At 30.8% G+C, this 72,089-nt stretch overlaps 5 protein-coding genes and 1 long non-coding RNA gene across 13 annotated transcripts; 3 read left to right on the forward strand and 3 right to left on the reverse strand.

The window, feature by feature from the left end:
* The first annotated feature begins 4,075 nt into the window (after positions 1-4,075).
* LOC112802685 (probable galacturonosyltransferase-like 3) lies at positions 4,076-6,581 on the forward strand. The gene has a single exon (XM_025846007.3). The coding sequence runs from the start codon at positions 5,001-5,003 to the stop codon at positions 6,048-6,050; it is 1,050 nt and encodes a 349-aa protein (XP_025701792.1). The 5' UTR covers positions 4,076-5,000; the 3' UTR covers positions 6,051-6,581.
* Positions 6,582-16,992: 10,411 nt separating this feature from the next.
* LOC112799851 (uncharacterized) lies at positions 16,993-17,571 on the reverse strand. Its single transcript, XR_003201240.3, has 2 exons — positions 17,363-17,571; positions 16,993-17,167 (listed from the first exon to the last, which is right to left on the reverse strand). It is a non-coding gene; the product is annotated as an uncharacterized lncRNA (long non-coding RNA).
* Positions 17,572-20,127: 2,556 nt separating this feature from the next.
* Positions 20,128-27,503, reverse strand: LOC112802686 (serine/threonine-protein kinase STN7, chloroplastic). The gene is made up of 10 exons (XM_025846008.3): positions 25,351-27,503; positions 24,897-24,980; positions 24,376-24,495; positions 24,133-24,231; positions 23,729-23,897; positions 23,402-23,495; positions 22,001-22,094; positions 21,822-21,878; positions 21,029-21,442; positions 20,128-20,516 (listed from the first exon to the last, which is right to left on the reverse strand). The coding sequence occupies exons 1-10, from the start codon at positions 25,792-25,794 to the stop codon at positions 20,349-20,351; spliced, it is 1,743 nt and encodes a 580-aa protein (XP_025701793.1). The 5' UTR covers positions 25,795-27,503; the 3' UTR covers positions 20,128-20,348.
* Positions 27,504-30,654: 3,151 nt separating this feature from the next.
* Positions 30,655-35,064, reverse strand: LOC112802687 (SUPPRESSOR OF GAMMA RESPONSE 1). Its single transcript, XM_025846009.3, has 6 exons — positions 34,917-35,064; positions 33,851-33,992; positions 32,974-33,160; positions 32,420-32,892; positions 31,270-31,701; positions 30,655-30,947 (listed from the first exon to the last, which is right to left on the reverse strand). Exons 1-6 carry the CDS (start codon positions 34,922-34,924, stop codon positions 30,894-30,896), a joined length of 1,296 nt encoding a protein of 431 aa, XP_025701794.1. The 5' UTR covers positions 34,925-35,064; the 3' UTR covers positions 30,655-30,893.
* A 2,437-nt stretch (positions 35,065-37,501) lies between these two features.
* Positions 37,502-43,665, forward strand: LOC112802689 (transcription factor GTE6). Of its 8 annotated transcripts, none has more exons than XM_025846010.3 (9): positions 37,502-37,619; positions 38,054-38,179; positions 38,616-38,831; positions 39,951-40,028; positions 41,221-41,445; positions 41,711-41,809; positions 41,966-42,024; positions 42,772-42,922; positions 43,109-43,665. In XM_025846010.3, the coding sequence occupies exons 2-9, from the start codon at positions 38,054-38,056 to the stop codon at positions 43,277-43,279; spliced, it is 1,125 nt and encodes a 374-aa protein (XP_025701795.1). In that variant the 5' UTR covers positions 37,502-37,619; the 3' UTR covers positions 43,280-43,665. The 8 variants fall into 8 exon arrangements, with proteins under 8 accessions (XP_025701795.1, XP_025701798.1, XP_072093923.1 ...); XM_025846014.3 differs by having other exon boundaries at positions 37,554-37,617; positions 38,054-38,192; XM_072237821.1 differs by having other exon boundaries at positions 37,557-37,617; positions 38,040-38,179.
* A 16,341-nt stretch (positions 43,666-60,006) lies between these two features.
* Positions 60,007-65,726, forward strand: LOC112802690 (leucoanthocyanidin reductase). The gene is made up of 5 exons (XM_025846016.2): positions 60,007-60,300; positions 60,839-60,979; positions 61,892-62,129; positions 64,425-64,628; positions 65,323-65,726. Exons 1-5 carry the CDS (start codon positions 60,094-60,096, stop codon positions 65,586-65,588), a joined length of 1,056 nt encoding a protein of 351 aa, XP_025701801.1. The 5' UTR covers positions 60,007-60,093; the 3' UTR covers positions 65,589-65,726.
* Positions 65,727-72,089: the final 6,363 nt, after the last annotated feature.

Here is a 72,089-nt window from a genome sequence, read left to right on the forward strand (position 1 = left end):
GATCTTGCTTTCCTTTAATTTGCATTAATATCCTTTTTGATCATTTCTTAGTTCTTTTATTCCTTAATTCTTTTAATCTTTCGTTTCTTGATTCAAAAATTCCTTTTTCCTCACAACCAAGAGTGTGACATCTTAATTGCATTGTCCGAGAAAAATGACCCGAGGTTGAATTACTCTCGGTTATTTAAATTTGAGAAATTAAACTTTGATTGAGAGTTAGTGGTGGAGGTGGAGGAAGGGCTGGTAGCGGTGGTGGAGAAGACGGTGAGTCACCCTGGTCATCTGGGATATCACCATGCTCCTCCTGTTAGTGATATTCCACCTTCTCCTCAGACTCCACGTCCAAGAGCTCCCTACGAGGTCTAACCCTATCCCTCCGGCATCCTGTAGCTCCTCCGCACTCTTTGACCTCTCTCTCTCTCTCTCTCTCTCTCTCTCTCTCTCTCTCTCTCTCTCTCTCTCTCTCGCGGTAGGCCTCCGGGTGTCCACCTGAACCTCCCTAGCCCATCAACGATGGTCAGAGATGTCCTTCAGCTGGCTGGCAGAAGGATGCATGTCTCTCGGTAAATCCAACAGCCTGGGGTTATTAAACACATCCTGTCCCGATAATCTAAGCACGGTTGAATAGATATCCAGTATCCCTCCCTAAACCAAGACCTCTACCGATCGTACCACTCAGAAGCTTGGTAGGCCACTAGACATCCTTGCCTCTACCTGTGGTAGTAAGAAACTTGTCAATGTTGACCGGGATCCCCTGGCTTTGGCTGCTAGCCATTGAACCTGCACTTCACCTGATCGGCATGGTAGAATTTAACTATGTTGAAGCAGATGAGGGGAACATCAGACATCCATGTCCCCCACTCCACCTCTTCCTTCAGCCATAGCGGACAGATATCCTGCAATGCAGGAATGTCATATAGTGTCCATAGAAACTACATTAGTTTAGTGAAATAATGATCAATGACAAGTACTAAAAAATATAGAGTTACTATTTGAATTATAATTTATATATAATATATAAAAATATTAATATAATTTTACTCTATTATAATTTTTTTTCTTCTTACTTTTTCTTCCATCCAAGTAAAAGAAATTTTTTCCTCTATTTTCTTTTCATTTATTTTTTCTTCATCTAAACACACACACAAAAATATACTTTTTTCCATTTTGTTTCCTCTCATTTTCTTTCTTTCTATTTTATTTTCTCTTATTTTTTATCTTATATTCAAACAATAACTTAGTGTTTATCTATTTATCTTCTATTAATATTGTTATAACAAGGATACATGTGACTGTATAAAAATGATATAAGCTAACTTTGATTATCTGAGAATTTATTGAGTGGCTAGAATAGCTCCACGTTATGAACCAATGAATGCTAGCAATAGAGATGATCACAAAAACAGTCAAAAAAGGTATTTGCATAGATTACTCGCATTTTGGTACTAGATGGGTACTCGTGAAATCCTCACGACCTGCCATCCAAAAATAGATGGGGACTTGGGGTGGCAAAAATCCGTCGGGCTGACCCGTATAACCCGACAAAAAAGAAGGGTTGGGTTGAAAATTCGAGCCTGCCAAACTTAAAAAGTCCACCTACTCCGCACCGCCTAATCCATGAGCTTTGGCAGGTTTCGGTGGGACAGTGCAGGTTTTTCTGCTGGGCCAAACTTTTATTTTGTCAAGACCATTTTTTTTTTACAAATTTCTATGATGTTATTAATCTACAAGAGGATGAAGATGATAATTGAAGATGTTCTAAGTTGTATTTTAGATTATGTTTTTATGTTTGATTGATTACAAACTTGAAGATGTTTAATCATATATTTTAGACAATATTTATTTTTGTTTTGGACAATATTTATTTTATTATTTTGTTTCAAAAAATTTGATTTATAATTATGTTTATTACATATTTATAATTATAATTTTTTTATATTTTTAGAAATTATAAATTTATCGAAATTATTGTGAAATTATATATATTGTTTAATTTTTAATAATTTATAAAAAAAAAGAGAGCTCGCAAGCCTACCATTAGGCGGGGCGGGGGAGAAATTTAAGATCACCTGGCAGGGTGGGGGCAGGCTAGCCCACCAGATCGCGGACTTTTGGCAGACAGGGCAAGCTTTCCTGTTTGTCACCCCTAATGGAGACACAAACATAAGTATCCACCCCATGGAATAAAATTATTAATTTATCCTAATTTATGTATACATAAATTCATTTCTTGAATTTAGTAACCTTAATTTCTGCCTTCAATTGGAATTCTTCCTTTTTCTTTTAGACTCATTCTCTCTCTCTCTCTCTCTTTCTCTCTCTCTCTAACTCACTTTCTCTGCCTTTCAAGTCCGTCACTACGTCACTTAGTATCGTCCCGAAAAATTATGTTATGTTATTATGTTGGAATATGTTTTTATGTTTTTTTCTTTTGAAATGTTATTTTTCATAACGAATATGTTATAAATTGTGTTGAATTATATTGAACTGATTATTTTATGATTATTATATTATGTCTTTTTGTGTTAATTTTTTTCAAAAGTTTACCAAGAAGATCTGCATTTCTTAAGGGGTAATTAAACAAGAACTTGCAATGTCAGACAAGGAACGGGAGCATATTTTTTAAATAGGAGCGAGGGATGGGAAGGGGGTTTCTCATGCTCCTCTGAGTACTTATTACCATATCTAACTAGCAACGGAGATCCAATCTGAGTCGATTTAAGAGGGGACGCGTGGACTTCATCTACATTGGGCCTTTAAGGTAACGAACCTAAGTCGAATTTGGGACCCTAACAAAGGATTTTAGTTGATCTTGCTTGCATTGAGGTCTTACTAGACCCAAATATATCTTGGATTAATATTTTGAGTCATTATTATAGCAAATACTATACTATTTAATATTATAACACTTAGTATATATAAAAGTTGAATATATTTACAAGACATTTTTAATTCAATTAAAAAATTAATTATCTCTTTTTTAATTTTAAATATTATTTTTTAATATAACGAAAAAGTAAAAATAACAATAATAACTCACATAATTAAAATAAATAATTTTAATATATACATGACACTATATATATCAAGGATTATTATATATGATGTATATTTTTTTTCTGTAATGACTATTTATATAATTTATTTAATAATTTTTTTATCTTAATATTTAATAAATTAACATATAAAATATTATTTAACATATAAAATAAGTAACTTAAGTCATCATCAAGGACAATAAATATAATAGTGCAAATGTTTATTTATTTATTAATAGTAAAAAATATGTAAATAGTATAAACTGATATTTTATAGTATAAAAGCAATAATAAAGGTTATTAATTAAGTTAATTATCTAATTAAAAAAATTATGAAAAATTGTTTAAATAATAATAACAAATAAGATCACTATTTTTACATATTACAAAGTTTATGAAAAAAATTTTGGATAATAAATCAATCCTCAATAAATTACATTAATTCTGTCAAAAAAAATAATTAATACATTGGATATTATTATTTATGTACTAATATAATATATATATTATCGATTATCAAGTTTATAATTAATTTTTAATCCAATTTTTGGTAATTAAAATTTAAATGATTGAAATTACTAAATGTTAAATATTTTACATCTAACCAATTCATTTTTTTATTGAAATAAAAAATTGAGCCATTAATCAATTCTAAATTTAAATTTAAATTTGAGTAAGAAAATAAAAAATATTTTAAATTTTATCTCACTAACCAAAATTAATTTTAAGTCAAGAAATTATTTTGCACATCATATATATATATATATATATATATATATATATATATATATATATATATTATGAGATAGTATGATAATTTGCTATTTTTTAATGATAAATATTGTCAAATAAAATAGTGTAAGAAATTAGAAGAAAATGTATTTATAAATTTAGAAAATATTAATTTATTTTTCAATAGAATAAATTATATATTGAATAACAAAAGTTATTATTAGTTTCTCTTCATACTAACTAACACCCAATCTAATAATTTTTGTAACGACATAAGTTTATGAATTTGAAAATTTAAAAATCATTTCATAAAATGTGAAATTTTAACAAATAACAATGTTGATTATATTGTTTTGACTTCAAGAATGAATACGATACCAATAAATAAAATTATCCTAAATAAATTTTAACAAAGACAAAAATCCATAAGTATTGCTATTAATAAAAAATTAATCTATTTTAAAGATAAATACAATTTTTTCTACAAATTTTCTAACTCGGCAAGTCGAAAATTAATCCACCACATATTAATGTTCTATTTATTAAGGATGAGATTCGAACTCTAAATATTTGCTTAAGCAGACAAATAAATAATAATTTTTTTTATATAATTTTATATATTATTCCCTAGGAAACATAAACTAGTTTATCATAAAAATACATTATAAAATTATTATTAATAAAAATATAAAATTTTTAATAAATATTAAACAAATATATTTATAGTTTTAATAAAACTTCTCACAAATAATATCAGCATGTGCCATTTTAGGTACAAATTAGATAAACCCTAAACATTAAACAACATAGATTCAGATAATACATGCGTGATTCGTGATTATCGCATGCAGACAAATCGCACCACATGACTTTGCCCAAACGCATCTTCTACACCCCTTCAATCATAATTACTAGAGACCAGAATCAAATTTTAGCCGTTTGCCCATCTCAATTGAGTAAACCAACGTTCAAGATCGCATTATCATGGCGTCACGTGTTGCTTACCATGAACCCCAAACCAGGAGAGCACAATCCTCCTCATCACACGTCACAGGAACAAAGCACGCATTCCGAAGCAAAAAGGTAGAGACGCGTCTTTCCAACCTGGCTTCCTACCAATGTTACCCCACGCCAACCAAATCAAGATGAAATACCAAACATACCCCTAAACCTTCTCAAAAACACACACTCCCTTTTCTTTCACTATGAGCCTTCCTCCCACTCTTCATCATGATGCCACCGACATTCATCTTTCTCCTCTTTACAGCTGCAACAGTTGCCGCTGCCGCACATTTCCCAGTATCCGGTGATATTCCCACCTTTCGCGAAGCTCAAGCATTCCGCAACGGAAGGGAATGCCGTCGCGCCGCGTGGTCTGCCGTTGGCGCCGACCATAACCCCGCCGTAATTCACATCGCCATGACGCTTGATGCGACCTACCTCCGCGGCTCCGTTGCCGGCGTCTTCTCTGTCCTCCAACATGCGTCATGTCCAGAAAACATAGTCTTCCATTTCATTGCGACCACGCACCGCCGTCCGGAGCTTCGACAAACTATTGCCGCCACATTCCCGTCGCTTACGTTTCGCCTCTACTACTTCGACTCAAACCTCGTCCGCGGCAAGATCTCATACTCCATCCGCCGCGCACTGGACCAGCCACTCAACTACGCCCGAATCTACCTTGCCGACCTCCTTCCGGCCACTGTACGGCGAATCATTTACTTCGACTCCGACCTAATCGTCGTCGATGACGTGGCGAAGCTCTGGAACATCGATCTCGGTACGCACGTGCTCGGAGCACCAGAGTATTGCCACGCGAACTTCACTAACTACTTTACGCGCCGATTTTGGTCGAATCCTAGCTATGCGGCGTCGTTTAAGGGACGCGACGCGTGTTATTTCAACACAGGTGTTATGGTCATAGATCTCCTGAAGTGGAGGGATGGAAGATACACTGAGAAGCTTGAGAACTGGATGAGGATCCAGAAACGAAACCGGATCTACGAGCTTGGATCATTGCCGCCGTTCTTACTTGTGTTCGCCGGCGACGTTGAGAGAGTGGAGCACCGGTGGAACCAGCACGGCCTCGGCGGTGATAATCTTGAAGGGCTTTGCCGTGACCTTCACCCTGGTCCGGTGAGTTTGCTGCATTGGAGTGGAAAAGGGAAGCCATGGCTAAGAATCGATTCCAAGAAACCGTGTCCGCTGGATAGTCTTTGGGCGCCGTACGATCTGTTTCGGCACTCTTCGTCGGTGTCATCGGTTTTCACCGATAGCTAGTTGTTACGGCATGTTTGATTTTCCGTTTAATTTAAGAAAATTGAAGTTGTTGAAGATAATTTCGTGCAATTGCTTTTTCTAAACGGGGAATCAAACAAGCTGCGCTAATACTTTTTATTATTATCATTTTTTTTTATCACCGTTGCGGTGGGAGGGTGGTCACGTGACAGTGGTGGACACGCGCGTGTAGTGGAAAATAATGTGTCTGTGTACTGTGTACGGTACGGATAATGTCTGACACGTGTCTTTTTTGGATGGTATACGGTGATGTAGAACGGGGTTTTGCCGTTTTGGGTTGCCGGTTGCATTGGGGTATTGTGTATAGTAGAATCATAGATTGATAAGGTAGATGGTTAGTGTGCAGTCTACAGCGTCAGTGTGTGGTTGAGGGGGGTTAATGGTAGATAGGTTTTTCATTTGGATAATTGTAGTACCTCACTGATGCTGTATTATGTGACTCGGCGGATTCTTCAATATTGTTGAAAACCGGAAATTGTTCATTCTTTATATATATATTTTTCCTTTGGTAAATGACATGTTAAAATAGAAAGAGGTTGGAAATTACACAAATATATTTGAGGAGTTAAATTTTAATTTGGTTTCTAAAATTTGACTTGATGTTTAAAATAATCTCACAATTTGATTGGTCTCAATTAGAATTCTTAAATTTGTAATCGTGATTCTGGTTTGTTCTTGTGATCATTTTCGTCATTAAAATGTTTATTTGGCATAATTATATGACACGATGGACTACACGTAACTTGTTAAGTGCTGAGTGGGATTGTTTAGGGGTGTTTATGGGCCGGGTTTAAGTTGATCCAGACTCGGCCCTAAAAGGATAGAGAGTCTATTTTAATCCAATTCAAAGTAATTTGAAAAGAAATCGGGTTAAGGATAGAGAGTCTATTTTAATCCAATTCAAAGTAATTTGAAAAGAAATCGGGTTAAATCAGATAGACTGGATGAAATATTAGTATATACAAATTTATAAATTTTATATATTAAAACTTTACTTTTAAAAGTAAATTTAACAAATGTTAGCTCATATTTATATTAAAATAAATTATTTTAAAATAAAAATAATATCGTATAATATAAAAAATATTAATTGAATTATAAAAATATAATATAACATTACTAATTAACTCAAATATATTTTATTGTAAAAAGTAACTTTTCGCCGAATTAGGTGACCCGAAACAAAATCTGAACCCGACCTAAAAATAACACCAGGTAAAAAATAGAAATCCGAACTCGACAAAATATGTCTCGGATTCAGACCGGATTTTGGGTCGGGTTGGGTCTTGAACACCCCTAGAATTGTTAACAGTTATATGACCTGGAGATAGAATTTTATGTCTCAATCTAGCCCTACGATTGAAATAAATTCATAGACAAAGGCCTAAAATCCCTAAATTGATAACTCATCATCATCTTTATAGGGATGATTGGGAGCAGCAGTCAAGGTTCAGGGAGTTCAAGTAGGTCACGTTCACATGGAACATGGGCGAAGACCACCAATCGTATCAGAACAGGGAAGCCTCATCAATGGTATGGATGCGGGATGCGCCCTGTTCTTCGTTGGTCTGGTATAGACGCCAATCCCGAGCGATCTTTTTTGGTTGTCCAAACAGGAATGTGAGTTGTTGAATCTTGGGAGCTTACTGGAACCTTCTTATTAACTGTTTTTTTATGTTAATTTTTTTTCAGGTATCGTTGCAAACCGCAGGGAAGATATGGTGCGGACTTTTCGTATGGACAGATGAGGAGGATGAAGTCATGGTTGATTCTGCAAGAGATGTTGACCATTGAAAAATGAATTTAAGCTGGACAATTAGGGATTTGGAAGCTGATGCTAGGGTTTTAAACATATGGAACTATGTTTTAAGTTTGTTTGTATCTTCGATTGTGGTTTTGTGTATTGGTTATGGCTTAGTTGTAGAAAAATAAATCATGTGAAATTGTTTCTGATTATACAAATGAAATTAACTTGAATGTAATAGATATGTTAAATGTCACTTTTTGCAAGTTTTATTTTCAAGTTAGCTAATATGGTGATGTTGAATATTATCAATTTTTACAATGTAGTGGTATGAAGTTGCGGTAAAAAAATAGCACTTAATTGAATAAATTATTATAATAACTAATATGCAAGTTTTATTTTCAACTTGGCTAACATGGTGATGTTGAATATTATCACATTTTGTAACGTACACGTATCAAGTTACAGTTAAAAACAACACCTAATTGAAGATAAATGATTATAGTAACTAATAGGCAACTTTCATTTCCAAATTGATAATAAGGTGATATTAACACTGACAGTTATAACAGTCATTAGCATTGATGTCTATCTAGTATTATCATTATACAAAATACTAAAATCATTTAAAATAGAATCACCTATTCAAATCCAAATTTAAACACTTTATATCAGTTTTACTATTTCTAACTTGTACATAAACAAATCAAAAAATACAATCATCAAGATGAATCCAAGTTTAACATAATTAAATACTACAAAATAGAAAGCATCTCATCACTTCTTCCTTGGAGGTATGAAGTCTGGTGTAGGGACAAACTTTATGACTCCTGCCAATTTTGCTACTGTCCCAAAACTTGCCCCCTGCATTGGTTCCATATTTGCAGCAAGTGAGCGTTGAGTTGATCTTCTCTTTGGGGGCAACTTCTTTGGCCTTGCAGGTTGAATTGGAATAAGTGGAGCAACCTGCAAGATAATGAGTCAGTTCTGCTACAGAAATGTGTAAGCAAGAATTATTGTTTATTACTTTGGAGTGAGTTGGGAAGTCATACCCCTTCATTAATCAATGATTCTGAATAACTAGGTTGTATGATTTCAACCTCTGAAGCTGCAGTATCATTTTCAGCATTGTTACCAGCATCATTTTCAATATCATTAGCAACATCATGTCCATCATTGCTAGCAGTATCCCCATTATGTGCATCAGCACCAACATTGACAGTATCACCAGTATTTACAACAGCAGTAGCTTCAGCAGCAACAACTTCAACAATGGCTTCATCGTCAGTCTTTCTATGACTACAACTCCTTTTAATGTAGCCTTTTGTTCCACAATAGGTATAAGTAAACTGCTTGTACTTTCTGTTCAACTTAGTTACACCTTTTTGCTTTTTACTTTCTGAATGTTCTTCATCGGCATCTTTTCTTCTTTTTCAAAGTTCCTGGCTTTCTCTTTATTTTAGGAGCTAAAGGCTTAAGATATTGAGATTTTTTCTATAGTGTTTCTCCTAGAATTGGATTCAATGAGTGCAAGTATGTAGCCTTATAAGAATCCATAGTCAGCCATTTGTGACAAAAGTCCTCAAGATCTTTGTTTACCCATGATAGTGCAGCACATACATGAACACATGCATAGCTATAATTTATGTGACTCGTAAATGAAATTTACACAATAAGCTCAAACACATAAACAAACTCATATATTAATGAAGTTTTTTAAAGTATTTAAAGTTAGTGAAGAAAATCTCATGAAGAAAAAATGTATTTTTTATGTACTCCTACTATAATTAATTACTATTAACATTAAACTAATAAAAAATTATCTAAGTAACAATCAGCTCAACAGCATAAACAAATATATATATATATATATATATATATATATATATATATATTTATCAAATTTATACAGTAAGCTCGACAACATAAACAAATACATATATTAATTAAATTTGCTAAAGTAGTTAAAGTCGGCTCAACAACATAAACCAATATATATAAATTTGAGTTTCATCATATATTCTAGTGGGAAAAAGGTAAGAACCACTTTCTTTGTATTTATGGTATTTTATGGAACCCTAGTATATTGAGAATTGTGTATATTATGTGAAAATAGTGTAGAGTGATATTAGAGGCACTATAAGTGATCATTAGTGAGGTTTAAAGTTAAGGCTTGGTAAAAATTCACAAGTGATCTGAGAGGCTTGATTTTGACTTCCAAGAGGTACGGTTTAAGTTTCATTTAAATACCATATAATGTAATATGAAATTCTAGACTAGATGTCCCCTAGGACTAAGTTTGAATTGTGTATTTGGTTGGAATTCATATGTATAGTTGATGTGTTGTGACAATTGATGATTTGGATGAGAATTTTGTATTTATCTATAGTTGATATGTTATGGAAATTGATGATTTGGATGATGATTAAGTATTTATGAGTTATGTATTGAATTGATGGATATTGAGTCGGAGGCTATGAAATTGTGTCGGAAGTTGGAAAAGGTGACAATGGTAAGTTGTTGAATGTATTATGTGATTATGTATGAGTTTGAATGAAATTTGGATATTGAATGTGTGAAATTTGGAATCGTAACACCCTAATATTCAAATATTTATGCTCGAGTCATAAGTCAATGATATTATGGTGGTACGACTCTCAGGTGGATCTTTAATATATAAATATAAGCATAATTGAAAGGAGTATTAATCGAGAAGCCTGAAAAGAGTAAAAATAAAAATCGCGAAGATGCATCACTCACGTTTCGACAACAAAAAGATAAGGCGTGAAGTCAAACGTGATATACAAATAGAGGCATAAAGAAGAGTAATATAAGTACAGTACATGGATGTATAACATAAGTAAATAGTCACTAGTCGCGACCCACGAAGTTTAGGTAGGATACAGTATAAAAGTATATGACAACAATATATTCTAATCTCTCCCAAAAGAAACATAAGAGCCTCTATAGGCAAGTTCAAAAGAGCTCAATACATAATATAAGTTCTTCAAAATAAAGGTGGAGAGATTCTAAGCAAAATATAAAGTGGAGAATGTAAAGATCTTCGCCATCTCTCAGACAAACCACAACTCACTTCTGAGCACCTGGACCTGTATCTGAAAAACAAGAGATATATACGGAATGAGAACCCCCGATCCATGGGTTTCCAGTACGGTAAAAGTGCTAAATAAATACAATGCACTGCAACAAAAACTCACTAAGCATCCCAATTTTCTTTTCACCAAGTATCCATCCTAGGTTCTCGCTAATCCATGAATAGGCAACTGTCATAAGGAAAAGATAAATCTAATTCATATCTTTCATGCTCTCCAAGTCTCCAACTCTCTAACTCTCCAACAAATCATAATTAGAATCATAAACAAAACCATCCCCAATTATTTTGTCTCAGCAATTCTATATCAATACATCATATTCCCACTTGGAGCAAGTGAATTCACTTCACTACGCCTACCCAGGAACTCAAATTATCTCATTCAATACTCATCATCATCATTCAATCACATCATCAATTCATCTCGTCAAGAACAGCCCTCAGCGTCCACCGACACCAGTATGAGGGGCCTCTCAGTTGTACAAATACAAGCAGTACAGGCAAGTAATACACAATTAAGGTACAAGTAGCACATAATCAGGTAACATAGCACATATGATATAGCAATCCAAAGCAAATAGGAAAATCCAAACAATTCAAACATATGCACATGATGAATGCCTGCCCTATGGTTGATGAGTCTCATCTGTCGGTTATAAAGCCAACCCAACAAGTCCTGGTAGCTAACCATTAGACTATCCCTCTGTCATGCATCCCCAACTCGAGTTATACTCAACATAATTCATAATTCATATCCAACACCCTCACTGGTGTATATTCACAGGGGCGAGCTCATCCGGAACTTTCACAGTGTCCGACCACACTTACGACATAGGGTCAACAGAACCTCGGATCTCAACTTGGAGCTAGTGGAGCCGACCCACTGCATCTACCCAAGGAAATCTGAGGCTCAGATAGTTTCAATCCCAAATCATACTCGACTGGGAGCAAGTGGGGGCTAACCACTGCATCTACCCCAGGAGTCTCAAAAGCTCAACCTGGAGCGAGTGGAATCACCACTACTGACGCTACTACCCAAGCGCCATAATCTCTGACCCGGAGCAAGTGGGACGAACCACAACCCTTGCTACTACCCAGGCATCACAATCTTTAACTCGGAGTAAGTGGGACGAACCACAACCCATGCGTCCACCCGGGGAGCCTCTATACTAACCAACCTGGAGCAAGTGGGGCGCAACCACAACCCTTGCATCTACCTAGGAGGTACGTTCTCATATGCCCAGGAGGAACTAAGGAGGGGATCCTAACCTCCCACCATCTCGCTGGGGGCGATTTTACAATACCAGGAAGAACAAGGAAGGGGATCCTCACCTTCCTCCATTTTTCTGGGTCGCACTTCCGAGAAAGAGAGTTCAAGATAAAACAATCATTCAAAGCCATATTTTCATTTCCAGCCATAACTCAATATTTATCATAGCCATCTGGCTCATGGCATAACCAATAACAGCCAATAATCATTATCAAATACAGCCCTTTGGCTTACGGCATATGCCGCACTTCCCTCAACACCCATACAGTCATCATTAGTCATGAATCATCATTAATTCTCCCCTTACTTCGTTCACAAGTTACCACATCTCCTAGCCTATTTCCATTGCTAGGCATACTATAATTATTTAGGGCATAAAGGGCGAGAAAGGAGACTTAGAAGTCTGAAATTTGGCTTTGAAAACTCAAAATATCAACCTTGGGGTGAAAACCACGCGTGCACGTCGCCCACGCGCACGCATGGAAAGCCCAAAAGTACATCGACGCGTATGCGTCGCTCACGCGCACACGTGGATGGAAAAAAGCCAGGTGACGCCCACGCGTCAGCCACGCGTACGCGTGGGTGCAGTTTGTGCCCCACGCACAAAACCAACGCAATTCTCAAACAACTCTCAGGAATTTGGCAGGGCTACTGATGCAGCACATCGATGCGTATGCGTTGGCCAGGCGCACGCCTCAATGGTGAATATTTGAAAATGACGCGTGCGCGTCGGCCACGCTTACGCGTGGGAGTGCGTTCTGCTAAAAATTTTACTAAGTTAAAAAGCTGCAGAATTCACAGTTTCAAACCCCAAACTTCCAACACACATAACTTCTTCTACAAAATTCTTTTTCAACCATTTCTGAACCGTTGGAAAGATCATTGAATAAGATTTCATAAAAATCTAATTTTGAAGAATTCCAAACTCCGTGGATTGAGTTACGGACCGCCAAAGTTGGTCAAAAATAAGTTTTTACCCAAACATAGAAATCACCAATTTTTCCAATGTTTCCAAGCCAAATTCATTTTCACTCATCCAACTGACCACAATCCAATCGCATTCACATAATTGCACTAAACCAAAACCAAACCTACATCGTCTACACAATTTGACCCAAAACCATCAAATTCCACATTTTAATTCCTCAAACCTTATTATTCAATAACCAAACAAATTATTCACACATTCAATATCTAAAATCCATCCAATCACTTATATCATCACACAATACACTCATCAACTTACCTTCCTTACCTTTTTTCGGCCTCCGGCCTAAAATTCACAGCCTCCGGCCTAAATTCACAATTTAAATGCATATTCCACAAATCAATACTCATTATCCAATTCATCAATTTCTCAATACACCAAACATACAAAGCCACACAATCTTCAACTCAATTATTAAGTCACATTATATATCAACTACGCATATTAGCACCAACCATTTACACAATCGAAACTTAATCCTATGGCATCTAGCCTAGGAATTCTCATCACACCACACGATACTTAAATGAAACTTAAATTTTACTTCTTGTAGCCAAACTAATTGAGCCTCTTGTTTGGAAGTCTCTACCAATCTTAGCTCCAAGCCTCACCAAAGCTCCTCAAATAACACCAATCTTCCAATTGTGCACTAAAATTACCAAATACACTAACATAACCAATTTCACATATATACATTAACCTATAGGATTCATGAAAATGATAAATCACAAGGGTTTGAGAACTTCTTACCTTAACCCACTGAAGTTTGTGATAAATATCACCCATGGCTCATACTAGAGCACTCCTAAACAACCAAAATCACAAGATTTCCTCAAAACACAAACCAAATTTGAATTTAAAGAGAAAAATGAAAACTAGGCAGAGAACAGTGGATTACTCACAACAAAACTTAGATAGAATTGTAGAGAATGAGAAGAGCGATGCGTGACCGCAAACGGCTCGTCAATCAGAGTTCCGAAGAGAAAGTTATGGTGATTTGAAGATAAAAAAGAGTTAGGATTTTGATTTCCCTTTTCTCTCTTCTCTCTCACCGTGGAACACAATAATAGGGGGGAGGAATGATGCTGAAATGGCTTAATAAAGCTATATATATGTTGGGTCTTGGGATCACTTGGGTCCGGTTCACTTATTTTTGTTCGTTGGCCCAATTTTGGGTCAAAACCTTTAAGATTAACGCTCTAAATCGCACTTTAAATATTTCTACCTTCCCTAATTATAATTCCTAATTTCTTAACCTCATTTACTTATAATCAATTTTCTCAGCTGCAGTATCTAACAGATCTCAGCCGGCATTGCCGGTCAAAATTTCAGTGCGCGTTTTTACGTAGAAAACTATGTTTTTCGAATCAGAAAATTCACTGAATCCAAATATCATATTTAAATTACCAAATTTTGATTGCTAAATTTTCTAACCATTTTTGCTCATATCTAATTTATTATTTAATTAATTACGGTTAGACCGAATTTTACAGGAATGATTGATAGAATAGTGGAAATTTAGGATTTTGAGATGTGAAATTGATGAAATTGAGTTGAAATGTGTAAATGAAGTAGGTTTGAGTTTGATAGATTGTGAATGTGTGAATTGGAGTGATTTAGGGTCTTTTTGTTGATGTTAAAACTCTTTTTGCCTTGTGAATTTTTGGAAAAATTGGTAAATTCTATTTTGGTTAAAACTAATTTTTGGCTAATTTTGGCGGGCCGTAATTCAGTCCTCAGAGTTGAAAATGTTACAAAACTAGATTTTTATGAAAATTCATTGATCGATCTTTTCAACGGTTCATAAATGGTTGAAAAATGAATTTTGTAGAAAAAGATTTGAATGTTTGAAATTTGGGCTAAAAATTGGTTTTCTTAAGCATATAAGCTTTTTCATTGACTGATATGCCATGCGTATGCATAACTCATCGTGCGTAAGTGGGAGTCGGTCTCTGTCAACACCTATGCATATGTGAACATGGGCTGCGTATGCGACTTTGTCACGATTATACTCAAGCGTACGCAACACAAGTCATGCATACGCAAGCAAGCTCTATTGCCTAAACCTTCCGCGTATGCAAAGATGGTCAGCGTGCGTGAGTTTTGAAAATTTACACTGATGCGTATGCGAACATATGCATGCGTACGCGACCACCCTTGTTTTTCTAAAAAGTGAATTTTTAAGTTATTAATCATTCCTCGAGCCTTCTAAATTTTTATAAACCCCGATAAGAATATAGAGCCAGTGTAATTAAGAATAGAGGAGTTAGACATGAGAGTTAATAAAATGTGTTGGTGAATTGATAAGAGATGAACAAATTGTGAAATTGGTGTATGATGAGGAATAATGTGATGATGAATGGTAGGTGATTATGATGAAGGATGATGATGAATGAGTTTAATTACTATTAAATATGAATTGAGATGAGATCGATGGGGAGATTATTAATGAGATTGATAATAAGATTGATGATGATATTGATAATAAAATTGGTAATGAGAATGATTTTGATTAAAATATACCTGCCTGGCAAGATGTAGTGGCGTTGTCCTACTTGCTCCGGGTTTGGGTTTAAGCCTCCCAAGGTAGATGCAGTGGTTCGCCCCAACTTGTTCTTGGGGATACGCGCTTAGGGACTGTCTGGGGTTCGCTACCGGACATGTTGGGTTGGCTTGATAACCGACAGATGAGACTCGTAGGTCATAGGTCAGACATACATCATTTGCATATGTTTGAATTGTTTGGGTTTACTTAATTTTTTTCGATTTGCCTAATTGTATATGCTATATGACTATATGCTAATTGTTTTACCTAAATCTACTTGTGTACTATTTGTGATTACACACTTGAGAGGTCCCTCATGTTGCCGTTGATTGACGTTGAAGGCTGGTTCTAGTCTATTGGAGAGTTGTAAAAAGAGGAGAAATATTGAATTAGATTTAGACTTCCTTATAATAGTTGCCTAATTACTGATTAGTGAAAATTTAGGATGGATAAGATGAGGTATGGAGTTTAAGATTGCTTAGTGAGTTCGTGTTGCCTGATGCAGTATCTATTTGGCATTTTTACCGTACTGAAAACCCATAGGTTGGGGTTCTCATTCTGTATATATCTCTTGTTTTTCAGATGTAGGTCCTAGAACTCAGCCGTAAGCTATGATTCATTTGAGAGATGGCGAAGTTTATTGGACTTCTGTTTTACTTTTGTTTAGAATCTCTCCTCACTTATTTTAAAAAATTTATGTATATATTTATTTCTTTTGGAACTTGTCTTTAAAGGCCTTGATGTATATTTTGGGAGAGATAGGAAATGCTCTTATCAACTGATTTTTATTATTGTAACCCTAGCCGGCCTAAACTTCGCAGGTCGCGACTAGTGCTATTATATTTATGTTTATATATATCTTGTCTTTACCCTATTCTTCCTTAATGTTTTATCTTATCTTCGCTTTCCGAACGCGTTCTATCTTCTTCTCATCGATACGCAAGTGTTTCTATTTGTGATATTTCTTTTACTACTTTTCAGACATCTCGTTTAATAATTACATTCAATTATATATGTATTATAAATTCAGCTTGAGTCGTATCACCTTATTATCATTGATTTATGACTCGAGTATAAATATTTGAATATTAGGGTGTCACACAACTTCCCAGCCACCAAACCACCTCAAATTCCTCATGATACAATCTTGAAAACAGCACCAAACTTGGCTAAAACAGTTCGATTTTTCAGCAGCACCATGGAACCGAATTGTTTAGCTTAATAATCACCAAATTTTAGCATAAATAAAGCAGATAAACATTCAATTTCAAGTATCAAACATCACTTTATTATTCACACATCAAGAACACAATTAATCAATTTCAAATCAGTCAACCCTTACCTCTTGCTGCTGCCTCCAAAATTGGTGCACACACAAAGCTTCCTAGTTCACTTTTCACTTAGCTTTCAATCAAAACAAACTTTTAAATAATGGTGCACCTAGTAATCAAACCATCATTAGGGGGTTTAAAAAGGATTTTCTCATCTCTTTTGAGCTGAAAATGAAGCTTTCTTGATTTACAAGCTCCTAGACAAAAGATCTAAAGAGAAAACATAAAAAATATCTAGTTTAACCAAGTTTAGCCATGGCCGAACCAAACTTTGAGGAAGAGCAGCCATGAAACCGCAACATACCTTAGAAAAACCGGTATGGTTGTGTAGAGAATGAAGAGGAAAATACTTTAATCGGTTTAGATTTGTGGTGAGGGTTTCAGGAAGTGAAAGAATCAATCTTAAAGCTCATGAGTTCATGAAGTTTTCATGGAAGTTCCCAAGAGTTCCACGGCTGGGAGAAGAAGAAAGAAAGTGCTGGAATGTCACTTAAATTTGTTGCAAAAATATCTTAAAACGAATAATTACTAAAATTAGATATATTAGAACACAAATAATAACATATTCAGAAGATAAATATATGAGTTATTAGTATAAATAACATTAGTATTACGATCATTATGAGAATAGAAAATCTATGATAAAATATTAGCATAGTTAAGTTCATCTAAGAGTGTTGGTAGATTTTGAATCTAATTATTATATTACTATCATAAAATATCATTATAATAAAATATTAATAATAAAATATTATTATTTAATAAAATATTAATTTCATAAACTATTATTATTTTATTTTTTTGCGTATTTAAAATCAGCTCGTAAAATGGAGTCTAATTGTATACTCTAATTTTTAAAATTTCTAATTAAAGTGGTTTAAAAATGCAATTTTTCGCTAATTTAGTAACTAATGACATGACGAAGTATTTAATGATGTGCATGTGCAGTAAAAATGCCTATTTCACTAAACTTTCAGTAAAATTCTATTTGTCGAAAATTTCGTCATTACATTTGATCACTTTCCTCCATGGCTTAAATCATGGATTTCAATCACATGCTCTTTCTTCCATTACTTTTTTTCCGTTGCATTTTTTCTTCCATCTTCCTTTTTTTGGTAGTCGTTTTTTTTTTCTATTGTGTTTCCAGTAAAAACAAAATGGAGAAATAAAAATTAATGAAAACAATAGAGTTAAATGAAGGAATAAAAGAAAAAATAATTATTACAGTAGTTTAGTTTATGCTCTCTTTGAATATAGAATTTACGTGTTTTTATCTATGAATTTTTGTTTTATTTAATTTTATTTTTGTATTTTTGGTATAAACTTTTTTTCTGCTTGTTTTCTTCTAAGTTTTTTCTGTGTGTTTTTTAAATTTATGTATTTTCTTATTTTATTCCTTTTTAACATACAAGGATAGAACACCACAAAAGGATAAAGTAGAAAAATAATTGTTATATGAACGTAATTTATCTTTTTCCTAAATGTAGAATTTGTGTTTTATCCACAAACTTTGGTTTTTTCTTTTGAAGAAAAGATTATTATTCTAAATATTTATGTGTTTCTTATAAGAAATTTTGTTCCAAAATTGAAAAATATAAAAGACACGAAAAGTTAAATAACAAAAAATACATAAATTCATAAAGTTGAACACGGAACATAACTAGTCTGTCTATATTATCAGAGAGTAGAAATAAAAGTTGTGTTTGTGTATATCATCAAAGAGGAGGGAAAAAAAAAAGAATTTTAGTATTGTCATCTACAATTTTAATGTTTTTCTTTAAAAAAAATTATGTTTTTTCTAAACGTTTGGTATAAGAAATTGTCGTTAAAATTAAAAAGAACTCATAAATACAAAATAGTTTTGTGAAGTTATACATAGAAATTTGTGAAGCTAAATACAAAATACATATATAGATAAAAAAGACATAAATTATTAGTTACAAAACACAAAAACTTTTCCTATACAAACACATAAATTTCGTAGAAAAGAACTCATCCTATATACGTCAAACGTAAGCTAAATACTGAATTATGTTTTAATAAATACAGAAATCTAAAACTTCTATATTTTTTCCGTTTCTCTTCCAAAATTTTTGTGTTTTTTCGTTTATTTTTCTTCAAGAATTTGTGTATATTGTCAAAAGAATTTTGGATTTGGATCTTCTAAAGTTTGAATTTCACTTTAGAAAATAAAGTGATATTTCTATCTTTGAATAATTTCTCTTTCATATTTATTCTTGGTCCCACCTATGAAATTAATGGTAGAAAGATAAACTATTCAAAGGTAGAAAGATCACATTTTATTTTCTAAAGTAAAATTCAAACTTTAGAGGATCCAAATTCAAGAAAGAATGTTGTGCTTCGTTAAATAAGTTTCTATGTTTGAGTCAAAATAACTGTGTTTGAGTAAAACCGATTTCTTTTAAAAAAATTTTGTTATGACAAAAAATTTGTTTTAATTTCAAAAAAATTATGTTTAAGTAAAAAAAAAAAAATCATATTTTCTATTTATGTTTCTCTTGAATAATTTCTGTTTAGGATAAAAAAAATTATGTATTTTTACCTATGTTTTTCTTTAAGCATTTCTGTGTATTTTTAACATTTTTGTGTCTACTATAAAAAATTTAATGTGTTTTAACAAGAAAAATGAAAGAGTACAAAAAGAAAACGATAGAATACTATGAAAGATTAAAGGAAAAAATAATTGTTTCATTAGCTTAGCTTACATTCTCTCTCCATGCAAAATTTCGATATTTGTGTTTTTACCAAAAAAAGTAGCAACAAATTTATAAGAGTTATCATGAAAGGATAGAGAGGAAAAATAACTTATAGATAGAGCTTACCCTGAAGAAAAATGATAAACGCTAAATAAAGGGTTTACTTGATCCAATAGCCATCATTCTATGGTCTCACAACACCCTTACTTCCACTATCTCGGTTCAACCAACAAGCACATTCAATTTAATGCAAGATCAATTCACAAAACAAATCACATATATAGCAAGAACACATACACAATTAACGAGCACAAAAATTTATCACACCCAAGCAAATATAAACCAAATGCGGTTAAAAGAATCCAAGCATGCTTGCAATTGCATCCATAAGATTCCAGTTAGTTAATGGCAAAAGTAATGTAGTATTCCAGTTAGTCTCGTGTCTTTTATTTTTAAATACACAACAAACAATTTTTTTTTCTATCTGAACATTATAATTAATGTTGATATACAAACTATAGACAAAATTTTAAAAATAAAAAACTGGGCATATATAAAAGTATTTACAATTTCTCATTCCTCTCTTGGGATCCACCTGCTCCACCAAATGCTTTTCCTTCGTCTGCTGAGCTCATCCATACTCTCATTTAAGGTTTTAATGATTTTCCTCTGAAGTTTAAGTGCAGAAGCTAGAGCGTTTCTCTGTGCATTAGCCTTCTTCTTCTTCTTGGGTTCAATTTCCTATAAGGGAGGAGGGAAATACGTAAGACAAGATAGCAAATAAAAACTGAACTTTATACCACTGCTTAACATGGAGTTAAATAAGTGATTTACGGTTTTGGTGCCTATAAAATTTTCCTTGTGGTTTTGGTCCAAAAGTTTTCAGAAGTAGGCAAAATTGGACTCTGACATTATCCCACATACAGATCAATTTCTTATCCATAATTCGAAGTAGGTGGTTACTTCAATGAAGATGATATTATGAACTAATAGATGGTTTGACATATTTTACTGAACATGTTTGACTAAACTATATAATGATTCATAATATCATCTTTAAGTAGCCACCTTCAAAGGATATGTAACCATCTCACCTAGTTGATCTGTATATGTCGAATGCCGTATGGATCGATTTCACTTTTGAAAAATTTTCGGATCAAGACCACAAGAAAAGTTTTACAAAACCAAAATTATATATCGCTAATTTTAAACCACAAAAAGCTTATTTAAATAATGAAGAACATGATATATACTTTTAGTTCAAGGAGCTGAGCTTCAGTGAATCCACCATCCTTCTCAGTTCCTGATATTGCCATTAGTTCAGTGACCCACTTGGCAGCTTCTCCGTAATCCTGCTGAGTCGCTCGTAAGAGCTGCAGCCTCAGATTTTGCATGAAAGACAGTGCCAACAAACCTTCTCTATCGAAGAAAGGATGAGTCAATGCGGCTTTTGCACTCAGCCTTTGCCTTGCTTTGTATCTAACCATTGATGTCAGAAGTTCCCATCCTATTCCACCATCTAAATCCAACAAATCAAAGCCCCTCCTAAGTTCAGGGCCACATCGAGGCTCTACGCTTTTTCTCCAAGTAACCAAGTCATAGTCGCACCTCTTTAATTGACGGTTGAATTGTATAAGGCCATTATCGGTGCGTAAACCCGGGAATGCCTATAAGAGAATAATGGTATAAAGCATGAGATATTTGAAATACCAGCTTTATCATATGGCACATTGAATTACTCGTCGTCATCGTTTAAATGTTTCCCCTAATTAAAAATCTGGTCCAGATATATGGAAAATTACCAACAAGGATAGCAACATTTCATAATAGATCAACACAATAGGATTTAACAAAAAGATGTGCATATGTATAAACAAAGTCTTTAACTTAAAGCTACTGACATAGTGACATGCAGTCTTCTATGTCCATGAGGTGATTTATAATGATTCATCTAACATTCATGTGAAATCAATTACAGAAATTGACTGATTAATTCCAGTAATAAGAACAGAATCCGTCACAAGTTCATCAATATTTGTTACTCACCATTTGAAGAAAGATCAGACCAGCACTATAGATATCAAATCTGTCGGGCAAATTCAACTGTTAGAAACAAAGAAAACCATCATGAGCAAAAAAGACATCATTAAATCATAAAGGAAAATACATAATATAAAATTATAAATGATCATTTAACTGCAGATGATTCGTAAGCAATATTTAACCTGCCATAAAACCGGTGAGAGTGCAGTTGCTACAGGAGCCGAGGGTGCAGATGGAGTTTGTGTGCTCATGATGTATTGCTCTGGTGCGGCATATCTGAGAGGTAAAAATCATAGAAGCCATATGCGCATTTTAGAAATACAATTTCATTCAAATTATTAGTACATATACATTTCAATTAAAGCTGTAATAAAATTTCATGAACTTTGAATTTCATCTACTTTAAATCTATGTACATAAGGCATTAATGTAATCTCTCTAAATTTGTCTTTACAATTAATAAATGAATGTAGTTAGTCTGTGATTGCATAGCTTGTTGTTTCAGTAAGGATACTCCCAACTTTGATTGCCACTTCAAAAGGGATAAGAATGCATATTAATGAAACCTCAAATACATGAACAACCGAGACCTAATTTTCGACTTGCCTCAGTAACAAGCGTCATAAAAAACTCATATTAACTTGATGCCTTGAAAACAGAACTGATTAATTTGAGAGCTTGATTAAAAACAGAAATATACAAATAAATTCCAATAATAATCCAAACCAACCAAAAGAACATAGCAACAGTACTAGCTAGTATACGTAAACAAGAAATTAATTAGGATCATTCATTCATTTATCATTAATCCATGTACATCTGGATCTCAATTGCTAACAGGAAAATGCATATAAGAGCAAAGTAGAGGATTGCATTATTAGGGGCATAAAAGGAAACTCAGTTATAAGTTAGTTAGAGTGAAGTTAAGAGTTTGTTAGAATGGTTGTTAGTTGCTACACTTCATCTGCTGTGTATATATATCCTTGTATATCTTCTGCATGATACACATTGATAGAATAATTCAGTTTTTTAGCTCACAAGTTACAATAGTTTTCATTCCTTGCTATATTCATCTCTTGCTGCTAATATGCATGAAACAAAATGGAAAATCCACTTGTTTGAAAATTGGCAAACTCAAGAATTGCAGGAATCTGAACCAACAACCCTGGAGTTAACAGAATGAAGGAGAATCACTGACACAAAAACTGGACCCGAATCAGCCTTAGGTTCAAACTCCTTCAGCAATTAATTGGTCACATTCACTCTCTTATTTCAATATGGTGACTTGTTGGAATGAGAATGAGAATGAGTATGAGATGTGGGAACGGGGCCTTAAAGGAAATGAGGCAGAAAGTGTTGATGGCTTTAAAGAGAAATTTTTGAAATAGTTCATAAATAAAAAAAATAAAAGCTTCCATTTTCTAATTCCAATGAAAGAAAAATGAAAAGAATCCATCACTAAACTCATTAAGCATATCAAATAAAAAATTCCAACAGTAGATTTCTTTTCTTTTATTAATATTTTTTCTCCTTTTGAAAGCAGGAAACGGTGCTATCTTTTTATCAAATGTCAAAGAAGATACCTTGGATCCAAGAGAAACTCCTTGGGAATATAGTTAATGCCAACTCGCAGATCTGCAGCAGCTCCAAGATCAATGATTTTGAATGTTCGCGACCCTGATCCCAGGATTAGAAAGGAAACAAGATCTTAATTTGGGGATTTTTTTTTCTTCTTGAAAGAAGGAGCTCAGCACAACAAAGTGCAGTTTATTACAAGGTAAACAATAACACAAAATAAAGAATCAATAAAAGACATACTAAACAAAAGAAACCCTGATCTTAACTTTGATTCTGAAAACTTTTTCATCGGGGAGGGAAAAAAATAAGATATGCAATGTTCAGATTCTTACCTTCAGAAAAAATAATGTTCTGTGGCTTAATATCCCTATGCACAATGCCAGTTGAATGAAGACCGTCTAATGCAAACAACAGTTGCCTCATGATTGTTTGAATAATTCTGTTTTCTCTTTCAACTCCCTTCGGCAAGTCCTGAACCTCACCCAGAATTAATGTTTCAACCTGCAATTTGCGGCACTAATCACTATGGCTGATACCGGAGACATAAGCATTCATGACTTACCAATAAAGCATAAAATTGAAGACTTTAATATGAACAAAGCGCATCAGAAACATAGTGAAATAATGAGTAAAGGCTACGGAATATTATTGTAATAATTTCCTACTACTTTATCAGAAAATTGTAAGGTTAATACTATTAAAATTGATGATTTGCATAAGTAACGAGATTACTAACATTGTATGGAAATTCTCTACTCTGCAGCAAGTCAGCTAGGGTAGCATCCCCTTCAAACCGCCATATAAGCCAGTATTCAGGAGCTTTCTTTGAAGAGCTCTGCAAATGGTTTGTGATTATGAGGACAACTGCTATAACTAAAACTAAACTGTGAACTTATGTAACTGAAAAATGTCTTTAATTTCTCCATACAACTATGATAGTGAAGTTCATCAAGAAGTAGTAGTTTTAATTGAGCAACACCTCAAGAAACCCGTATAGAAAATCTGCGCAGCTGCTTGCACAAGCTCTCCGTACACGCTCATTCATCCAAATTTCTACGGCACCATATTCAGTAGCTTTCTTCAAGACTAAGTCACCTTCCTTCCATTGAGAACAAAAATAGAAGCATAAGTCATACCAATACTATTCAAGCAATCTAACATTTCTAAATCTCACAGGTGCTGAGGCACATATGCCACTCATTTTTGTTTCTTGAAAGCATGATATTCATGAGCAATTAAACTTAAAATGACACTGATTTTCAAAAAAAAAATCATAAACAAATGACATGGAAATTCAATGATATAGTAAAGTGCGCCATGAAAAATGCAAGCAAGAACCAATTTAAGGTAAAATAAACATAAGTGAGAAACTCCATTATTCTAGTAGAAACTCCATTATTCTAGTAGCTTCCAAATAGGCAGCCCACAAGCATCCCGCGTTAACATAGGATCTGCAAAGGGCCATAGTAGCTTCCAAATAGAATAGTAATTAATTAATACCTTTGAAGAGGGCTTGGACGGTGTTGCTCTATAAACTACTCCAAAGGATCCCTCTCCTAACTTCTTGCCCACAACAAAGTCATCCTGCCAAAAACAATAAACCAACGTCAGCAATAACAGTTACAATCAACAGCAGAAGCAATATTAACAATTAACCTATATGAACCAAGCATTGTTGAGTCATGACGCGATGAATCAAACAAGTAGTGGGTCATATTTAACATTTAAACCCTTAACATCTAAATATTTTATAGTAGCATTATCCATGGTGCACTCTAGCTAAATGGACATATACTAAAATCAAAAGTAATGTAAATTCTTAACAGTAAAGTACTAATTAATCAACCATAATTTTTACTTCTATATAAGTAACGAAATAAGAGATATTATAGAATGAAAATAAGAATTGGCTAAAGTAACATAAAGAAAAAGAAATGAAGTTGAACCGAGTGACCTTTCTATAAGTGGGTCTGAACAATCTCTCAACAAAAGCAAGAACAAACATGTCAAAGAAACCAGGTGCAACCCCAGGTGTGGCCCAAAGGTAAGAGAGAGCACTCAAAGCAAGAACCGCACCAGGAACTGTAAGAGTCAACCCATTTGACTTTGGTAGTGTGCTCCTATAAATTATGTCCCCACACTCCATCACAGTGCAAGGGAGACCAACCCCAACACCCACAAAGAGGTTGTGAATGGAATCAAGAACCCATTCACTTCCACCACCACCACCGCCTAATGCAAACACTTGAAAAGGAGGCTGCTTTCTACTGCTGCATGGTAGAAAAGAAGGTTTGATTCTGAATCCATGGCCCAGAAAGAGGGATTTGTTGTGCTTTGCTTTGTTTGCTTGGAGCTTTGTTAACCCTGCTCCTATTCCACTTGTTGCTACAGTGGCCATGCCAGTTCCTCAGTTTACACTTCCTGGCTTTGTGGTAGAAAAAAATGACGGAGAACTTCACTTCATTGTTTCTTTTCTCCTTCGGTTTTAGACCACAAGTTTCTTTTTTCATTTTTTTATTTCCTTTTTGTTTATTTTAAATTGCAAACACTAATATCAAATCAACAACAGTGAGGGAACAATTCATTTTTCTTTTGTTTTAACTTATTCATTATATACTTCTTATCCTATTATTAGTATTATTATCACCCTTACCAGATGAAACAAAAAATTAATTATTAAATTAATTATTTATAAAAATATATATATATTTAAATATAGATTTATTAAAAATAAATTAAATTATATATAATATTGATAATTAATATAGTGACGGTTTTTTGGGATGTATATAATATTTTTATATTACTATTAGATATTAGATGGAAGGTGATTGCATCATTTGAGTAATGATATATATATATATTCTTATTTTTTAGAATGTCTTTAATATATGTTCTGGGAATAAATATTTGTTTAGATGTTATTAAGTTGCGTTGAAAAAAGTTAATACAAAATATTTTTTTATATTTTTTCATATATTTAGTAAATTTTAATAATAAAAGTATAAGTATTAAAAAATATAAAAAATATTTTTTCAGAAGTTATAATTTATATTTTTTTAAAAGTTTTTTATTTGAAAAAAGATATTTTAATAAATAAATATTTTTATATTATTATATTTAAATATAATTGTTAAATAAAAAATCTTTTATATAAAATATTTAAATATAAAATTATTTTTAATTTTTTAAAAGATTTTTAAAAAATATTACTTGAAACAAGTTTTTAAAAACTTCACTCAAATAAATATTAAATATAATCACACACTTCTATTTATTTAACATAATTTTTAAATTAATATATGAGTACGAATAATTGTAATTGATTTCGGGATGAATTAAATATATTTTAGGGAACATATAAATCTTTCTCCTATCACTTTAATTTGTATTGATTAAAACCATATATCATTACTAAATAACGAGACGATAAAAAAATATAATAGATATTAGAAAATTGAATCAGGCAAAAAAATTTTCTTATATTATAATCTCTGATTTAAATCTTTATTGTACGATTATTTTGTGTGTGTGTGTGTTATATTTATATTTATTATATCTGCATATTGATAATTATTGTTTCAGTATTTAACTATTTATTGTGGCTGAGGATTTCGGAAAATGGATTGAGGAATAATATCGGTCACGGATAGATACTAAATGGAAAATTCTGTGGTGCTGGTGAAACGTGTCCCGCTTTGGTGCGAACTGCTTGCCGTTCATGCGTGAGGAGCTATTCGACCGTTGCAGCTTGTACCAGGAGAGTTCAGCAGTGAGTCCCGCGGCTCAGTGAACGTGCATCATAAATTTCAGCTACAGATTGCATTTAAGTATGGTAATGACCTTAGTTTAGTAAAGTAATTATAATATAATATTTATTTATTTAATATTTGGACAGAGACAATGTTATGTACTTATGTGAATAGCAATGATGGACTAGAGAGGATGTTGGGTTATGTCAACTGTTCTGGATATATAATTTTTGCATTATGGACTAGAATACTTTTTCATGTAAATATAAGTATATAACGAAGGAGAAGATCCATGTAGTGTGCAGTGGCGGAGCTTGAAACGAAATTTTGGGGGGGGTCAGATAGAAAATAATTGTCAAAATATTTTTGATATGGACCCATTTAAGATAAACTCGTCTAACTTCATCTCTTTGATTTGGGTGATATTGCCAAATTTGAAGCTATTTTCAGGTATCGTTCTAAAGAATTAAGGTCAAACTCATTAGATACAACTCTTTAAACTTTTGAAAGTTGTATCTTACTTTCTTCGTGATTAATTAAAGTAGAAGAACTATCTACCTGTGTTAATATTGTAAAAGTTATATGTTTTCCTTCTTGAATATTAGCCTTCCTCTTAAAAAATGCATCATCAACTCTTTGATTTTTTATGATTATTTTATATAAAAATTTAAATATATATCCGGTAAAATATGTAAAAAAGAAATTAGAAGGACAAATATTAAAATTTATTATTTATTAAATTTTTTATCAATTTATACAAATACAATAATATCAATACTTATTGAATATTCTAATATTTTTTTATCATATAAAAAATTAAATTAAATTAACAGTAAAATATAAAATAATATTAAATTACATAAATAAAAAATATCTAATTTTTTATATTTGAACTCAAAGGTAGAGAGGGAGTGTTGCTTATTGAATAGAGAGGTGCGAAATGTGAATACACTCAATTCAGTCCGAATTCGATATGTTTTGAATGTTTAAAACTAAAAACTATTGTGCAATAAAAGCAAAAGATGAAGATTGAACTTTGGTATTTTAAGTCATAATAAAATATTTGAGCCAACTAAACTATTTTTTATTTTTTAAAAAAGTATTACTAATTTTTTTAATAAAAATTTGGGGGGGCCGTGGCCACCCCTTGTCTGAACTAAGCTCCGCCACTGGTAGTGTGGAGCTGCTTCTGGTGGTGGCAGCAGGTACTACTACTATTATTATTATTATTATTATTATTATTATTATTATTATTATTATTATTATTATTATTATTATTATTATTATTATTGTATTAAGAAAATTATAATACGAAAAAATTATTATTGCTATTTGTTTCGGGGCTTTACCTAAAACCAGTGAGTCGGATTGTAAGGAAAAGTCCAAATTTAAATGAAAAGTGGTCTTCAACTTATATTATGTTCTGGAAATCGTCGTCGAGTTGTGTATTTGAAAGAATGGAAGTGGTACCTGCAAGACACTCCGATAGCTAAGTCAGCAAGGAGTTAAAGTAGATTTAGAATATCAAAATTTAGATGTACTTGAGTGTGTCAGGGTATTTATAGGAGTTTATATTAAAATTATTGAGATCTCTCTTCTAAAAATGGGGTTAAGCGTCTACTTACGTTGACTCCAGTCTCTTTATAAAAGTCGAATAGACGGTGAAGACCATTTTTTTATTGGACCTTTTAACTTAATTTAGGTATGATTTATTATTTAGGTCATAGTATGAATATTATTATTATTATTATACGAAAAATTTTCATGGTTCTAAAAGTTAGTTAGAGGCGTCTTGAACACTTAAAGTTGTGGTTTGTAAGAATAGAATATCCTTTAAGGGATACGCTTTACAAGTTCATTAAACAATAAAATCAAATTACGCGCTGCTCCACGTACGACGCGCTACATCCCTTCTTCTTCTCCTTCTTTTTCGATCGTTCTTTTCTCCTCCTTTTTCACTGGTTTGTTCTTCGTCGTTGACGTTAGTTCCTCCAATACTGTTACGGCACGTTTTCATTGCACCTTCTGCTTCTTCTTGCTGCACGTTCTTCTTCCTCTTCCTCTCCTTCTTCTTCTTTTCTTTTGTTTCTTGCCTTCTCTTTTTCCTTCTTCATTTACGTGCTTTTCTCTCTGTTTTCTTTCTTCGTTATTCTCGATTTCTATTGTTTTTTGACATAAATCATTTTTGAAGAAGAAGAAGTAGCAGAAGATGAGGAGGAGAAAGAGAAAGAGTTCTGAGTTATGCATGATTTTGGGTGTATTTCTTTAAATCCTTTGGGTGTATTTTCTGTAATCTTTTGGGTGAATTCCTGTAACCGTTTAGGTGTATTTCTGTAATCTCTTGGGTGTATTTTATGTAATCGTTTGAGTGTATTTCTGTAATCTCTTGGGTGTATTTTATGTAATCGTTTGGGTGTATTTCTGTAATGCTTGCCATTTTTTCTGAAATGAAAGATACACCCATAGATATCACCCATAGATATCAGTCAGATACACCCATAGATATCAGTCAGATATCACTCAAATACACCCAAAGGGTTACAGAAAATACACCCAAATGATTTAAGAAAATACACCCAAGTTGAAGTACATCTTATGCATACTTCAGAATTCTTTCTCTTTCTCCTCCTCATCTTCTGCTGCTTCTTCTTCTTCAAAAACGATTTTACCATGAAAAATCGAAAAAAACGAGAAAACAGAGAGAAAAGACGTAAATGAAGAAGAAGAAGAAAAAGAGGAAAACGAGGAAGAAGAACGTGCAGAAACGAAAGAAAAGAAGAAGAAGAAGAAGAGTAAGAGAAAGAAGAACGTGCAGCAAGAAGAATAAGAAAAATTTCAGAAACCATGAAAATAGAAAAAAAAACGAAGAAGAAGAGGAAGAGGAAGAGGAAGAGGAAGAGGAAGACGAAGAAGAAGAGAAGAAGAAGAAGAAGAAGACGAAGAGAACCGTTTGAGTGGGGTGCGTATAGTTACGCTCCATTCAAAATGAGTTAATGCGCGTGTTAATGAAGTTTGGGCTGATAACTTGTAAAACTTGTACGGCCTTTTTACTTGTATGTGTAGCAAGCCCCTATTTTTAAATACCAATATTATTTTTTCTACCTAAAACAAAAGTAAAACATTACGAAATTATAAAAGAAATACGCAAGTCAAAAGAAACGGAATTTTAAATATTAGAAAGTTAAAATAAAACATTTAAATTATTATTATAAAATTAATTGATGTCAAATTCTGAAATGGAATAAAAATGGACGTAATGTAATATTCAAAATTTTCACATAAATCTGGTTATATATCATTTTTGGTCTTGAAGAAATTATTTTTGGATAAAATTCACATCCTGATACTACTTGGTACTGTAGAACAAAGCCAACATTACTATTTTTCAGTCTTAAGCCATTATCAGAAATCTAAAAGCAACTTTGATAATTCCATAGCTGCTTGAATAGAGTAGAAATCTAAATGCATCTTTCTCTCTAGAGTCCACATCCAGAACTGCAAGAATATAGAACAAAACTTCAACCAGCCGAGAATTGCAAGTTTGAATTACATTTACACCAAGGTTGATCAAAATATATATCAGGTTCACAGTCTTACATTACTGCATAGTTAGTAGTAACCACTTACTCGTAACAGTTAAGTTTGCCCCATAGTTTAGCATAACACAAAGGCAAAAGACAAATAACACATCAACAAAATGTAGTTGCAAAAAAATTGGTTCAAAGCCGAGAGATCAAGGAAGATATTAGTTTACGCCTTGAAAACCCCAGTAAGTATAGCTGTCCTGCGAACCAAATTCCTACAGAAACATGAAAATGCATCATTAATAAACAGGATTTATGATGATTGGTGTCCAAATACTTTTTCTCCATTAGTACAAAACTTTTACCCCCTGAGATAACTCCCTAACATATGTAAAGTAACTACTGATTATGTGCGCAATTTTCAATTAAGCAAGCTATTACACAAGTGACACTTTTTTTTCCAAAAGAAAAAAAATTCATAACTACTTTCAAAACCAAATGAAAGAAAACTTAATTTGAAGCATTCTAGTAATTAGTAATGGTGATTTAAATGAATTCATTCATTGTAATGCAAAATCATCAAGAACATGGAGATACCAGCTGACTTAGTCGATGCTCAGGAGGAGTATCCCGCTCTATATTTGCAAGGTCGATGTCAAGATTTTGGCCGTCTTCAATATCCTTCTGATGCTCTGGTCCTGCAGGAGCAAGCTTTTGACACTCCTCAATATCCTTCTTCAGATGCTCTGGTCCTAGATGAGCATACACAGATAGACCGGTTTGGTTCTTATCATTTTCATCGTCTTTGTTGGAAGATTGGCTGTGAAATATATCTTCGCAGAGAGTTAATGCTTCAACGAGTTGTTGTGAATCTAATAGATTCTGTGAATCACTATCCCACCACGGTTGTGCTTCATAAGCATTAGTTTCCTTGTTGTCCATCCCTTCATTTTCTTGTGTCTCCAGTACTGGTGGATTAGCTTTCGCAGATTCTTCACAGTCAGCTTGAATTTCATCTAAGCAATCCATCTAAGGGTATAAATTTAAAAAAAAAAAAAAAGAAACGAAGAACGGGAATAATCAACTTCTGTTACTGCAATTTTCAGATTCCATAGAACTATATCATCAAATTATATGTCAAGATTATATGCTTAGGGCAGTTTCTGGGAAAAGGTAAAAAAGGAGGCAAGATATGATTGCAAAATAACTGTTCAGTATTCTTCAAGCATGAGAGTTCAATGAGATGTAAAGTTAAGCACAAAGCTTCCTTTCTTAATCAAATTAACATCACAAGATGAATCAAGGGACAAAGACTACTTAAAAGTGGAATACAACAAATTAATTTTAGGCTTTCGCTTTATTTCTACTTTCATATAAATTGTACAACTATCATAAAAGACTTCAATGCCAAGCAATAATAACTTGAGACAGAAAAACAACTAAGACAAAAAGTATCTAATGCAGAACTAATGGTGATTCTTTTAGCAGGTAGAATCATGGATATTTACTTTGTGAAAATAGGTTTCAAACTTTATAAATGAAAAGTACTTCCACCAAATCCATCGTCCTCCCCCCCCCCCCCCCACATTTCTTTTCCCAAAAGAATATTATAAAGTTGCATCCATTTTCTGAAAGATCTCGCTCCAATAACAAAAGAAAAAACACGCAATATGAAAATGATCACAGCAAAATGATAACAGAAAACAGATTCTGATATTCAATAGCAGGAAAACATTGAAGGTTTTACCTCAGTAAAAACAAGTGCTTCTTGCCCTAGGTCTAGATCCAGGCCTAGATCTGAATCTTGCCTTTCATTACGAGGAGGTTCAGGAGTCGTGGATTTGGGAGTGACTGGATCTACTTTCGCAACTGTTGCATTTTTACTTTCTGCGGCTTCAGGTATATCCTGGTCTTCTTTATAAAACACTTTAGAAATAACATATTCTCCTTCCTTTTCATCTTCTTCTGTCCCAAGGTGATATTGGTGCATAACCCAATTAGTTTTCTCTGACTTTCCTCCTCTCACCGCATTTGTATACAAAACCATGATTTTTTTGCAACCCTTTGGAACCCCGTTCAGGGTGATCAGTTTAGTCCTTCCAGTCTTGTGCCAACGAACGTCATCCTGACCATGTACTTTTCGACGCTTTCGAGTACCGGTATTATAAGCCTTTATTGCTCTGTGGAAGAAATGTGAGGCCCTTCCGTCTTGCTTGACACCTAAATTTTAATCGCAACATATCATATTGATTGAAAATCAAACAAGAATTCAACTATGAATAAAACTTATGTGCTACAAACCAGGTAAATGTTGAGGATGAGTATAACAAATCCCATCATCCACTTCAAGGGTAGTAATAAACTCATCAATGAAAGGATGAGGTTTTAAATTTCCTACACCAGCCTTTACAAGCAAGTGCCAGATTATCTCTTGATCTGACGGATCAAATTTAACCCCTTTTGGTAAGCCAGGCCACTCTTGAGTTACCTAACAACAGGAGGTTTATGTTAAATCATCTATAACTATTTAAGTGCCATTATTTGTGAAATAGAAAGGATGAAGTTTGAACTATCAAACCAATATCTTTTAACTTTATTGGTAATAAACTTTCTAAACATATTTCTGAAGAATGGCATATAACTTTATCATGAAGAAGAAAATAAAATACTAGAAGTACCAAAGTGGTGATTGAAACATGTTCCAACTTTTGTCCCAAAAGCATGGTGGATTAAGCCAATTTAACAGGTTCAACTCATATTGGCATATGCAAAATTTAGGGAAGCAATGGAATTCCATTAATTTTGACCTTGATGTGAAGGCATTACCCTTAATGCAGTTGATAAGTTATCTTCACACTTACATGAATATCAAGCAATACCGGTCCTTTGAACCAACACTTAAACTGGTAATATGCAATTTTCTACAAAAGAAATTATACTTCCAAGCAGATCATGCTTAGTTTGAAGTTGAAACCATTAATTCCCATGTAACAAAGACCACTCAATAGATCACAAACTAGCATACAAAATGATGTTACTTAAATACATGAAAATATAAAATTTATATTTCTGAAAGGCCAAAATATAAAAATAGAAAGAAAAAAAAAAACAATTATCATGAAATCTAATCAGAATTAAGTTTAAAAAGAGAAAAAGGGGGGGGGGGTGTCAGACATACATCACTATTGTCAATAGGATGATGACAATTCGGGCAAATCCTGGTAGGATTGGTTTTCCAAATAACTTCGTTAGGATCACAAGCTCCTGATGCACTCTTGATTTTGGTTGCAATTCTGCTTTTGTCCACCAACCATGATGCTCTGCATAAAAATATAAGAGCCACAAAGTTATAGAAGTCCATGACCATGTATAGATTCTAACACCCCGAAGAAAAACGAAACAATAAATCAAAATGATCAAGAGTCCTCTATGGCAAAAGAATAGCAAAATAGATAAAATAATGAGTCATAAAAGTCCCAATCACCCGACTCCTCTTATTTTTCTACAAAGTTGGCTTGGTAACATAGAGAAAGAAACAATGCAATCTATGATCACCTCACCACCAAAAGAGGAACTGATACTTATCAAGAAATGCATATGTTCATTGTACCAATTTTAAGCAACCTAATAAATTTCAGAACTTGGAACAAAAATACAAACACAAAGCTCACACACACACATACACAAAATTGCCACTCATTACGTTATTAAGTGAACTCAAAAGTCAAAACTGACAAAGATAATAAAGCAAGAAAAACAATGTGAAACTAAAAAATTGTAAGAACTAATTCTTATGGCACACACTACCATAAATGCATATTATCAAATGGGTAAAAATAATACAAGAAATAGAAACCCCAACTTTCAGTAGCTTTCAGGATCATCCATTTATCTTTCGATCATAGAACAGTCAACAAAGTGGAAACGAACTCCAAGTAAAAAATTTTATCCCAAAAAAAAAATAGAAAAAAGGAAGTCATTTTTCCCATAAAACTAACTAATCCCATTAAATCCGTTCACTTTTCTTTCAATCAATGAACAGAAAATCGCCAAGACGACCAACACAACTAAGAAATCTCACCAAAACGCAAAAAGGGTATAACTTTCCACATGAACAAGGTAACCCCACTTCTAATATAGAATGAAAGTGGAAAAATAATCTCTCTCAGTTCACATAGTATTGCTACGAAACGATGTGCTGATAAAAAAATGGATTTTGATGATCAAGCATAGTAGGTACATACCCTGCCATCGAACGAAGAGAGGTTTTTGATGATTCAAACCAATGTCACAAATTCAAAAGCAGGTCTGTCTCTTTCTGTCTGAGAAACATCCAAAATTTTCAAATGATACAAATAAAAAGAAGCCCAAAATTGTGTGTGTGTCGGATGCGCTATTTTTTTTAATTTTTTTATTTATAATCTGAAAAAATTAAAACAGAAAATAAACAACATTATTTTTATTTTTTAAATGTAAATAAAATTTACTTTCTAGAAAAATAAAAAGCTATGAAATGACATGAAAATTAATAATTATAACTAATATTTCTATATTATTATATATAGTTTTATTTTTATAATTTTTTTTACATGAAATTGAGAGTTAATCTTTAAAATGGTTCCTAAAATTTAACATCTGACTCAATTTAATTTTTTAATTTCTAATTGACTCAAATTGTATCCTAAAACTTTGAAGGCGTGACTCAAGTTGGCCTCTCCATCCATTTTCATCAGATTTGGATCCTTTAAAGTTTGAATTTTACTTTAAAGAGTAAAGTGTGATCACTCACCATTTATTTTATAGGTAGGACAAAAAATAAATATAAAAGAAAAAATATTTAAAGGTAGAAAATCTCACTTTACTCTTTAAAGTAAAATTCAAATTTTAAAGAATTTAAATCCATTTTCATCACGGGAGAAACAACGTCGTTTTGCTGTTTGTACTTAATCGACGTCGTTTTACTCTTTCCTCTTCTTCTTGCTCTCAATTTGATTAAAAAATTTTCTTCTCTCCCTCTTCCTTCCTTTCCTTCTTCTCACCCTAAGATAAATAATGTTGTTATCGTATCTAAACACAGCACGGTCACCATCGTTTTTCATCGGACTGCCATTGCTACCATATTCTTGGGCACATTCGTTGGGAGCTGGAGTGCATTATCTGAGAGAATCTAAAGGAGTTTTTGATGTTGCCGTCACCGCCTCATCCAGAAGAAAATTCACACTCGACACTAAAATGCTGCTGAAAAAACTAATGAATTGGTGACAAACATATGGGTTTATGAAAGTCGGTGTTGGCCGCGCCTGCTGCAACTGATGAAGGTTGTTATCGCTTATACCTTGTTTCATGATTCTCTAGTCCATGATGATGTGATGGTGATAGTACAGGAATTTTTTCAATAATAAAATAAAATAAATCCATATTTCCACGAACATGATTTTTTTTACTTTAATTTCTAAAATATGATTTTCTTTTTACATTTAAGCAAGTTTGCTAGACCCTGGCGAACTTTATAAAAATTGTCAAATTTGCCTGACAAACTCCCTTTTAAGTTTTTTGAATTCCGCCTTTTTCATCAATTATAATCATCTCCAAATAGTATATAGATCTACAAACAGTATATAGGAGTACACAAAAATACACGAACAACTCAACTCAACTCAACCACTTCTCTCTTTTTTCCTCTCTTTAGAAAATCACTACTTCTCTCTAGAAATCTTTATACTAATGCATAAACCGCTACACCCCTATCGCGATTTATGCACATCCTATGCCAACATGTAAATCGCGACACCCTGTCGCGGTTTATGGTCATTTTTAGTTACACGTAATCCGTGACACCCTTATAGTGGATTAATATTCATAAGTCGCGGAACTCCAGTCGCGATTAACATAGATCAGAGGAAAAATGTATTTTGGTATCTATTTTTCATTTTGTGTATTCTGGTAAAATTGGTTTTTATATTATTTAATATAGTAAATTGTCCTAAAATTTATAGTTATAAAAATTAGGATTAAACAAGTATATTTGTTAAATTTTTTTATTTAGTACAGAGTATGTATTACCTGAATTAAAAGAGTTACGATGAATAATAGATTAACTTACCAATCTTATTTTTTAATGGTTGATCTATATAAATGCAATTAATTATTTTAAGATTATAATTTATTTCATATTTGATATTATATAAAAATAAATTGTTCTTAAACTTGAAGGAGGAATCAGAATCATCATTGAGAGTTCCTTGATTAGAATGACAGAAAATTTAGCCAATGAAATGAGCCCATAGTTAGAGAAGGTATAGTCTAGAAAAATAAGAACAAAAATAAATAAATAAACACAACATACCAGGATCTCAAAAAAATTTATCTTTTGATAAAATTTAAACAAAATAATCAAAAGCATTGCGAAAAAATCTAACAAAAAATATATAAAAAAAGAAAGCAGAATAACATGAGAATTGGGGAGTATGATGGGAGAATCAATCAATACAGTGGGACTAATGCGAGCAAGAAGATGGAGATGTAGAAGCCAAAAGGGTTGCAGTTTATGCACGTTTGCAATTCACACACAAACCGCGATACCCTACTGTGGATTATGTACAATTTTCTTCGAAAGTAAAATCCTGTAGCGGTTTATGTTCATTTGTAAACCGTGGTCTCTTTTGCAGTTTTCATAGTTTATGAACAAAAAATACTATCCTTTTTATAAAATATTTATTCTCATAAAATTGGAAGCTAAATTATTTATTTTAATAAATTGTCCAAAATTTAATTAATATTTTTTAAAAATTAATTTATCTAAAATTAAAATCTTCGATACCAAATTATCACTCTATTATTTTTCTAAAATAGCTACAAATTCTTTGTTCTGCAGAAAACTAGTGTCACACTACAACAGAGGGAGGTTGCGTTAAAACGCAGTGCGCAACTCCAATCTTCTTGATCGTGTGAGCTTCTTTCTTCACTGTTACCCACTCCTCTCTTCTACTAACATCTCTCTTCCTTTCTTTGTTCCTTAACATTTTTTGTTCACCACACACATGTGGCTATTTAATGGGGATGGAACTGCTTATACAGTCATTATAAAATTGCAAATCCCCAATTGTAAATAGATGGAATGTTATATACAATTTAAAGGATAGGCTTCAATTATTTTGTTAATTTTCTGTGCTAGTTGTAGAACTCTTGCTGGTTTCATTGGTAGAAACTTTTTCGTTCTGAATTATGCATTGTGCTTACCTACGTTGCTTTTGTTTTCTGCATCCTCTCTCTGAGTCACTCAATATAAAATGTTTATTTATTTTTTAAGACTGCTTGTTTACTTAAAAATCTGTTTCTAGAAACTAACAAATTTGCATCGATTGGAGTGTTCTTGTGTCAGATGGACACATTTGGTGCATCGATTTCGGAGGCAAAAAACATTACAACAGGGAACCCTTATGACTGTTTGATCGAAATGGAGGGATTCAAGTGTCGTGTCGATGATATGATTTCCAAAGTTGATGAGGCAAGTATTGCTAGTGAGTGTTATTTCAACAATTAATAATAGTCTTAATTATGTCAGTTTTCAAGATGCAATGTGAATTTTGTTTTGGGAAAATAAACTAAATATCTCACTTTTTGTACTCTATAGCAATTTTAGGGTATCAAATTACACATTTTGAAAGTTTAAGCCTTTAAGGTGTAAATTGCACATGGACCAGAGTTCAATAGGTTAACTGCTTATTCCCCTTTCATCTATCATATTTGCTTTGTTGAGTAATGCTACACAACTAGAAGAATTGTCTTAATATCTTAAAAATAATGGATATGGCATGAGTTTTGTTGAATATGCTTTCATGCGCTATGCATGTCTATGATATGTTTGCAAAGCTTTAGATGGAGGAAGCACTATTTCCTATTTTGAGACAGGAAGTTTTATGTGTTATGTTTTCTTCCTGCAGCTTGAGCAGAAAGTGAATGACATAGAAAATTTTTTCTCGAGCACGAATAAAAGACAAAACAATATGGATAAAGGTAATTCGTCTACAAAGGATAAAGACAAGGAGAAACATGTTCCAAGTATTAAGAAGCAAAACAAGGTAGCAACACGTAGAGAAGCAGCAGCGGCAAAGAGAATGCAAGATCTTATGCGCCAGTTTGGCACAATATTGCGCCAGGCAAGGAAACTATCTTTAATTTATGTCTAAAGTTTTTATAGATGACCCCTGGTAGTGAAACATGCATCTGTATGTTGATTGTTTATTTGTTTAGAGACGGTTCTTGTTTATTTTGGTTACATATGGGCTACGTTTTGCATCTGTATAAGTTCGTGGTAATAGCAAGAATCAAGACACAACTGTCAAATTATAACCTCTAGTTAACTTTTTTTGGGTTAAAAATTGTATGCCTATCTGTGCTTTTGCTCTTTCTTTCCCTGCCCTTTAATCTCTGAATGCAGAGAGCAATATAACAAGATTATAGGTCAACTTTTGTGAATAGGGAAATAGAGAATTGATTATTTTTTCATGATATGTAATACATTGGTAGAACCTCAATTTTATGTATAGTTATAAATGATCTTATTAAATTTCAATAGTTTAGGTAAATAGTTACATAGATTACTAAGTGCCATTTGACATGGTATCTAATACAACGATAAAAAGGGCTTTCAAGTATTATGAAGTTATAATTAGAGTTCATGAAAATGATGAACGAGTCATATGTCACAATGAGAAGTTTGTAATAGGACAGGTTGGACTACAGTTCTAGGATGTGACGGTGGATGATTCTAAAGTATCTACTTAGGGACTAATATGTTAAAGACTTAAATCCCAGTTTTGATAGAGAATAATCTAATGTTTGCATAAAGGCTTTTAACTATTTAATTGTTTGTGAAGGTACACCAATTTTCTGCCACTAAGGTTCTGATTTACACATTGAATATGAAAATCAACATGCCTGAGTGGGGCTCTAGATTTTTGTTGATAAAAATGAAGATATTCATTTTATTTTGCCCACAACTTGAATCTTTTGTAAAGCCAACTATCATATGTAATCTGATTTCTATTATCAGAACAATCTAAACTAAATATTGCTTTATTTTCATTTTCAAATGTGACAGACGTGATTATTATCTGCACTCTACTTCTTGATTTTACTGTAAATTTATTGTTTCATGTAATTTTTGGAACTTGAGCCCATGCCATGCAATTGAGTTGCGGTACATGATTTAGATAGTATATGCTGTCTTTCTCTTAGAACTACATATTAATTTGTAGCTGGTCTTTTTCCATCAGATCACCCAACACAAGTGGGCTTGGCCTTTTATGCAGCCTGTGGATGTCGAGGGCCTTGGTTTGCATGACTATTACGAGGTGAGGATGACATAGGGCCTTTTTTGGGTAGGATATTCCTTATTTGGGGACACTAGGGTGCGTTTGATACGTGTCCCAGGACACTGGACAGGGATATAGAGACAGTAGGGATGGAGACACAATTGTTATGTCTCTGAATTGTGTTTGGTTATAGTAGATAGAACTGAAAAAATGTCTTTGTCTAACAATTGGTTAAAATGAACAAAACACAGACACGTATAAAATACCAAAACTACCCTTTCTAATTAAAAATTAAAAATTACTCCAACCTACACTTCTTCTCTTCCTCCCAGCAGCAACAACAGTCACACACCCCCCATCAGATCCCAACCTATTGTGTCTCCTCCATAATCTTTCTTTCTGCTGCCACCACACACCTCCACTAATCTCTCCTCCCTCTACCTTTATCCCTCTCTTTCCCAAAACCAAACCAAAACCACTCTTCCATTCCCTTTCCACCACCTTCAAATTTGTCACTCTTGAATCATGCCTTTTTATTCTTATAACCTCTATTTCCATTGTTCCCTTCAAATGTAAGAGAGAAAGAAGGAGAGGCAGAGGAGGAGGAGGGTTAGAGGAAGTGTAAAGTGACAGAGGTAGAGGAAGAATGTTAGGCTGTAGAAAGCCAAGACAAAAAACTTAACATTATAGAAATGGGGTGTTACGTTCAATAAGTGGACAGTATAAGAATAGGGATAAATGTATTAGAGAGAATTGTGATAGTGCATACTATGGAAACGGTGGTAGAACCTTGCCTTAGATGGTTTTGGCATATATGCAAAGAAAGCCTATAAAAGCCCTGAAAATATTAGATGGAGGGTACGCCGGTAGCTAGGGTGTAGAGAAAGATGAAAATTTATATGTGAAACTATTTAAATAGATCCAGATTTTAATATGCTTGCATGTAAACATAATTTATAACAAGACCCTAGAATTGCTTGATCCTTCTTGGCAACTTCATCAAATTGGAGAAGACTTGGTTGTTATTTTAACTTTTCTCTTTCATAAATATATTTTATTATGAAAAGAAATTTCATTTTTTTTAATATGTGACATATAGTTGTGGTTTTGGATCAATAGGCTTTTAATTAAGTTAAGGATCTTTCATTCGATACTGCATATTTCAGGAATCTGATGCTCCACAGAAATTTCTTATGAATTTGGTTAATCTGTTGGGTGTGGTGCATATTAGGTCATTGACAAGCCAATGGATTTTAGTACCATTAAGAATCAAACGGAAGCTAAAGATGGTACAGGATATAAGAATGTTCGGGAGATATGTGTTGACGTGAGGTTAGTTTTCACGAATGCTATGAAGTATAATGACGAAAAAAGTGATGTCCATGTGATGGCAAAAACTTTGCTGGAAAAGTTTGAGGAGAAATGGTTGCAATTTCTGCCCAAAGTTACTGAAGAGGTAAAGTCCTTTTTCTCTTAATTATTATTATTATTGTTATTATTATTATTATTATTATTATTATTAGAAACTCTGATGGAAAAGCTTAATTCTTGTGAATTGTTTTCCCCGATATTAATGATTGTGAAGATGGAATTTTCCAAATTCAGTTATTTTGTTGTGCTTTTCCATTAGGTACCTACCTAGATTTTGTCCCCCCCCCCCCCCCCTTTTTCTGATGATAATACCTCAATTCTTCTAATCATTTGGGATTATTAAATTTTAGGAAACAAGACGAGAACAAGAAGAAGCTGAAGCACAGTTAAGCATGCAGCTTGCTCAAGAAGCAGCTCATGCCAGGATGGCTAGAGACTTAAGTAACGAGGTATTTGTAGAAGTTCTATGATCTTATTGTTTAGTTTTCATATGGGGGCGACAGGAAATTTAACACAATGAAGTACAATCTCTTGCAAGCATTTTAAACATACTTCTTCTACATGTCTTGAACTTGCTCAAGAGATTGAACCTTTTATCTTTTCAGCTGTATGATGTTGATGTGCATTTAGAAGAGCTACGGGAGATGGCTGTTAAAAAATTCAGGTTAGCTTTGATACGTCATGTTTTTCCTATGTATTTTGTATTTTTCTAGCTATGAAGTTGTGTGCTTTGTTTGAATTGGAGAAAATGGTTTCAAAGTTACCTTAGTTACTTTGTGGTGTAGCTTATTCCCCTTTGTGACACCTTAGGAATGGTGAAATTCATTTCTTAACACATCTCAATTTTATGTCAGTTTCTGGGATACATAGGAGTATATTGTAGAATTCACTCTGAAAATGATGAACATTATGCAAACTAAATTTGATATGTTCTATTGAATTGGATATGAGGTTGGAATAGATAAACCTTAAAAGCATTTTTGGGTTTCAAAATCAGTTAGATATACTTTTCATGCTTTGAATACAATTTTAAAGTAGACAAGTTAAAGCAAAGTTAATATTTCCTTTGCCTAACTGTTGAACACTTGAACTGCTATAAAAAAAGCCAGATTACATAACCATTTTTTATATTTGGAGTTGGAGATGTACATGGCATCACGATGGTCCTTGGACTTAAAACCATTCAATTAATTTGTTAATCCTTTTAAGTTTGAATTCTATTCCTTGATTATCTTTAGATGAAAATATAATTGAAGATGAACCGTACTCAATCATCCCTATTCTCTGTGCCGCCCTTGCCTCATATGTGTTTTAGTGACTTATTTCTCGTTTTATCTTTCTCTGTCTTCAAAAGAGACATGACTTTGTTTTATCACCCCCATATAGCTAAGTTTGACAATATTGGTTACAGGAAAATGACAACAGATGAAAAGAGAAAGTTAGGCGCGGCTCTTGCTCGGTTGTCACCTGAAGATCTAAGTAAAGCATTGGAAATCGTCGCCCAAAATAATCCGAGCTTCCAAGCAACTGCAGAAGAGGTGGATCTCGACATCGATGCTCAGGTAATTTATCTATATACTTCATTCCAAGTGTCACAATCTCATCCATTTGTTTCCCTTCATAAATCTTAAATAAAAAGATACAAAGAAACAAATAGATCTGTTTTCTGTTTTTCTTGCTTTCGGTTCATGCAGTTGGGGGGATATTATATTATGAGTATTTTAACGATTTATGCATTGTTTAAGCAGAGCCAGTCGACCTTATGGAAGTTGAAATACTTTATAGAGGAGGCTTTAGAAAAACAGAGCAAGAATTCAGGAAGCACCAGTGGCAATGAAAATCATAACAACAAAAACAAACGTAAAAAAGAGTCATGTGATGCTGTTGCCAAAGCTTCTAAGAACAAGAAGCCCACTTGAAAGGTTATTTGGAGAAAGGGTTTTGCTTTCTATGTTATCTACAACGAGTTATAATCAGCCCCAAAAATGAAGAAAAGGATAAAACATAAAAAGAAAGAAGAAATTGAGTTGTAATGCACATGGAGTGGAAAGCAAGCCGATAGTATAAAGGTTCAGAAGGCTTTCAAGTATTCCAGAATCATTAACCATTGATCGTGATATATATATATATATCGAGAAATTCTATCGTGCTGATTCACCTTTTCAGCATACTATGCTGACTTTTGTGTATTGTATTTGGATACAATGTATAAGATATTAATGTATTCTCCAGTGTTATGTTTGGATATACATAGATAAGATTAAAATATTATATGAAATGACTAAAATAGTCATGTGATTTCAAATTTTGTACATCAAATACAAATTAATTTAATAGAGAATAAGAGCACATATAAATACAGATGGAATTTGAAAAAATGTTTGAAGAGGTAAAAAATTTTAATAAAAAAATATATAATAGTATTTATATAATAAAATTTATAAATAAAATTATTTTATTTTTAAATTTATTATTAATAAGTAGGAATACATATGGTTAAGATTAACAAAATAAATAAATTTGAGTTTGATTAATAAAAAATTTTGTTTAAGTTAATAAGTTAAATTAATTTTAAATAAAAAACAAATTTTAAAAAAGAATCTGTTTTTACACAAAAAAATTAATTTTTGTACATAAAAATCTATTTTTATTTAGAAAACCAATTTTTTGATCTAAAAATTGATTTTTCTTTAAATTATATAAAATCAATTACAACTTATAAATTATTTTTTAGTATTTTAAAAGTTCAATTTTATTCTTGATAATGTTTATCTTTTAAAAGTTTTAAGACTAATTATTTTTATTACAAATTAAATAATATAATACAAGGTTAAAATGATATTGAAGTAAAAACGATAAGAAAAGAATTATTTACCCCAATAAAAAATTTTACAAAAAAGAGAGAGTATCTGAAAAAGAAAGAGATAGAGAAAGAGCAGAAAGAAGAAAGTACCTTTCTGAGAACAACTCAATAAGAAAAAATAAGAAGGGGTAATAATGGAATAATAAAAAATATCGGACAAAAAGAAAAACAAAATTTATAAAAAAAAATTCGTTCTTTCAAATCCGTGTCTATCATTGTCTCCTATAAAAGAGTGGACATAAAAATATAAAAAAGATCTCAAAAATAATGTGTTTAGTGTCTTTATCTCTAATTTCAAACACTTTTTAAATATGTGTTGTCTATGTCTCTTCTGTATTCTACTTCCAAAAACAAATGCTACCTACAAAATCTTACTAACTACCCATCTTACCTCCTCTTTTCTGCAAACTTTCTTTAGCCGTTAATCAGTTACTTTGTTACCCTCTATAAATATGGATGAGGTTGATATCCCAATTTTATTACAAGTACTCTCCCCAATGCCATGGATAAGAGAATTTGGGTGTTCCTTCCGGTACTCCTTTTTGGAGATAACATTCAGGACTGCTTTTACATCCATTTTCACCGCTATTTGATATTTATCGGAGATACTATTCATACAATTTTTTTTTATTAAATCTAACCAAATTGGTTTAGTTATTGATTAGACTAACAAAAATTATATACACAATTTAATATGCTAACAAGATACAGATCAAATAGCATAATTTTTTTATTATTACTTAAAAAATTTACATTTTTATAAATTTATAAATTTAAAATAAAACTATTTCTAAAAATTTATTAAAAATCATCATTTGACTCATTAGCATCTAAAGAATTATTATCGAAATTTTTGATGTTAAAAAACTTAATATAAAGTATAACCCTCCAAAATAGCATAGGAGTTAAAATTTAAATTTTTACAGAATTAGAAGTAACAGATATTATATAAATATAGTTGATCATTTTAATTTGTATAATTATCTGTTATTTCTGACTTTAAAAAAATTTAAGTTTTAATTCTTATACCACCTTAGAAGGCTATACTTTATATTAACTTTTTCAATGTGAAAAGTTCCAATAATAATTCTTTAGATGCTAATGAGTCAAATGATGATTTTTAAAAAATTTTTAGAAATCGTTTATTGTTCCGTTTTAAATTTATAAGTTTATAAAAATGTAGATTTTCTAAAATTTGAATTAAAACACAAAAGTTAAATTTCTATTCTTATTTGTTTTTATTTTTTGATATTTTATTTGGATTCAAATGTGGGGTATTTTTTTATTAACATTTATGTTTTAAAGTTAATATAGAATAAATAAACAATTAAAATGTCAATATTTTGTACAGATAGTAAATCTAATCATGATGATTTGATTTATTATATAATGTTGTGTAGTAATAAATCAAATTAAATTGATTTAATTTACTATATATGTGTTGTACAATAGTAAATCGAATCAACTAAATTCGATTTAATATCACAATAGCTAATTCAAATTATATAAATTCGATTTATGTTTAAATATAATATTCTATGTAATTCGATACACATTAATTTAATTTATTACTAAAATGTATAAATCAAATTTAATAAATTCGATATACATAAATATTTGTATGAAAATATCTAAATAATATTTTTTTTTGTTTTAAGTGATTTATATAATATTGGATTATTGGATTGCTTTTAATTTATATAAGTGTTTTACCCCGATTACAAATTTCTTGGTTCATATATTCACAATCTTTATATATTGCTTTATACTTTCGGTCTTTTACCAGGTTGTTTGTTTTGTATAAAGTGATTCAGATTTTATGTGAATGGACCTTTTATGCTAAGATATAAAAATTTGGGTAAACTATTAAAAATGACAACCGATTTTGGAGACGCTAACAAAGATTATCCTCAATTTTGATAACGATAAAAATATTTTTAAAATATTATAAAATACGATAAAAATAATTAAAAATAATATTTTTTATTAATGATAAATGCCTTTTATATTTAGCAAACATCTTATGCATTTGATTTAAAGTTTTGTAGAAATATTTGCATAAATACTTAAAAAGTACATACAACAAATTGAATAAAAATTTGATCTTTAGATTTTTTTATTTTTTAATAATATTCTTGGTCATTGATAAAAAAATTACAAAAAATATAAAATCAACAAATTTTAAGGAAAAAATTGTTTTATTTATCTGATCATGCTTAAAAAAAATCGTATCAAAATTTATTCTTTTAAATACTTTTTGAGAATATATATTTAATGTTGATATTTTTTCATGTTTCAAAATACTTTTAGAATTTTTTGTTATTAACAAAAATGGGTGTTTTTGCGAGTGCTTTTGAAAATGGAGAGAGATTTTGGTAGTTTATCCCAAAAAATTTCTGTTTTGTTGGCAATTTTTGTGTTGTTAGCCGTTTGTGTGTTTTATTATCAATTGGTTTATGTTCACTTAATATTTTCTGTGTTTAACAAAAGTAACTTTTATGTTTTATTGAACTAATCGATTTCCGTGTTTGCTTGAAGCAAATTTACGTGTGTATGTAAAAAATTGTTTGGTTTTGATTATTGTGTTTAAGGCACTAAATTTTTACATAAAATTATTTTGTTGGTTTTTATAGATTTATTAAATTTTTAATTAAATTATTATATTTTTTAATTAAATTTGACATTATTTTTAATTTTATAATTAGATGTTTATCATTGTAAAATGTATTAAAATTAAAGGAATATTTTTTGCAAATTAAAAATATCCACAATTAAGAACTTAATTATTATATATTAATATATATTATTTACATCTTCTTAAAGCATGAGCAACTAAACCTCCTAAGTTAAGGTTAGGAGCTCTGCTGATTCATATGGATTAATATTATTGTTTCTATTTCAATATATATTTGATATCATTCTATGATGTACTGTCAATCTTCATCTAAATGAGGCTAGGTATGTCCCTTTTTTTTGCATGAGTTCTTTGCGAGTCCTGATTCGGATAACATTGAGCTAAAATTTGAGAATACATCACCTGAGCCAATAATTCATCTGGACTAATCGAGGATATGTGACATATAATCCGATTAGTTCTGGGTGATGAGGTTCTTGTGGCACTAAGGCTAGAATCATAGAGCACTATTCTTCGATCCGAAAGATCTGACCTTATCTGTGGCGTTTTGAGTAGGATCAACAAAAGGAGAGTGAATTGCGTGGGCTTCATCCTCGGACATAGTGAATACCATGAGTTAAACATGGCACTTGCTGTGGTTCAGGAGAGATTAACTTGATGAGAGGACATGAGTTAAACTTCAATTAATTTTTATTTTTTCGTTAATTTTAAAGTTTTTGACACGAAAATAACCTAATTACAAAATTAAAATAGTGTAGGGATCCAATTGTTGGGCCGCCGTGGGGAGCTCTCGACAAGATTTCGCAGAGGAATCAAGTAAGATAACATAAGATGAAAAGACACCCCATCCAACTCAAAACTTTATGATAGTAAATTAATAGGTCTCTCATCTTATAAACTCTTCACTCTTCCTTGCTTTCTTTGATGTGGGACTAATTTCATACACTCCTCACACTTGCAACATTAACACCAATTAAAAGATAAAAACGTATAATGACCTAATTATAAATTTAGTGAAACTATTTTTCCGTGAGTCAATAACCTAGCTAGTTAGTCATTGTGTTTCTTAGTTAACTCCTACTGTAATTAGTTAGGAGCTAAGGTAGCCGGATTAATTATTGGTGTAAGGGTCTTAGCACAGTGAAGTTAGTTAACTTTCTAAAATTAAGAGTTAGTACTGTTAGATTTACCAACAAAAAATAAAAAAAATCCGTTAGTATTATGTTTATCGGTAAATTTTCAGTCTGGCCAAATTTGATGGTATACACCTCATCAGAAAATATTTATCATCGAATTTTGATGTCTGCCGGTAACTTGTAACGAATTTAGCGTCGGAATATGATGGTTTATGTGCAAAAAATCTAATGAATATTATCGGAGGAAAAAATCCGACGGTAATGTTGGCACTATAAGTTGAGCCTTCGCACTATTTTACCGTCAGAAACATTTGACGGAAATTTTTTTTTATTTTTTTATAAAAAAAAGATGAATGGTCACTACCATCGAAATTTTCCGTTGGTAATTCCATGGTTGCGTGAATATGTTTTTTTAACAATGAAGGTATTTTATCTGAAAATAGTGATTTATATATGATGTAAAAATATCAAATATACAGAATGTAAACACGAAATGAAAGTTTGATAATGAAATATATAGGATAGAACTATATTGATATTAAGCTTATTCAGATTCATCATCCTCCTCATCTGAGATAATTTCCTAGTCATTGAACTCGTCTTCTTCTTCTTTATCTCTATCAACCCTGTCTTCTTCTTGAAGATCGTCGTCGTCCACTGGTAGTATGTCGTCATCTACCCTAAGATTAATGATATCATCATCCATAACCACTACAAGAAACACGCTGAATACCATCAAATTTACGGTCGGATTTAGCGGTGACTATTACCGTCAGATTTAGTAGCATTTTTTGCATTGGATACAAGCAAGATTTAGTTTCTCAATTTATTTACCGTTGAATTTTATGTTCTGACACTAAATTCGACAGTAATCGTTGGCGCAAAATCTTATTTTAGTAGCACCAACTTTACCTGTGGATCTTTCTTCGGATTTGGCTGCCGGTATATTAGTTTAGTGAAATACAGCTTGTAGGCAATTTACAATCGAAAATTTTTGCCGGTAAATCCAACAGTAAAATTGGGGTAAAATTCAAATGCAAACCCCTTCTCTCTCACTTATGTGAACTCACTCTCTCTCTCTTCTCTCTCTCCTCTTGTCTTCTCTCTTCGACCCTGAAGCTGTCGGCGTCGCCATCTCCAGCTAGAGCCTATGCCGCCGCACCTTGTCGCCATTGGAGCTGTTGGTCACTACTGGAGCCATCGGGAACTCCGCCACTATTCGCGTTTATGGTTACTGCCGTCGGTGTTGGTGACGTTGTCACCGTCATTGCTGGTTCCTGTCACCACGATGCCTCCATTATCCCGCAGCCACTATCAAAGGTAATTTTGGCATAGTTTTTTTTAAGATTGTTTTGTGAGTTTAATGTTTTGTTAAGTAGTTTATGAAATTATTGATTAAATTAGTGTAATGAAGTTTGTGATTAGGATTTGGTATAGTTTTTTATTTATTTTAGATTTTTTGTGAGTTTTAGGAATTTGTTAGATATTTAATCAAATTATTGATTAAATTAGTGTAATAAAGTTTGTGATTAGGGTGGTTTAGTTTTTTATTTTTTTTAGATTTTTTTGTGAGTTTAGGATTTTGTTAGATATTTTATTATCAAATTGTGTTGTTACCGCTGTACATGACAAACAAACAAATTCAATCACAATAGAGTCTTAAATTCAATTTGGTAAAGCTTTAATTTCAACCGTCTTACATTCTTTTTAGAGCAGCAATTGATATAAATTTTAGGATTAATCTTTACATACAAGTATTTTGCATTTACAAGTTTTACAAGTATGAACGAAATTCACCCATTAAACTTGCTGTTTGTTACGTGCCTTTTTAACAGAATTTTAAATCAATTCAAATCAATTAACGCACAAATATATAACTTCCATTTTTCAAAAGATTTCGTTTCTTTTTTCGAGTTTCTTGCCAAATTGTTGGATCTCCTTCATATGTTCTCTCTTTGCTTCGTTTTTTTCGATTTTCATGGTTTCTGAAATCAAGCTTTGAAATCGTTTTGAATATAATGGAATTTCAGAAATACACTCAAACGATTACATAAATACACCCAAACGATTACAGAAATATACCTAAACAGTTATAGAAATACACCCAAACAGTTACAGAAAGGATTACAGAAATACACCCAAACGGTTACAGAAATGCACCCAAAGAATTACAAAAATACACCCAAAAAATTTAAGAAATACACCCAAAACAGGGGAAGACAGTATGTTTCTTCTTGAAATCTTTTAATGTTTTGCTGGTTAAGGATGAGGCACATGACAGAGACAATCTAGAAGAAAAACCTAGAAGAACAGTAAAACAGTACCTTGAATAATGTTTCTTCCTTTTTTATGGTGATTTTTTTATGGAGATTTGTATCTTTTCTTCTTGATTTCTTCTACTCTTCGCAATGAGTTAGAACGTTTCTGTAAAATCGTAGTAGTTTGTTTTGAATGTCCCTTGAATCTTGATGGTTTGCGTTTTGATTGAGGAAGAAGAGGAAGAGTGAACGTGTTGTGGAAGGGGCGCGTGTTTTTTCTTGATGGTTTGCGTTTTGATTGAGGAAGAAGATGAAGAGTGAACGTGTTGTTGAAGAAGCGCGTGTTTTTTCTTGGACTTGGAGCAACTTGTACAACTTATAAGCCAAAAAAACTTGTATGTATAGCAGACCTCTAAATTTTACCAAAGTCATAAAGGTGCAATTGGTATATACAAAACAACACTTAAACACCAAACTTTAATTATAAATTAAATGCTGAATTCATAAAAGCACTTCAAATATTGCTACATACACAGCTCCTTTTAAGTGCAGTGCTTAGGCATTAACACCAATGCTCATGAGCTTTTCAAAAAATTTATGTGAATATAATTTTGTCATTCACCGATAGATTAAATCCACGGCATAATTAAATTAGGCATAATTAAGTTAGAGTAAATATTCTCATATGCTATTTGAATGATCAATATACTAATAACTTATCATGAGGCGACCAATCAATAGTTGCATATACATACTTATCACCTTCTTCAGCTTTTGCTTGAGCTTCGTTAGCAAAAAATGATGACAATTCAAGAAGTACAGAGAGAACTCGAGAAAAAACAACGCAAGATGGATTTTTGTTATTGGCTCAAAATTCAAAACTACTCATTTCCAATGTAACTCAATTATATCTAAAATTTCTGTATCTTAATTCTTAATTGCTTTTGATACAATCAATCAAGTAATTGTATCATATCGGTTATATTAAAATAATGATAATTTTCATAATGGGAACCTAATGGAAAAAAAAAGTAATGAGGTAATAAGGTGCACGAAGAAAAGAAAATAGAGAAGTGAAAGAAATTGATACCCATCCCGAGTGTACAGAGAGTAACGTTATTGTTCTGCTTTATATGTACCTCTGCATCAATAAAAAAATTAAATTGAAATTCAAAATTAAAGTAGTGGCACAATCACAAAATTACCAATCAAAGGGAGTGGACCAAAATCAAAATTCGATGAAACCGAAACCAAAATCAACAAGAGAAAAACTCGGTAATTTGATAACAGCACATCACAAGAAATGATCCGAAATAGAACTTCTATGAAATTACTAGAAAGAAATAAGCAATAAAGAGATGGAGAAAGAGATACCTAAGGACCGAGCCTGAGGCGAGAGGCTTAAGAGAAAGAGGTGAACGGTGGAGAGTTGTCGATTTGCCTGAGAGGACAGAGCACGGCACCACGGCTAAGCAGAGCAAAGGTTTTAGAACGCCGAGCAGAGCAGAGGTTTCAGTACGGCGCGAGTAGAAGAACACGGCAGACCAGAGCAGAAAGACCAAGGCGCGAGCTCGAGCAATGGCGAACACGACGACAGCAACCAGAGAAGAGAGATTACAACAGTGACGGATCTGGCAGTGCAAGTTTATTGGGGTTAGAAGATGACCCAACCCACATATCACTAAAAGAAGTGGTCAATTTTATTTCACAAAAACTAAGTAGCCCACCACTGATGACCCAAATGAAAAAACAAAACTAATGGAGCAGTCCATAAACCCTACACCCACTTGGAGATTTGCAACCTTGGCTCGTTATTCCTAGCCAACTCCATTCAACTAGCAAGTTCGACAAACTCTACCAAGTCTATTCACGGTAAGCATCACCCTGCCACTTGTCATAACATCCTTCAATCTGTATGAATAAATTTGTATGTTATAAATAGCCTAAAAAATAATAAGCAACCTCTTTTATTTAGTTAAAAACTTATTTGTTATTGTTGTTTTGGATAGTGAAATATCATTCATATGTATTTTAATTTTTTCAATAATAAATTTTGATATATAAATTTATATGTAAATTTTTAATGATAAATTATCAATAAATTATTATATAAAAATATAAAATTTAAATTTTTATTTATATAAAAATTATTAAATTTAAATATTTAAAATTATATAATAAATTTTTAATAATTTTATTTTATATTTAACTAAACCAATTCGACGAGAATTCAATCTAATTGGATAATTGAGCCTCGATCGGTTTGCTGAGCCGTTCGATTCTAGCACCTTGGATGAAATACATAACATAATCAATAATTCCCACTCGTAAAACATGCTCAAATTAAACCAAAATCCAAAAGCCTTCTTTATAGGCCAGCCATACCCCTCATGATGAGGCTTTTCTATTCCCACTCAACATTATTGTTCCAAGACATAAAGCTGAAGTCAAGGATTTGGGATAGCCCACCGGTGATTTGGTACACACAGAATTCAATTAGCGCCTCGTTTCACGAAGAAATCAATCACGAGAGATTCTCCTCATCTTAATAGATAATAGTTGTTCTTCGAATCAAAACAGGGTTCTGACTCTGACCCTTGCATTAACCTTATAATTGTAGCTAGCTATGGAAACATGCTGGCTGTGTGTCCAACACAGATATAAGGTTACGAGTGCTTAGTGTTTATGGATGAAATAAAATAATGTGTTCGATCTGACAAAAAATTGATTGATTATATTAAAACAGAAATAAAAAGAGAAATAGTAAGACTGAAATACATTTAAAAAAAATACATTAATATTTTTATAATTTCGTTTGGTAGTGATATTATTTTTTATAAGTAACTTGTCAAAGTTTGTTTTGAAAATATAATTTCTTAAAATCTGTAACGGTTATATCTGATAAATCAAATTAAAAATGACTTTTAATAAGTACAAAAAATAATAATAATATTTAGTAAAATAATTTGCAAAATTTTAAATGACAATAATAGACTACATAAATAGGAAAAAAAATTTGATCGTAATTCGATCTGACAAAAAATTGATTGATTATATTAAAACAGAAATAAAAAGAGAAATAGTAAGACTGAAAATACATTTAAAAAAAATACATTAATATTTTTATAATTTCGTTTGGTAGTGATATTATTTTTTATAAGTAACTTGTCAAAGTTTGTTTTGAAAATATAATTTCTTAAAATCTGTAACGTTTATATCTGATAAATCAAATTAAAAAGGACTTTTAATAAATACAAAAAATAATAATAATATTTAGTAAAATAATTTGCAAAATTTTAAATGACAATAATAGACTACATAAATAGGTAAAAAAATTTGATCATAAATAAAATTTGACATCAATAATATAACTAAGTAAATTTGAATATTTATTGATATATAAAATTATATTAAAATTTTTTATTTTAATAAATATAAATTAATTTTAAAAAATATCTCCTTAAATACTTTAAAAATATTTTTAACTTTTAAAACTACAAATACAAGTAATTAAATTTTTATTTATCGTACAAAATGAAGTATAAGTACTTTTGTAAAACAACAAACATATCTCTAAAAGGCTTGACCATACCCAAGGCTTAATGATGTTTCTCTGTTTCTATTTTTAATAACAATGTCGCTAGATAACTAACAAGAGGCTAACTAACAATAAATCAATAAGCATTTTTGAATTGTACTCTATATTAACTAATTAATTGTATTAATTAGTAATTATTTAAATTTTATTTTTTAAAAATATAAAATTAATAATTATTAATTACAATTATTTAAAATTAGTTTATTAAATTAGCTGATTAGAAGTTGTTTATTTATACTTTTCTTTTTGATAATTAGTGGTTCTTAATGTTGTCTATTTTTAGATTTTATTTAAGGTTTAATTACTCTATTAGTCTCTATAGTTTTGCAAAATTTTTAATTAGGTCTTTATATTTTTTTTTCTTTTACCAAATTTTTTTTAATTAGGTACCTCTTAGTAGTAATTGGCTTAATTTTATAGAGACTTAATAAAAAAAATTAGTGCAAAGACCCAAATAAAAGAAAAAAATATATATATGAACCCAATTAAAAAAAATTTGGTGTAAAAATTTAACTAAAAAAAAAATATAAAGACCTAATTAAAAATTTTACGAAACTATAAAATCCAATAAAATAATTAAACATTTATTTAATCCTAACTAATTATTCATTTTTAAAAGGAGGATTTGAGTACTAGACAATATGAATTTCTTTTTCTTTTCAATTAAAACTCTATCAAATGAAGTAAAAGCTAACTTACTTAAAGCGTTTTGGGTTGAAATAGTAAATAAATATCATATTGAAAATAAAATCTTTATTAGATCTATTTTAAAACTAACTCCTATAAGTTCCGAAAAGCAAGAAAAAATCTAGCATATCTTTTTTGCGAATGTTGCTGTAAAGACACTTAAAACATCTTTTTATAAAGATATTTACGTTTTACATTATTATTAGGTATATTAATGAATTGATTATTTTAAATTTATTAATAAATTAAAATAAAATCGATTTTTTTATAATAATAACAATAAACTCATTTTTTTAGATGCATTACAGAACTTATTCTTCTTTTTCTACATTTTTGTAAACCTAAATTTATTTAAATTAATAAAATTTTAATACAGTACAAATAAGTTCATAGAAATTTCATGAAAAACTTGAATTCATCAATATTTTTAAAATTGTATTTATTTTAACTATACATTTGACAGATAATTCAGTAGATAATTAGTATAAAACTTTTTAATTAAATGAATATATTAATTTTTTCAGGAACTTATGTGGCACATTTAAGATTGGAATATGCATCATAGTAATAAATTCCAATTTTTTAACAATATCTTTTTTGTCATTGCTCATGTTATGAAATATATCATAAATAGATTTTGTAAAACATCTCAAATCATGAATTTTTTTTTAAATAAATAAAAGTTATATTACATAACTGTATTTATACAAAAAAAAAATAAATTGTTCTAACATATATATGCTTATATTATATTTTAGTCTTTCTTTTTTTGTGGTGCTTCTCTCAACAACTTTTTTTTTGTCATTTTTTCTGTAAAAAATAAAAAATTAGATTAATAGGTAATAACAATACCAAATACACCTCAATTCACATAAAATACAGCGAAATACAAATTAAATATACTGTTATTATTTTTCAATTGTACCACACAATATTAATTCAAAAAGACATACAACTCAATCAAACATGTACAAAATGATACTAGAAGCACTACAACAAAATTTTAAGACCTAGTTACAATAAATTCATAAACAAATTTTTTCAAAAATAGACAAAAACACATGCAAATCACTCAAACATACAAAAGAAAAAAAATCAGAAATACCACAACTTCTATTACCTAATGATAACAAAAAGAAGACAACAATATTAAGGCTGTGTTTGTTTTTAGAGACAGGACAGAACATGACACTGAAACGGAGACAATAGGATGGAGACACTAAAAATTATCTTTTGTGTATTGTGTTTGGATACAATGGACAAGACAACAATGTAATGTCTAGTATTATGTTTGGATACACATGGACAAGACTAAATATTATATGAAATGACTAAAATAATCCTGTGATTTCAAATTTTTTACATTAATACAAATTAATTTAATAAAAAATGAGAGTATGTAGGAGTACAGATTGAACTTGAAAAAAATATTTGAAGAGGCAAAAAATTTTAATAAAAAAATATATTAGTATTTATATTAAAATAAAATTTATAAATATAATTATTTTATTTTAAAATTTATTATTAATATGTAAGAATACATATGGTTAAGATTAATAAAAAAAATAAATTTGAGTTTGATTAATAAAAAAATTTATTTTAAAATTAATTATTTTTGTTATTATTTTTATTACAAATCAAATAATATAATATAAGGTTAAAATGGTATTGAAGTAAAACGATAAAAAAAAGAATTATCTACCCCCAATAAAAAATTCTACAGAAAGGAGATAGTACCTGGAAAAGAAAGAGATAGAGAAAGAACAGGAAGAAAAAAGTATATCTGAACAACGCAATAGAAAAAATAAGAAGGGATAATAGTGGAAAAAAAGGAAAATAAAATTTATAAAATTGTCTGTGTCCACTCTTTCCAATTCCGTGTCCATCATTGTCCTTCGTGAAAGAGTGGACACAAAAGTATCAAAAATTGTCTCAGAGACAATATGTCCACTGTCCATGTCTCTGCTTCCAAACACTTTTTAAACAAGTGTTGTCCATGTCTATGTCTCTGTGTCCTGCTCCCGAAAACAAACGCTACCTAAGTGCATCTTAATGCATATGAAATACACCGAAAGACAAACTAAATACATTGTTATTATTTCTCGATTACATTACAGAATACTACAACAAAATTTCCATGGACTAGTTACAACAAATCCATAAACAAAATCTCTCAAAAATGAACAAAAACACATGCAAATCATTTAAATATGTACAAAATAACATCAGAAGTACTACAACAATATTTTGTTGCCTAATTACATAAAAAAAGAGAACAACAACACAAAATACACCTCCATTCAAACAAAATACGTCGAAAATTGTTAGTGACAGTTCAAAACATGCAAACACTCAAACATATAAAAAAATACGTGCAAATCCTTAAAACACATGTAGATATAAATTAAACTATACAAAAAATACTACGTAACATTTTTATACTAGCCTAACAATGTTATCACCAAATGAACAGTATAATGAGAACAGTAATATATACTTTAACATAAAAATACAAAATAAATCTATTAAATAAATAAAAATATAACTATCTAGTGTTTCGCGATCGAAAATATGAAAGAAAAAAGTGAAAAAATTGGACGATTAGTGAACAATACCTTTAATAATATTTCTGTGTTATCAATGAAGATTTGAAATGTAGCTTTGAGATTTTTTTGAATTTTTGCAAAGATTTTGAGAAATTTTTAAAAAACTTTTAGAGTCATTTGAAATTTGATCGTTTTAGTTTTAATCGAGAGAGAAAAATATTTTTTATATTAACGTTTATGTTATTAAATATTTGTTGAAGTGTATATTTACACGCTTTTTAATTTAAAGTTGATTTTTGTTAAATTTAAATTAATTTGATTAGATTTGATTGAAAAAAAAATGTATATTATATTTTATATTTTTGCAGTAAACAGGCGCTACGATCTTGAATTATCGGTAAGTAAGGGGAATTTATGTTATATACATTGTATTAATTCAGTAATAACGTCCATCATGAGAAGTCTATAGCGCGGGCGGGGTTAGGTTATGATTAATGAATCATAAATTTAAGGGGGACCAGGTGAAGACAACATTTTTATTCCTTTCTATATTAAAACTCATGTATATCCTTAATATTATGAAGCAATGATGATGATCTCTCTAATAGTTGCTACATATCTTTTTTAATTAAAATGTATGTATAGAAATAATTGTTATTCATAATTATTATAACTCAGAAAATTACAACATATTTTTCAATACCATTTACACCTAAATTACTTATTATATAGGAGGGTATAAAACCATATAGAATTAAACTTCCTAAAATGTTCATTGGTTGAATATTTGAATATTTCCTTGTACCTTCAAAATAAAAACTGAGCTGGGTACGTTGGGGGGAATCCATGCATAAATATTGAATATTTTCTTACCTCTTCCTTCAGTAAACAATATTTTCTTACCTTAATAACGGGATTGTGTGACAGAAATTAGCAGTAAATAAAGTGAATAAATATAAAAATTAACTTTTAATTAGTTAATATTAATTCATTTTTTATTGTAAAGTTGTTTTCTTAATTTTCACTTTTTGAAAGATTTATAATTTAAGATTAGGATTTTAGATTTAGAGTTTATGTTTAAAATTTATGATATAAAACTTAGAGTAAAAGAACAATTTTAAAAAAAATTGACTGGTATATATTAATTTAAAATAATTAACTCCTTATTTAAACTCAAATAAAATATAGTCAATAATAATACTAATTAAAACGTAATATAGTTTAGTTTGATGTTATGTGGTACCGACTTATTGAATTGCTGTGTTGGATATTTTTCTTTTTCCTTCAACGGTGTGATAATTTTGGAATGTATCTTTTCAATTAATAAAGCTAATTAAGTACAATTTTGTATAAATTAACGTTCTATTTTATTCTTGTAAAATATATATACCATTTTAACTTTTGCAAGTTTTAGCGAGTTAAAATAATTTCTATAAAAAAAATGGGGTTATATTAATTCTTGATGAAGTGAGATAAGGATATAAAAATATAAAATTATGTTTGATAGATAAAATATGGTTGGACAAAGACATTATATTTAAAGATATTAAATTAATGTATTTTACGCTTATTCTAATAAAAAAGACACAGAGACACTAATAAAAAATACAATTTATTTTTTTATTTTTTTATTATTCTTATTAATTTTTTATAATTATATTTTTTATTGTTATATTTTTTTTAAACATTTTTAAATGAAAAAAATAAAAATGAATTAGATTTTCAAATTTTATTTTACTTTATCACCAAACAAAATATAAAATATTAAATTTTATATCTTTATTCTTTATATTTTATTCTCAATATTTTATCTTATTCTATTTTCAAAAACAAATACACCTTATAAATCAAGTTGTCTCTTAAAAATCTAATGAAAACTAATGGGACTTATATTTTTTACAAATAAAGACTATATTTTGATTCGTTAAAATATACGAGAATTAAAATAGTTTACTCATTATTATATGCCTAAACTGATTAAAATAAACATTAAAAGTAATAAATATTATATGTTCGTAAAAAATTAAATTTGTCATCATTATATATTTATGTATAAATATATATAATTTAATTTAATTTTAATAATTTTTTTATATTTTAATATATATTTTATATAAATAATTAATTTTAATAACTGATATTTTATATACAGCTAAGATGATTGTTAAATAATATGGTTAAAAAAGAAAAACTATTGGAGCAATCAGTTTTTAATAATTTTGACTATCATAAAATATTAAATTGTCTTTTATATGTATAAATTTTAAAAAATATGAGTATAAATTATATTGATTTATGTGTGTAAATTCTAATAAATATATAGATATAAATTATCTTTTATGTATAAATATATATAAATATAAATTCAAATTATTATTATTAAATACTATCCTAAAATTATGTGTGCAAATTTTAAAAAATATAAATACAAATTATACTGATTTATGTATACAAACTCTAATAAATATATAAATATAAATTATATATTTTTTATATGTAAACACATATAAATATAAATATAAATATAAATATAAATTATTGCTAACTAAATAATAACAAAAAATAATAAATGTTGATAATTACTTCACATTGCTCATAAAAAAGACACACTTAATCATTTGAAAGAAAAATTAAAATTGAGAAAATTCATCCCAGTTTAAGCGCTTGATTATACAAGATGCTGCCCAGCTATCAGTCAAAAGAAAGAAAGTTGAGAACTAAACTTCAAAAATTAAAATTCCGGTGTCGAATTCTTCATTCACTTGATGAGTTTAAGTTCCTGCACGTGTTGAAGAGTAGCTGAAAAGTGGAAACTATTAGCCGGGTCAATGTAAGAGACTAAGAGTCAACATTTATATTTTATTTTTTATCCATAATATTTTTATAGTAAGAGCGCTCTTTTTTCCTATAAAAACTAAATACCACCCGGTGGTATTGCATGCACAACATAGTCACTCTTCTTTAGTACTTATTTTTGTGAGAGAGACCAAACAAGTATTAGGTTTCTAACATGACTGTGTCGAGCGCCACCATTCCTTCAGCCACCAAGGCTCGGATTCTGGTCATCGGAGCGACCGGCTTTATGGGTCAATTTGTGACAAAGGCGAGTCTTGCCTTCGGACATCCCACTTGTTTGCTGGTTCGGCCTTCCCATACAATGCACTCCAAGGCTGCCCTTCTCAAATCCTTTCAGGATAAAGGTGCCACACTCATTCATGTAAGTGGAAATTATTATTATTATTATTATTGTTATTATTATTTCGAGATATATACTTTCTTTCAATCCAAATTCAGGACATGCATGCATAGGTTTTAAAATAAAGGACACTACTGTAAAAGTTTATTCTGTACAGATTGTGTTTTTGTAGTTGAAAACAACTCTGCTGTATAGTGTTAACATCACTAGTATTGTTATATATATATGATTTAAAATGAATTTTTTTATTTTCTGTATTAATTTACATCTTTACACTATAATTAACCTAAAATAATAAGTACATAATTTTATGACAAAGACATATTTTTAATGATTTTTTCACATTTAGAAAATTTTCTATGTTCTGTAGTTGTTTCTAAAATTGAAAATAGAAAATATCTATCTGTCTTTGTCTCTTTAAATCTATGTTTATATTTTTGTATTTGAAAATCATCTCTGAATTTTTATTTTTTTATCTCTATATTTCAGTGTTTGAAACAAAATTCAAAGGTTAGGTTTGCATGTCATTACAATTTTGTATTATTATTTATTATTGCAGGGGGTAATAAATGATAAGGATCAAATGGAGAAAATTTTGAAAGACAATGACATAGAGATTGTCATTTCTCTTGTTGGAGGGGGCAATGTTCTGGACCAGATTACTTTAATAGATGCCATGAAATCTGTGAAGACTATCAAGGTGAAAAAAGTTTTTGTTGGATTCATTTTTATTTATTTGATTTTTTTTTGGATTTTTCTAATTACCTAAACAATTAATAGTATTTAAAAATATTTTTAATCAAATTCACTATATTGAAATTTTTTTAAAAAATTACATTTACACAAGATTTTTTTTTCCTATAGCTAGTATCAATTAGATTTCTTTTAATACTTCTATATTATAGTAGTACACGTGTAAATGTTAATATTTTTATTCATTCTGCACTTTGCTCAGAGCCTAATAATTTTATTATTTGTTGAAAATAACTTTTATAATTCATTTAGTCTAATTAATTATTTATTGTTAGCTAATAAACAACTAATTTATTTAGTCATTTAAAGAGATAGGTCACATGATATTAATATAGTATGTGTTAAAGACTTAATTATGCAATAAAGACACTAAAAATTTGGTGGGCCGGGACAAAACTTTTAGCTCAAGTTATTTGGTTTTTTTGTTTCATTATATAGAGATAATTTCTAAAAAAATAAATTAGAAATTTCCGATATGCTGGTCTAATATGGTTCAAATAAACTTAAAATTCCATGTATACGATCAAATTTCTTATTATTAGAGCTTATTCATAGTTGTAGTTAGAAGAAATTTTTAGATATATAATCATTCATTTATCTTTATTTATCAATTATTTAAGTTTTTAAAATAAATAATTGTTATTATAGTGTCAAAATTTATGTTACATTTTAAATTAAAAAAATTAACTTACATAAATAAATAAATAAATTTTAGTTTATATGCAGTTAACTAATTAGCTCAAAAGAAACTCTTAAGTAAATGAGAAAAAAATATTAAGAATTCTAATTCATTTTTTAAAATTATTTTCTTAATTTTTAAATAAAAAGATTTAAAATTTGCGGTATGGTATGCATGCAGAGGTTTTTGCCATCAGAGTTTGGGCATGACGTGGACAGGGCAGAGCCTGTGGAGCCAGGGCTAACAATGTACAAAGAGAAGCGCGTAGTTAGACGCATGGTTGAAGAGAGTGGGATCCCCTTCACCAACATCTGTTGCAATTCCATTGCTTCTTGGCCTTACTATGACAATTGTCATCCTTCTAAGCTCCCTCCTCCCACGGACCAATTTCAAATTTATGGTGATGGCAACATTAAAGGTAGCTTCCCATATCAATTATGTATTATTAGAGTGCAACCAAGGAAAGATGAGAATTAAGAAATAATTTTATAATAAAAAATTGGTTTTCTATACCACAACAGCAGCAACAAAATCTTCTTCCATTAGACGGTGGGTTACATCGATCAAACAATATTATTAAACTCTATTATATATTATATTTATATAGAGATTATTTATATATAAATTTTGTTTGATTATTTCATAAATAATTTTTTTTATCTTTTTCTGTCTTTCATCTCTTGTCTATTTTTTATTTTATCAACTCTTCTGGTATTTTATTGATCTTTTTTATCACATGTTCAAACCATCTAAAACGCGATTTTATCATCTTTTTTACAATATGTGCTACTCCAACTCTCTCTTATATTTTTCGTTTCTTATTCTATCTAATCACATATGACCACTCATCCATCTCAACATCTTCATTTCTGCCACACTTAACTTATGTTTGTACTTCTCTTTGGCCGTCCAACACTCTGTACCATAAAGCATAGTTGATTAAATAGCAATGCGATAGAATTTACCTTTAAGTTTCAAAAGACACTAAAAATTGGTTTTCTATATTTATTCATATTATTATTATTATTATTATTATTTAGTAATTTGTTGTTGGTTCCTCAAAAAATTGCAAATTTTTGTTTTGGTCTAAGAGAACTAGTTTTAGTACTTATAGTTAGGATTTTCCATTAAATATTGACGTCTAATGTCACTATTTAATTTGTAATGTTAATATTAATTGACAAAAAATCAAAACTTTTAAATTTTATAAGAATAAAAAACATCTCATTTATTATTATTATTATTATTATTATTATTATTATTATTATTATTATTATTATTATTATTATTAGGATTTTAGTCCTACTAAAATTTACAACTTTTAAATATTAGTCTTTAAAAAGTTAATTTTTGAAATCTTTAATTTTAATTATGAATAATACTATATAACTAATAAAATTTATTATCTTTGGTCAATATTTGGCCAATTTTAAATATTAAAGATCAAATTCTAAATTTTAAATACTAAAATTTAAATTTTAATAATATAAAAAATAAAGCGTTTGTACAAAGTATTATCTTATATTAATAAAAAGTATTAATCCTTAATATTTCTCTTTGATTATTTTTATTATTCTTCTTGTTAAATATTGATGCATCTCATTTTATTATAACACTAACATTTAACCTACCATTTCTCTATCTAATTTTCTGCGCCAATATTTTCTAATTTTATTAAAAAATACCCACAAATAAAATTTGCATAGACAAAAATAGAGAATACAGGTACATACTTTACAAAGATTAAGATTTATTTGAGTTTTACTACTATAATTATATCAAGGTCAATATTTAGTAGGTTATCCCATGTGCGGTAGATTTGGACGGTAGGTTACATCGCACATTCCACTCATTTTATGAAATATTGCTTTACCATGCATGCTCTCTGTATTTTCGCCACGTCACTCCCCAAATTGACATGACATTTGCAATTTGGCATCTTTTATATGAAGATTGAAGAGAGAAAATGAACCCCAAAAAAAAGGACCCAGACCTTTACATTGCGAAATAAAATGGAATAATCATTGCTTCATCTAACGAGGACACACACGTACATAAGCTGGCCATTATTTTCTTAATATAGAATACAGTTCTCTTTAAAGTTATAATCATATATCAATAATCTATTTTGGCATGTGCTATCAAGATTCAATGTCAAGGATCAAAATGTGATGTCTAGGATTTTATATCAAGCAGGCCAAAAATAAATCGATAAAAAAAAAACAGACGAAGAAAGTTTGGTGGCAATTTATCTTCACTGCTTTGCTTTTCAATGGTGGGGTACAAAATATTAATATGGACCTGGAAAGCAAATAATTAAATAATATATTACTATAATTTCCTTGAAAAAATTAATACACTTTAAGTTTTATTTTTCCTTCTAATCTTGTAACTAAATATTATATATATATATATATATTTTTTAAAAAAAATATTATGTGTATATTAAAATTAATCATTTAAATTAACCGTTATATATTTATATATATAATATATATTGTTTAATTAATTTTTAATGCATCTTTTGTATTGAAAAATTACCATTCTATATCACTTTCATGTCCTATTTTTTTTTCTAATTTTTTTATCTTTTATAACCGTTTGCTAGAGCTTCGTTCTTTCCTTAGAGTAGCAAAAAACTTATTAATTATCGAAACATTAGAAACAACGGTATTAGAAACGAATTGGTGATGAAGAATAGTTTCATGTGCAGCTTACTTTGTTGATGGCAATGATATTGGAAGGTTGACAATGAAAGCAGTTGATGATGTTAGAACACTGAACAAAAACGTTCATTTTAGACCCTCAATGAATTGTTACAGCGTCAACGAGCTTGCTTCTTTATGGGAAAAGAAAATTGGTCGAACAATTCCCAGAGTTACCATCTCAGAAGATGATCTTCTTGCTGCAGCTGCAGGTTCGATTATTATTAGCGACTTAATTGTCTTGCAAAATCGATTTTTTTATTTATTAATATAATTAATATAATTATCAATTTATAATACTCTATATTTATACTTTGATTTTATTATTTATATAAATATGAAATTTAAAAAAAATAAATTAAATAACTATATCTGGAAAATAAAAATGGTAACTAAATGTGTATAATTTTTTTTTATATATTTAAAGCTAATAACCTATTTTAAAAGTGTCCTTTTGTAGTTCAAAATTAGCCTCCTCTGCCTTCAAAAGATCTTGGGTCGATTATGTGCACGGCAATTATAATTTTCGAAACCGTCACAAAAATATGTTAATGGATCACTTATATAGTTTACATGCTTTAGAAAATTTAAAACATTATGAATTACGGAATAAGGATATAAGGGAAAAAAATAGTTCTAACCAAATAAAATAATTTACAAAAATTCTAAATTATGTTAAAAATTAATCACTATATGTTTATATATAAATATATATTGTTTAATTTATTTTTAATTTATATTTTAATATTTATTCTATTTTGATGGTTAATTAATGATTGATTTTTTGTGTTTAGCTAACGTGGTTGTAAAAGTGATATTATTAAATATATTGTTTTTGGATAAAAAATGTTTTTTATTGCATGGATGTTATTACCTTTTGGGGTGTGTGTGTGTGTGTGTATGCAGCGAACTTGATACCTGAAAGCATTGTAGCCTCATTCACGCATGACATTTTCATCAAGGGTTGCCAAGTTAACTTCAGCACAGATGGCTCAAATGATGTTGAAATTGGAACACTGTACCCTGATGAAAAGTTCCGATGCTTGGAGGATTGCTTTGAGGATTTTGTTCCCATGATCCGTGACAAGATTCTTGGAGGCCCAAATGATGAACTTGCCAAAACCAATAATAAGTCATTGCTAGAAGCTGTGCCAATCACAGCTATGGGCTGAAAATGACAAATCTAAATAAACATGTGACCTGAGAATCCATATGTATTAATTCACCATAAATTTGGTGGTGGAGGCAGAGAGAATTATTGGTCTAATTTATATAATAATTTATGGAGTAAAATAGACCTTATTTTCGTATGTACTGATTTATTATTGCTAGGTCAAGAATATACGTACTCCTTCAATATATATGTTTCAGCCTAGAAATTACGCTGTGTTTTCCGGAGCAGAATTAAAAAATAATGCTTCAAGAGAGATGTAATAAAGTTTAATACTACTCCTGGTGGTACTCTTGATGTATTTGTGTAGCACTTTCGGAAGTAATTACTACCATTGTGTAGCATTAGATTATATCTATTTTTTGGTGTCTGGAAAAAAAAAAAAAACCTAGACAAGACTAGCCTACAACAACTCTGTCTGTGAAGTAGAGCACAAATATCACTCGAGTTCTAACCACTCAATATACTAATCACCATAAACCCCGGCATCATCAATATTTAATTCACTATCATAAATATGAACATAAGGAATCAAATCACAAACCTTACCTTGGGGAGACCAGGTGTCGTACCAAAAGGATTGATAAATCTCCTCAATGCACCAAGAAAATCATTCTTTAATGTGATCAAAAGCCCCACTGATGCTTCTCCAGCAATTTGAAGCATTTCTCATGGAGTAAAAATTTAACCCTCTCTGATTTGACATATATTTGTCTAACATGGTTTGCACCCACAGCTTGTCTCTGCAATTAAGTATTTGCCACACTAACTTACCCACCATAGCAACATTGCTAAGTACTAGTTTAAAAAATTTATAAGTATAAAAGTTTAAGTTCGTTATACCTTTAAATAAGAATTTAACATTTTCAAAGTTTAATTAGAAAATATCACTATTTAAATCAATAACTAGGAGTTTAGTCCTGAGTTATTCTTCCTTAGAATCACAATGTAATGCCCAATTATTGACTATAAAAAAAATTGAGAGTTTGGTTTACAATTAACGAAAATTGAAATAGCAAGAAATTAATATCAAAAGAAATTAAACTAAGAACAATTAAGGCAATTAAATAGAAAATAAAAGTATATTTAAATTCTAAAAGATCTTGACAAGAGTTAAGAGGTAAAGATCACTATTCTTATCACTAACTACAACATAATAATTATAAGGAATAAATCCAATTCATCAACTTCTACAAATTGAGAAAAGTCATTTAAGCTTAATTAATTCTAACTCACAAATACTAACTAACTTATTAATTGAAATTAATAAAAGCTTTGTGTTAGAAGAAATAAGATTAATTAATATCTCTAATTTATCGATAAATTTGGACATTAGTAACTTAAAATCACCCAAATTTCCAACCTAAGACAAGAATATAAAATCTACTCTATAATTAAGTGAGACATTTCATCAAACACTTGGAAGGTATAACACAAAATTTTATAAATTACAAGAAATAGTAAAAACTATGACTAACTATTATGAGAATTTAATTATAACAACTCAATTAAATAATAATAAAAATACAAAACATCAAATTTATAAATAAAAAACATAAATCCAACAAAAATTTATAAACTAAATAATATAATAAAAAAATAACAACAAAGTGCTAATGAACTAAGATAGTAAAACAAGAAAATATAAATAAAACTTAACTATAACAAGATTAAAAATTAAAATTAGAAAAAAATTGACAAAAAATTAACTAAATCAGCTATAATTCTAGAAAAAGAAAGAAGAGAGTTTCTCTCTAAAAACATAAAAATATTATACTAAAACTAACCTTAAATTTTTTCTCTTTTTTTCTTCATATTTTTACTTTAAATACTAAAAAGAATCTGAAGTTTGGAGCCTTTTGAATGTCCAAAATATGAGTATGTGCTTTATTAATGGTGTCATGTGAGGTATGATTTGTAGCGTAAATAATGGAAAAATGGATTCTCTCAATTTTTTTTAAGAAAAAAAATAGATAAGTTTCTGATTTTTTTAATTTTTGATAAATATATTTCTGACAAAATTTAAATACAAAAAGTTTCTGACTTTAACAAACAGAGGACAATTTAGTCATTTCGTCTATTTGCCTCTCGTACACCAAACGGAACAAGTTGACGTGACTAAAACGGTGTCCAGGTGTCCGTTACAGTGCCACGCTGGAAGGAGAATAAAGTTCGAAGGACAAATAAATTCTTGATGTCATTTTGCAAATAAAGTTCGAAGGGCAAATAGGTGCTTAAGATTTTTTTTTTCATTATGCTTCTATTATGTTTCTATTATGAGAATTTAGTTTATAAAATTATGTTTGTATTTTGAAATCTAGTTAACTTGTTGTATTCTGCAATTTAAATTATTTGTATTAAAATTGCAGAAATTGGGCTTGTTCTGTTTCTATTTTTTTCTTAAATTGCATTAGTTCAGTTTTAGTGCATTTGTGTATTATATTAGAATTTGTTAAATTGCATTAGTTCAATTTTCATCATACCAGTGGCATTAGTTAGCATCAGTTCATTTATGCATCAAGTTAGCATTAGTTCATTTATGCATTATTCATGTATTAAGTTAGCATTAGTGTATTTGTGTATTATATTAGAACTAGTATTTTTATCCATAATAACATTACGAGAATGATTTTTTTAAATTATAGTTCACTTTGTTCTAACAGTATAAATTATGCATGACACAAAAGATTTATAAAATCAAACTACTTTTACCAAAAAGTCATAAGTTGACAAAAATTTCTGACTAAGAAGACCAAGATATCTGCAGATAAAAAATTATATAATAAGATTTTTAGTTATTATTTTTATATGAAAAAGTCTAATTTTTTATTAATAATTAATTTTAACATTCGTTATCTAAAATTTAAAATAATTTAATGCGTATGCTTTTACGTTTAAAAATATTTTAATTGTAAAAAAATATCAAATGACATATTTTGATTTGTCAAATTACTAATATAAAATATAATTATATATAGAGTAAAAATAGTAGAGAGAAATATAAAAATGGAGAGAAGTAGATGAGAGAATTTAGGAAAGGAGTTTATTAATTTTGAAAAAAAAAATTCTCAAGGACCTATTTGTCCTTCGAACTTTATTTGTAAAATGACGTCAATGATTTATTTGTCCTTCAAACTTTATTTCCCTTCCAGCGTGGCATCGTAACGGACACCTGGACACCGTTTCAGCTACGTCAGTTAGTTCCATTTGGTGTATGAGAGAAAAATAGACAGAAAGACTAAATTGTCCCCCGTTTGTTAAAGTCAGAGATTTTTTTGTATTTAAATTTTGTCAGGAATGTATTTGTCAAAAATTTAAAAAGTCAGGGACCTATATGTCTTTTTTCCTTTCTTTTAACAATTGAGGAAGTAAAGTATGATCTCTCATCATTAATTTTATAAGTGAGATTAAAAATAAATATGAAAAAAATAACAATGAAAGATTAGAGATCACACTTTACACTCTCAATTCTTTTTAACAATCGAGATGATCCATTAGTAGTGTGCACGACACATTCACTGTCCATTCTCTAGAAAAATACTGTTAATACTATTTCTTCTTCTGTATACCAAAATATGCATGTGGAAGAATCTAGCTTCCTTTTCTTCACAAAAACATTAGCAAACACTTTCTTATTAAATATAGGATCTTCTTATTGCATCTCCCACAAGAGAGAAGCAACACTAGGAGAACTTTTTTTTACGTTTCAACCAAAAGACTAGAGAAGGATGGGTGGATGGTTCAAGTAGTTTGGAATATGAAAGGACGATGCTATTTCTTATTTTTTGCACTGCACCAAGAGAGGATAATAATCATTCTAAAGATTCTGTTGCACTGCACCAAGAGAGGATAATAATCAGAATGAAGTCTATTGAGAACCTCTATATAAGCTTTTCGGAAGAGAAGGCACGATCTTGGTTATGATTATGAATAGCTTTATCTAACCGTTTGGCAATGTTTGTACCATCTCTAACATTCTTGTACCACGAAAACTACCGACTCCCGTTTCCCAAATCTAGAAGACCACAATAATCTAATACATAAGCAAAAACCTCTACCCTTTTGGGATTAAAAGCTCCACCTCTCACTTTACCTGGGAGAAAACTCTCATTGAAGTCACCCGCAACAAACACTGACGCATCAGAAAATTTTAGAAAGAGTAAAGTATCGTTTTTGTGGGTAAGTTCCAAAGTTGTTTCTAACGTTTCAATCGTCCTATTAAAATTCCTAACGTTTTAAAATCGACTTAATGTTGTCCTGTCGTAAGGGATCCGTTAACAGTGTTAGAATATAATTAGGATCAATTAGGATCAATTAGTATTATTTAGTATATCTGAATATTTATTATAGGAGATTACGTCTTTATTATTACGATTCTCTTAGTACTTATAAATACCTTTTATATTGTATCATTCTACACAACTTGAACAGATAACTTGAATACAGTTAATAATACACAATCCTTTCCAGTCTAGTCTCTTGTTTCTAACATGGTATCAGAGCCATGGTATCCTCGTTGAAGAGGATATGTTGTTTTTCTTGCGGTAAAATCACCGTAGTTTTTGCATTTTTTCTATGCCATTCTTCTTTCCCTTTTGTCACTCCTTTGATGCTTTTTCACTTTACCGACTAGCCTATTTTCTCTGTCTTGTGTTCTTTTTCGAGTCGAATGATCAAACACCATTGTCATCCGCTGTTTACCTATTCTTATGAAGAAATCATATAGTTTTCTCTCTCTTTCGGCAGTTCCGTCAGCGTTCTCTCGTGAGCGTTCTCTCGTGACAGTTCCGTTTGTGTTCTCTCGTGGTAGTTTCGTCTGCGTTTTCTCGTGACAGTTCTGTCTGCGTTTCGTCTGTATTTCCTTGTGACAGTTTCGTTTGCGTTTCTTTCTAGCAGTTTCGTCTGCACTTCCTTTAGATAGTAGTTCCGTCTGCGCTTCCTTCCGACAAGCGGCAGTTCTGTCTGCGCTTCCTTTCGACAAGCGGCAGTTTCGTCTGCGCTTCCTACTTCCTTCAGATAGCGGCAGTTCTATCTGCGCTTCCTTTCGGCAGTTCCGTCTGCACCCGCGGCAGTTCTGAAGGTTGTGGTAGGCTTAGAGAAGGGGGGTTGAATCTATGCCTTCCTTTTAATTTGCTGTTTTGACCCTTTTTAAGCAAAGCTTTGAATCTGATTCTGTTTGAACTCAGCAGCGGAAATTTATGAGACAATTTATTTTTGTCTCATGAAAAACAGAAAACAGAACATGACAGAGAAGAAGAAGCTAACACCAGCATATATCCTGGTTCGGTTGCTTTGTGCTATGCAACCTACATCCAGTCTCCTCCACAAATATGGAAGAATTTCACTATAGTTAACAGTATTACATACACCAATTTCACACTCAAGTTCTAGCCTAACTTGACATTGGCTATGCTAACACCTAACTATCTTCTCTTAGTGCTAACCCAACTAAGAAAGGGAAACCAAACAAGTGCAAGATACAAGACAATTAACCAACCTAAAGAAATCTGAAAACAACTCTAGGCTTTTCTCTCAAGTGTATCTCTCAACTATTTCACTCATGGCTTTTTCTTAAGCTTTCTCACTTTGCCTTTTCTCTCAAGAAATTACAGAAAGATAAGCTTAGAAAAGTACATTACAATCAGAAAAACATGAAGGAGATTGACTTCATCAACAGCCTCTAAGTTATGTGAAAAACCAGCTTTGCAAACCTCTGAATTTGTTCTTCAGTATTGGCAGAATGCTTCTTTGATAGAGAGCATTGTCCAAGTAGAGAAACTTCACAGGGAATACTTCACAGAACTCAACTTATCAAACTCTGGTTTTCTCTCCTTCCCTTGAATGAACAGCAAGCTCTTCTTTTATCTTCTTGCACGTTCTTTGGTTCTTCATCCAAGGTCAACACCTTGAGCCTTGAGCTTCACCAACCACAGATTCACTTTTTCTATTCAATCATCAAATTGGAACCTTTCCTTCTGACTTTTCCAACTTGACCGAAAGCCATGAATATGTAACTGAACTTGTTTTCCAATGGTCAACCAAATCTGAACCCTTGAATACCAACTTGGTCCCCAAGTCTTGAGTAAGACCGTAGATACACAGCAGAATAGGGCAGAGTGCAACTTTCCCTTCACAGCCATTTTCGGATAGAGCAGAGAGTAGGGAAGAAAGGATGAAGATCTGATTCATGCAAGATGATATGGTTTACCTTTCTTAAGCTTGATTTAGCTTGGGATTTCTGTTTTAGCTTCTGTGCTTCAAGCTTCAACTCTCTCTCTCTTGCTTCTTTGGTTAATGGCTTATGGAAGAAGCTTTTCTTCTCTTTCTCTTTCTTGCTTTTTCTGAAATCTTGATGTGACTTGATTAGAAGGAAGAAGAACGTTGCTTTTAGTTAAGCAGGAGAGAGGGAATTTCAATTCTGAAACCAGTTCGGGCTTGGATCATGTAACCCGTTTGGCCCATCTGATTTCTTTGGCTTTTATCCTTTGCTTTTGTTTGGACT

Source organism: Arachis hypogaea, chromosome 5 (assembly GCF_003086295.3).
Source record: "Arachis hypogaea cultivar Tifrunner chromosome 5, arahy.Tifrunner.gnm2.J5K5, whole genome shotgun sequence".
Classification (NCBI taxonomy): domain Eukaryota; kingdom Viridiplantae; phylum Streptophyta; class Magnoliopsida; order Fabales; family Fabaceae; genus Arachis; species Arachis hypogaea.

Coding starts and splice junctions, on each gene's coding strand:
- LOC112802687 (XM_025846009.3), bottom strand. Junction 33,161..33,850: donor ATCCTATTGACAATAGTGAT/GTATGTCTGACA, acceptor TCCTGTTGTTAG/GTAACTCAAGAGTGGCCTGG. Junction 32,893..32,973: donor TCATCCTCAACATTTACCTG/GTTTGTAGCACA, acceptor ATTAAAATTTAG/GTGTCAAGCAAGACGGAAGG.
- LOC112802686 (XM_025846008.3), bottom strand. CDS start 25,794: ATGGCCACTGTAGCAACAAGTGGAATAGGAGCAGGGTTAACAAAGCTC. Junction 24,232..24,375: donor TTCTATACGGGTTTCTTGAG/GTGTTGCTCAAT, acceptor AACCATTTGCAG/AGCTCTTCAAAGAAAGCTCC. Junction 22,095..23,401: donor GAGTTTCTCTTGGATCCAAG/GTATCTTCTTTG, acceptor TTTACCTCTCAG/ATATGCCGCACCAGAGCAAT.
- LOC112802690 (XM_025846016.2), top strand. CDS start 60,094: ATGACTGTGTCGAGCGCCACCATTCCTTCAGCCACCAAGGCTCGGATT. Junction 60,301..60,838: donor AAGGTGCCACACTCATTCAT/GTAAGTGGAAAT, acceptor TTATTATTGCAG/GGGGTAATAAATGATAAGGA. Junction 64,629..65,322: donor TCTTCTTGCTGCAGCTGCAG/GTTCGATTATTA, acceptor GTGTGTATGCAG/CGAACTTGATACCTGAAAGC.
- LOC112802685 (XM_025846007.3), top strand. CDS start 5,001: ATGATGCCACCGACATTCATCTTTCTCCTCTTTACAGCTGCAACAGTT.
- LOC112802689 (XM_025846010.3), top strand. CDS start 38,054: ATGGACACATTTGGTGCATCGATTTCGGAGGCAAAAAACATTACAACA. Junction 41,446..41,710: donor TGCCCAAAGTTACTGAAGAG/GTAAAGTCCTTT, acceptor ATTAAATTTTAG/GAAACAAGACGAGAACAAGA. Junction 42,025..42,771: donor ATGGCTGTTAAAAAATTCAG/GTTAGCTTTGAT, acceptor TATTGGTTACAG/GAAAATGACAACAGATGAAA.